The sequence below is a fragment of the Bidens hawaiensis genome, unplaced genomic scaffold, assembly GCF_021521415.1.
Source record: "Bidens hawaiensis isolate Kalapana, Puna unplaced genomic scaffold, B.hawaiensis_p1.1 tig00000512_1, whole genome shotgun sequence".
Taxonomy (NCBI): Eukaryota; Viridiplantae; Streptophyta; class Magnoliopsida; order Asterales; family Asteraceae; genus Bidens; species Bidens hawaiensis.
In genome coordinates, this window is record NW_027491033.1 from 2,711,139 (window position 1) to 2,783,227 (window position 72,089).

Here is a 72,089-nt window from a genome sequence, read left to right on the forward strand (position 1 = left end):
TTCTAAATATCATAGTTAATTAAAACTTTACGCGAAATATAAAACTTTCAAACCAATATATTACATAACCATCAATTCTTGTCTTAACGAGCATTCAAATCGTTTAAGCATAAACATTGTGTTTTAAAATAACATAACATTTCCTTAAGATGCCAGTGTCTTCAATTCCATGCCATGTGTTTCCCCTCAAGCGAGCTGCCTCATGCCATGGAAATAATTTAAAATGTTAACTTAACAAACCAGCCAGGGGCTCTGCCCCTTGGACCCCGCTAGGGGCTGCCGCCCCTAAAACTCCGCTGCCAGGGGCGCTGCCCCCGGACCCCCGTTCGTTGAGGGTTATAATTAGACTAGTAACGCGAGATGAGTAGTGATAATTAATTAATGCATGTACATATTATACAGTTAGCCGTACACAGCTCAAGAAAGGGATTACCATAAACGGTGAACGTAACCGACTTCAGGTGAGTTTCTAGCCCCACTTCCTTGTTATGTTTTCGGGGCTGTGTGCATACTCGATGTGATAGTTAATACACTTACCTTAAGTGGTAAATGTATGCCTTGTATGATTTACGTATAATAATTGCTTGACGGTGCGTGAACGATCTTCAGATATTGCATGTACCGTTAGGTGGTAGTTAGAGATATGATTGGTATGTATGAGTATATATGATGTATGCATAATGTATGTATGATATGTTGATGGTACGTGAACGCTCTTCGGATATTGCACGTATTGTTAAGGAAAGTATGTAAGAACATGTATGGAAGAGTTGCACGAAACAAAGGGACCAGACCTTAATAATATCTGTGATGGTAGGGACCAGACCCTAACAATATCTGTGATGTCGGGGACCAGACCCTAACAATATCTGTGATGTCGGGGACCAGACCCTTTATAATATCTGTGATGTTAGGGACCAGACCCTTATAAAATCTGTGAGATTATAGGGCGGAAGGCTCTTTAAATAAGATGGACAGTTATATATGAAGAGTAAGTATGATTAATGTACACCCCTTCGGGCACGTGTGCAAGTATGAGAACAGATTGTATGTTGTATGATTAACTAGAACTCACTCAGCGTAGCTGACTTTTAGTATGCACGCAGGTGAGTAGAATGAGGCAGCTTGCATGAGGGGAAGCACATGGCATGATCTTGAAGAAGCTGGCATCTCAAGAAATGTTATGTTAATTTAAAGACAATGTTTTATGTTAAAATAATCTGAATGCCCGTTAAGACGCGAAGGGATGGTTATGTAATATAATGGTTTGAATGTTTTAATATTCCGCAAATGTTTTAATTAACTCTGATGTTTAGAACTGCGTTTATGAGTAAATCCAACGTCCAAATGTGAGGCACCGGTAACGGGGCCTTACAGTGCATACTAAAAGTCAGCTACGCTGAGTGATTTCTAGTTAATCATACAACATACAATCAGTTCACATATTTGTACACATGCCCGAAGGTGTGTACATCATTCATACTTTACTTTACATAAATAACTATCCATGCTACGTAAAGAGCCTTCCGCCCTATAAACTCACAGATATTATAAGGGCCTGGTCCTCAACATCACATATATTATTAGGGTCTGGTCCCTACCCTCACAGATATTATAAGGGTCTGGTCCCTTTGTTTCGTGCAACTGTAACGTACCTGTCTTTACATACCTTCCTTAATAATACGTGCAATATCAGAAGATTGTTCACGTACTATTAACATAACATACATAACATACATTCATCATTCATACATCATATATATCAATCATATCTTTAACTACCTCCTGACGGTACATGCAATATCCGAAGATCGTTCACGCACCGTCAAGCAATCATCATACATAAATCATACCAAGCATACACTTACCGCTTAAGGTAAGTGATGTGTGCTGTGCGTTACGGTTAAATATTAATAGATTGAATGATTTGCTTTTGCACAAGATCGTGTTTTAAATTTATAAAAGTGATTTCTACAAAGACTAAACACACACAAAATATGCAAGTGTATCTATCGTATATGCAGAATAGTATTGATAAGAACCAAGTATCAATCCGTGGACACAATTGTTTCTAATGATAAATCGTTGTTTTACTTTAATCGGAGGTTTTAATCGTTTTGGGGTTAACTTTTTCGAACTTTTTATAAAATATAAATACTTATATATATAATATAGGTGACCAAGACGAGAGATTCTAAACGAGTATTTCAATTACGTGAAAGTTATCATCTAAGATCAAGAATCCACTCCATTTAAGCATTGATAGTTAATATTCAAATATGTGGTAAACCTGTCGTAGCAATATATGATAGATATCTCCTTAAGCCTCAAGTGAACATCTTTGGCACTAGGGAGGTAACATGCGCATTTTAAAATCGACCTTTTCCTAATGTCATGCCACCTCTAGAATGTCAATATAAGTTGGCAAGTAGTTTCGTAAAGTAGAAAGATTAGGATTGACTTCGATTTCTCAAATACCAATTCTAACAACTTCGGGTGGTTGTAGTTTAGTCACACAACCTCCCCTTGGTTGATTTATGTAGGTTATAATTACACATTCCGTTAACATATGATTTCTTTAACTAGCATGATATCCTAAGCAAAGCCATTTGCGGATTACCAAGACTTAGAGAAATACATCATAACTTATATCTCATCATTTCTAAGTACAATATAAGGATCCATGTTTCGATAATGTATCAAAGTATTTCTATCTTTCTAGAACATGAATCGATCATGAACGATTGCCAATATAATTAACAATCACCAACTTTGAATTAGTATTTTAAGATGGTGAAACATTTCTCATCAAAAGATAATTGTAAGATAACCATGTACTTTACTAGACTACACCACATGTTTTAAATAATCATCAAGTAAAACAAAGTTTCTTCATAGATTTTAGATGGTAAATGGAGTTTAGCTCATAATGAGCATGGTGATTAACATTAGGATGGATGATAACAATAAACACATGATCAAACTAGAACAATCTAACCAAATGTAGATGAATCTTCCTTCTTAATGATGATGATGATGGTTGATGGTGATGACCTCCAAGCCTTCAAACTCTTCACTAGATCTTCAATGAGAGTGTTAGTGTGTGTTTTTATAAGTGAAAACCGGATAGAACTCTTTTCAATGCACACCTCTCAAATGACACAAGAGCCTCTATTAATAGGTTGTCTGGAGATATAAGCACGGCCCCGTGCTTTATTAAGCACGGCCTCGTGTCTACGTGTCCCAGTTGCATGTTGTCAGATCGTACATGATAACTCACCACAGCCCCGTGCTTCCTGAGGCACGGCCCCGTGCATTTTTATGACATGTGCCAATTTCATTTTTGTCTTTACTTGTAGACGACCACGGCCCCGTGGTTGAGAAGCACGGTCCCATGCTTTTGTTCCCGGTTTTTGTCTTTTCTTGTAGGTTTTTGTCTTTTCTGGTGTTCAGAAGCATGGGGGCGTGTTTCTTGAGGCATGGGGGCGTGTTTCTTGTTTTTCTTGTGTTTTCTTTCGTTTTTCTTCGTCTTTTCGCTTGTTTCTTCATTTGGGGCTTGGTTTCACCTGAAATTACATTTTATTATGTTAAGTAGCCTTTTGTGTTATGTTATTTAATAGAAATTGCCGTTTTTAGAGATTATTTGATGTTAAAAAGATGTATATTTTTATGCACATCAGTAAGTGTATTAACTATCACATCTAGTATGCACATAGCCCCGAAAACATAACAAGGAAGTGGAACTAGAAACTCACCTGAACGCGGTTACGTTCACCGTTAATAGTTATTCCCCTCTTTAGCTGTGCGCGACTAACTGTATAACAATTTCACGTATCAATTATCTATCGCTACCCTTATCGTATTTCCAGTTTAATTATAACCCTCAACGAATGGGGGTCCGGGGGCAGCGCCCCTGGAAGCAGGGTTCTAGGGGCGGCAGCCCCTAGTGGGGTCCAATGGTCAGAGCCCCTGGCTGGGGTTAATTTTATTTTCATTAACTGTCTTAACACATTTTCCATTAGGATTTCATGATAATATTTTATTGTTAACCTCTCAATCCTTTAAGGTATCTTCTATAAATTAATAAAGTTCAAGGGCTATTTTGTAATTATATCATTCTTTTTCTAAGTCCAGAGACTGCTCTTTCATTTATCAAACTTCTAGTTCGTCACTGGGTTCTTAACGAATTGACCATTATAACGAACTGGTCCCTGTAATGAATCAGACCTTATAACGAACTGGTCTTGTAACGAATCTAACCTTATAACGAACTGGTCCTTTGACGAATTGAACCCTCTAGTTCGTTATCTCCTTTTAACAAATGACTATAACGAGTTGGGGGTAAATTCGTTATCGTTTTCCTTCACGAATTGGATACGAAGTAAGGCTAGTTCGTTAAGCTTCCTTTAACGAATCATCAGACGAATTACCTCTAGTTCGTTAACACTCCGTTAACGAATTAGGGTTAGGTCAGAGAATGCCAAAAACATTCTCTGACATGCTAACCTCGCACGCCGTTTTTCGGCGCCGCCTTTCTAGCGTCGTCGTCGCCGGAAAACCGCGATTTCGCCGGAAAAACGAGATCTCACTCGTTTTCCACCGTTTTTCGTCCCGTTCGTCCAGATCTGAGCTAGGGTGACCCCTAAGCTCATCTTAGGTTCAGTTTATACCCGATTCCACCCGAATCTCGTGACTTTAACGGTTTAAAGGTGTCGGCTCGTCGTTTCGCGACTAGATCTAACGGGTTTGGATCTCTACAATATCATACTATCATTACCTCGGGTTGATGCTCGGTTTCTTGGTGATTTCGGCTAGATAGAGAGAGAGAAACTAGAGAGAATGTTGTTTATAAGGATCATGGGCTTAGACCCATGGTCTTTTCTCTCTTTCATTTTAACCCGAGTCCATAACTCATATTTATTTAACCCAACACAAGCCCGACTCATAATAATTGATAATTTATTTTATTAACCGAAACGATAAAACGGGATGTTACACGTACGGGATCCGGTAACAATCAATACGAGTACGAGTCAAACCAAAATAAATATAATTGTAAACTAACAATATATTAAAGTTTACCTCGGTTAATAAATAACCGGTTGAGACACCGAGGGATAACGAACTTCACTAGGTTACAATACGAACAAGACCCGGTGATTGAGACACCGAGTGATAACGAACTTCACCAATATTTTCATTGCGAAACAAGATTCCAACCAGTTTTTAACTTCCTTAAGCATAGGAATGATGTTTCCAATGATTAGTATATCATCCACATACAGGATGTGGAATGATATAGTGCTCCCACTAGTCATTCTGTAAGCACATGGCTCATCTTCATTTTTCATAAAACTAAACTCTTTTGATTTTCTCATCAAAATGTAGATTCCATCTGCAAGATGCTTGTTTGAGTCCATAAATTGACTTATTCAGTTTTCACACCCTATTAGGATATTTGGGATAGGCAAAACCTTCAGGCTGAACCATATAGACATCTTCAGAAAGGTATCCATTAAAATAAGCAGTTTTGACATACGTCTGCCATATCCCGTAGTCATAATACGCGGCTATGGCAAGTAATATCCTTATCGACTTAGTCATGGAATCGGGCTAAAAGGTTTCATCATAGTCAATACCCTGCGTTTGAGTAAAACATTTCGCGACTAGCCATGCTTTACAGGTTTGTACATTTCCATGCATGTCGGTTTTTCTTTTGAAAATTCACTTGCTCCCTACTGCCCGACCTTCGGGGGGTTGCTCAACCAAGTTCCAAACTTGAATGTCGTGCATAGATTGCATCTCGGTTTTTATGGCTTCTTGACATTTCTCATATTCCGAATCTAAGACAACACACTCGCAGTTAGTATGTTCGTCATTTGAATCGGCTACTAACAGGACTTCGGACCATCTAGATGCCATATGTATTTAGAATTTGGTACACTAGTCCTACTACTTATGCGAACGCTCGTGTTTATGTATGATGTATCGGCAACAACATCTTGTTGATTAGACGCTCCAGCTTCCTCAGCGGTTGTTTGTGGTTCTTAAAATTCTTCAAGATCGACAATATTTTTTCCAGTTCCTTGATCGAGAATTTTATTCTCGAGGAAGTGGCCCTTCCTTTTGACAGAAATCAAATTTGTATCAGGGTGGAAGAAATAATATCCTCTTTGTTTATAGTACCCGACGAAAACAAATTTTACGCCGCGGGGATCGAGTTGTCATCAGAATCATTGGTGACATATGCATCACATCCCCATACTCTAAGGAAATACAAATTGGGTTTACGCCCATGCCATATCTTATATGGGGTTTTGCTTACCTTTTTAGTTAAAGTCAGATTAATAATGTGGGCGGCGGTCATAAGGGCAAAGCTCCAAAAGGAGTGAAGCAAGTTAGTTCTACACATCATCGATCAGACCATGTTTAGTATGGTTCGATTTCTCCTCTCGCTCACGCAATTGTGTTGGGGTGTGCCGGGTGGAGTGAGCTGTGAAACAATTTCACGCTCTTTTAGATGATTAATGAACTCTAATGTAACATCCGGCCCTCGCACCACCAATATTGTCCGCTCTGCCCACGAAGATCTCACGGATTTGTTTTTGGTTGCCCAAAACGCGTTGGTGATGTTAAGAGGCAGGACATTACTTATGAACCAAGGATCTCTCTTGTCCACGGCCGATGTAGGATAGCCTAAGAGTGGGACGATGTTGTGTTTGCCAAGGGTGTTACAAACAACCCTCCTTTGGACTCATCGTCCTCGATGAGGCATGTCCCATCATCCCGAATGGCACAAGAGTGTCTCTGATACCACCTGTAACATCCGGCCCCTTGCACCACCAATATTGTCCGCTCTGCCCACGAAGAGCTCACGGATTTGTTTTTGGTTGCCCAAAACGCGTTGGTGATGTTAAGAGGCAGGACATTACTTATGAACCAAGGATCTCTCTTGTCCACGGCCGATGTGGGATAGCCTAAGAGTGGGACGATGTTGTGTTTTCCAAGGGTGTTACATCTGAGCTGAGATATTCTCCATCTCGATCTTATCAAAACATTTTAATAGTTTTTTCAAGTTGGTTTTCACTTCGTTTTGAAACTCTTTGAACTTCTCAAAAGTTTCATGTTTGTGTTTCATAAGATACACATAAGCATATCGACTATAATCGTTAATAAAATAAACGAAGTATCTTTCACGGTTTCTAGACATAGTTCTGAAAGGGCTGCATACATCAGTATGTATAAATCCTAACAGATCACTTGCTCGTTCACTTTTGTGAGTGAAGGATTCCTTGGCGAGTTTGCCAGCTAAACAAAACTCGCAGTCGTCAAAAGAGTCTGATGAAGTGGATTCAAGAATCCCTTCGGATTTGAGTCTTTTAACTCGTGCCTTGCTTATGTGACCAAGTCGGCAATGCTATAGAAACGTATCATTGATGCCAGATCTGATACGTTTTGAAAGATTAAATACATTATTGTTAATTTGAACATCAATCTCATAAGTATCATTTCGAGGTTTAGCCTCAAAATAAAAGGCATCATTCAAGTAGGCAGAAATAGCAATACCATTGTAAACGTACTTAAATCCTTGTTCAAAAAGTAAAGAAACTTAAATAATATTTCTGGTCAAACCAGGTGCAAACAAACAGTTATTCAAAGTAACTACAAGGCTAGACGGACAAGCAAAACGTTATGTGCCAGTTGCAAGAAATGGGACATCTCTTCCCATCACCAAGGATGAGTTCCATGCTGCCTTGTTTCAGCTTCTTCTAGTTTTCAAGTTCCTGCAAGACATTAACGCTGTGGTAACCACATCCGGTATGAAATACCCATGTGTTGCTAGAAGCAGTGAAAAGTTCAATAACATTTATGCAAATACCTTTAGAGGAGCCTTCACCATTGGCCCTCTTCATTGCTAGCTCGACTAGATGCTCGAAGCAGTTACGCATCCAGTGCCCCATCTTGTTGCATTTGTAGCATTGGCGCTCCTCTGGATGCGGTGGTGGTACTTTTGTAACACTCTTGTTAGTGTTGATGGCATGCTTGGCAGCAACAATAACCTTCTTCTTGCCCTTACCATTATATCCCCGGTTCTTGGGTTTAGGCTTTTTGACACCAGCAGATCGAACCATCAGAACTTGATTAGTGTTAGTTGGAATATTCATCTCAGCCGTTTTGAGCATACCATGAAGCTCCGGCACTGTTTTCACCCAGACATTCATACTGAAATTCATTACAAACTAGTCATAAGAGTTGGGGAGAGAGTTCAAGATAAATTCCGCTGCCATTTCATCCAACAGGGGATTATCAATTTTCTTCAATTGTTAGATGTACCCTTCATTTTGACGACATGCGCACTGACAGAGGATCTTTATTCCATTCTACAGCTGATAAGCTGTTTCATGGTGTCATAGCATTCTTGACGGGCTTGTTTCTGGAACATGTCCTTGAGTTGCAAGCATCTCATAGGCACCAAAATCTTCCAAGCCTTTAGTAAGCTCGTAAGACATGGTGGCTAGCATAATGCAAGCGACTTCAATAGAGTCGTCATTATGCTTCTCAAGAACCTTTCTGGCAGTAGCTGTATTGTTTTCAGGCTCTAATGGAACCGGTCCATCGAGAATGTCACACCCCAACCTAAGGCGAAAATGTTGAGGCGTGATCTGATTGTCACAGCTCACAAGGTTACTATCATGCAACATTATAAAGCGACAATATCTAATTAATTTATTTATTATCAAACAACATTCATATACAACAAAAATAAAGAAAATTACAAATACAAAACCAACTATTCTTGTATATGTTTTATCCTAAAGTCATCTCTATGTGAGCTTCAGTTCGATAAGCAATCCAAATCTATAACCTGCAAATGCGTACAAAATATATGTTTGTCAACAACACATGTTGAGTGAGTAGATCACTAGTTTTGACACAAACAAAAATGGTAATAATATATAATGATATAAGTGAATAAAAATAGGCAAAACTGTTATCTGTGAGTATAACCAGTTAAACCATAGCGCATACATAAACAATCAACCATAAAGAAAGGGCTAAACCGTTGCCATGCGAATGGGCATTGGTTACCAAAAATGAGGTGTCGGTGAAACCATTGCCAATGCGATCGGGCTCCGGCCACTACGACGGTCGTATGATCATACTATAATGAGATTATGTTGGACCTCTCCGAATGTGATTCAAGTAAGCAAGTAAGCAAATAGCAAGTAACATGCAATCATTCAATTGATACACAGCACAAAGATCACAGTTTGCGTTTGAGAAATAATAAGATAAATAATATGGTAAATGGTACGCAAGTATCCCCAAAACATTTGAAAACAAGTAAAATAGGGGAGTGATTACTCACCTGATCGGATGAACGAAAAATAAATGAGGATGATGTGAGAAATATGAACCCTTCAGGATTCACTGACAAGTATTCCTAGTTAAATAATAATAAGATTTATTATAGAGATATAACATAATTTAATAACTTAAGATTTTGGTGATTAAGTTATGATTTGTGATTAGAACGTTATTGATTGATCGATCTCTACGATTATTATTATTGTAAAAAAATCATTATTATTAGCTTAAAATAAATAAATATGAGTTAAATAATTATCTAATTATTTATTTTATTCAATTATAAATGTGGACATAATATAAATATAACTTGTATTATATTAATTAATTTAAGGCAAACGTTACAATATATATTTATCATGCAATATATATCTTGGACTATTTAACAAAAATCAACTTCTATAAATATGTTTTAAAATCTAATTGTTACAATTTTAAAGAATGAAACATATATTTATATATATAATATATACATTTTTATATAAAATTAATATAAACCAAAATTATAAAGATGTTCAACGTCAAGAAGGCACCAAAAATGGTATCGGGTTTAAATAAGTTAAAGTTTATTATTAATATATAGTTACGATACCTATATACATAAATATATAGACATAATATATATACATATATATGTGTGTATACGAATACTAAACAAGATTGATTGATAAAAAAACGTGAATTAACAAGGGTCGGTTAATGAAAATACAATCCATTTTATTAACAAATAAATTTAAAAATTAATTAACCTTTAAAAAAACAAAACTACAAAGTCGCGTCCAGGGGGCTCGAACCCACGCCCCTGGCCGGCTCAAACGTTGAACAAGCTCACCAAACCAACCGATCAAAGCATACAACTGGCTAAGGAAAGAAGCCAAGTTATTATATACACAACTGATTGTTTTTCCCCAATTAGTTATAAACCCTAAAATCCTATATCGATCAATCCGATAACGGTTAATCTAATTACTGTTAGGGTTAATGTTCGACGATGAAAAACGACCTGGAAGTATGTAACAATTACCTATAAACGTGATGTAATGATGAAGAACGACGAGACGGAATCCGACGGCCCAGACGTGAACGGAACAGCAGGTTAGGATACAAATTAAAGTAATTAGTATTAGGGCTTTGATTCGCCGCTAGACAGTGATGATGAGGACGAGTTTAATTTGGTTATTATCGAGTCTATATGGTATTACGCTAAATGGGTATTGTCGGCTTGTTAAAAATAGCAATACGTATTCAATTGATCGAGTTTTCCATAATTGATGTGTCGGTGCAACTTGAAATTGATTTACAAACGATCTTAGTGATCAATTCCATATTAAAAGCGAGGATGTAGGCTCAAGATACAAACGGGTTGCGGGTTATGGGTCAAATACAAGTGTGGATATGAGTTTGGGTTTGGGGTTATAATATAATATATGTATTTATATAGATTTTCAAAAATGGTCCCTCGACTTTATAGATGGAAACATAAAGAGGTAAAACTATAGTTTAGGGTGAATTGGGTATTTAATTAAAAGTTATAAATATGTTTTAATAATATTATAACAATTAATCTAACCCGACAAATGCGGCATTTTATTTGATAAAATAACCCGAATGTAAAAGCGGGTCGGGTATCGGATGCAAAACATTAGTTGAAAACCCGAGTTGTTACAGAGAACATAGAGCTTCTTTGCCATTTTGAGAACAATTCTCAAATTGCGGTCCATTCAAGAAAGTTGGTGCCATTCAGTTTTTCTTTCTCAAGAATAGTTTTTAGGGTGAATGAGGAGTTCTTATCAGTTGACATCTGTTAAATAAGCAAAAGTAATTTAATCACTATTTTCGATGTTTTAACTTATTTTTAATGACCCAATTAACATTAATAAAATAAGGACTTGAGAATCTGGCTTCCGGTTAGTAATGGCAGCTGTAGCACACAACATTAGTAAGTGGTTAGGCGTACATACAACGAATGCCAATTATGAATAAAGCACAACTCTCGGTTATGAGGCCTATTAAGACAACAATTGCCTAAGTTGATACGTTTAGCCACATCTATGCCCGCTTTAGCCTTCAGACAGCTGTAGCATGTAACATAAGAGTAAAGTAATAGTCGCCCTATTATAGTCACGTGTGAAAGGGCCGGATGTGTCAACGAAACACTTTCACCTTGAAGGGATAGGCTAGAACTCAAGTGTGATGTTGTAGCTCCAAACACTTAACATTGCGCAGTATGCCGTAAGTGTGGCTTATAGTAGGATGACATAGACTATTGATTTTAAAATTGGGATTAAATTTAGAATTTACCGAATAGAGTGAAAGTCCAGTTTTACTGTATTAATTAGGACAACTTGATGAACTCTTTCATTTATCAGGACACTTAGTTTTAAATAACAAATTAAAACTAAGTTTGTTGCGATATCTCTAACCAATTTTAAGTTAATAGATAAACTATTAAGTTATTAGTTTTGGAAAATCAAATCTAGTTTAATTTTGCAAAAACAATAATTGGTTAATTTATTTTAAAAATATTTGGTATTAGGTTGGTGGCATTATAACCTATTATAACAAAGCAAGCAACCACAATAGCAAACAAGTATATGTAAATCTTAAATGGCCAAGTAAAGTGATTGATCTTGCTAGAGCCTATTAGCAAGATCAATTGGGGTCAAGGGGTCATAACACAAGCAACCACAAGGATGAACTCTTTGTGCATCCCGTCATCTTTTGGCAACTCCCACTGACTTCAAGAACTCCATGAGCTCGTCATCGGTTTTCATTCGAGTCTTCTTCATTACAATATTATAAAATATATATAATGAAAAACCAAACCCTATCTATTACAAATTTGAACCATCAAAGTGGTTAAAAACCATAAAATAAAACTGAAACAACCAAACACACAATGGTCGGGCCAGATTTACATATTCAATAAAAATAAAACCGGGCAATATTTTGGTCAATTAAAATAAACAAAAGCTTTGACCAAACTAAGATTTCCCTATAAAATTATCTAGATCAAAAACTTCAACTAGTTTGAAGTTTATGATGTAGATCCGATGAAAAGACCAGATTCGACTCGTATGTTGTAACCAAGGCTCTGATACCACTGTTGTGTTCCAGTGGTGATCGGTCAACGGTTTAACAATTAAACTCGGTTTTAATAATTGTTTCATAATAATTAATCATATTAATAAATAGACAAAACGCAAAATCATCATTTTTAGGAATCGTACAGGATCCAGTTAGAATCAATACGAGTATAAGTCAAAACAAAATAAATATAATTGTAAACTAACAATATATTTAAGTTTACCTCGGTTAATAAATAACCGGTTTAGACACCGAGGGATAACGAACTTCACTAGGTGATAATCTAACAAGACTCGGTGGTGGCGGCTCTTGGAAACAACCGGCAACAACAGCAGCGGTAGTGCGAAGTGGCACAGCGGCGACGGTGGCCTACGGTTGGTGCGGCGGCGACGGTTCTCCGGTGGAGTAGGTGGCTGGCGGCGGAGGTGGGGTAGAGAGGAAGATATGGATGGATTCTTGGTGGCTAGGATTTTTCTTAATCACCACTTAACATCAACTTATGATTAGGTTATTATATTTTCTATTAAACTAGTTAATACATAACAGGCCACCAAACCCATCTGTAACTTCCAGAGCCCAATCCTTAAATATCATCATCTCGTTAATAATCGTCAGTACCGATTAACTAACTTAAGTGGATTTTGTGTTCATTACAGTTAACCAAGGTATAACTCTCATGGGTCCCAAACTGGTCGGTCACGTTTACTTAACCGAACCGGTCCATAATTCCAACACCCCCCCCCCTTAAATAAACATACATGATCAACAACCAACGTTTTTAAACACATTATCAGGTAAAACCATTCTTTAAACATTTGACATGTCACATTAAAATTAAAATTGTAAAAGCAGATTTTGTAGAATGTGATCAAGAATGATTGAATGTGTTTATATGATACTAGTTTAGAAACCGGGTAACACGCGGATTATCAAAATTATAAAAAGAATATAATTACATAACGTATATGAAAAAATGTATTACATCTATACTATGTATATATAAACTGATTTTATTTATATCACAAAATTATTACTTTTTAAATGAACTTAATAAAAAAATGCACGTGAAAAAACGTGCACGAGAATGCTCCTTTTATTAAAATTTTCATTGTCAATGTCATTTATGTATAATAGAAAGAATTCAGGAAGAAGATTTCTCGTACACTAGTCACACAATAGTAGTTTTGACCATATATTAATCAATTTACAACCCAAAGAAGGAAAGGAGAATTAAATTATAACGAAGGATGTTCTTCAAAAACTGTGTTTTTCTGAGCTAAACCATGAAAAATATTTTGATATGTTTGACAACATAAAAAATAATATGCTAATCAATTCAATTTTGTGAATATTTTGCTTCATTTGAGCATAGTTTTGCATGACATACTTCCCATACAACGTTCGAGTCACCATTTAAGGAAAAGTTAATGCTGACATATATGTTTCAAATTTGATACAGGTTAGAATTATTGATAGGCATCAGGTGTCATGTCGTAAGTGTTCACTATCTATTCTTAAATTTTAATAGTCGATAGAAAACTAGTCAACCTACCAAATCCCCAACCTTTTGAGTTTTTCCAAAAATGTCATTAAAAATAAATTCGAAATCCAAATCATGTTTAAAATTTTAACTTTCATATGTTTGACCTTTTCAAGTCAACACTTTGTAGCCGTAACAAATTTAACGATAAATCTATTTGCATTCTCAAACTTTTAAAAATACTCAGATTTCTCATTTTTGAGTCAAACAAATTTTGAAAGTTTGTACCAAACAATTTGTCAACCAATTTTTAGTGTAAACCAAATTAAAGTTCCACAAAACCCGAAACAATTCTTGATAAACTGACATTTGTCACAATTATTTTACTTTATTATAATAGGTAGATAAACTTTTCTTTAATCCATCACTTCTAATATACATGTAGGCATGCCATCTACAAGATTCTGGATGCCTTGACAAGTGCTAAAAATAGGCCCTTATTGAATGAGGTATATTGTGTAATGGGCTATATATATTTACGGGTTTAATCGTAACTTATTGAAAGGTTGTTATTCACACACACACACACCCATACACCTACCATGAAATCACGTGTCGCTCTCAGGTTGTTCCCCTCATTCTCTAGAGCCACCAGATTGCTTGATATCTAAATGGAGGCTTCTCGTGCATTTGACCCGAATTCACGGGTATGGGTTTTAATATATGAAACTCTTTCATAATCAAACAATAATTTTTTGCAGGTCATGGGTTTCACCAAACCCGGATAACTCCTAAACAGGTTATAATTGAGATGTGTAGTTTTTTAGATTTTTATGTGTGTGTGTGTGTTATAATAAGAAGTTGATTTTTCCTAAGAAGTGTAGAAAGTGGGTTTTCACCATTAGATCTAATAAAACACACAGCACAATAAACACACTTTCTATATCCACTGTCAGATCAACATATCTAACGCACTAGATTACTTCTTACACTTTTTAGACACGCTCCACTTCTTATTTTAACCCCGCCATATATATATATATGAAATGAATATGGGCCACTAGTTTTGTTTTAAGTTTTAAATGCTTAAAGATAAATAAAAAAAAGTATTAATCATTCTCTTTTTTCAATTTATATAACTAATAAATAATAATACTTAAATACTTAATTAATATAACTAATTAAATTATTATAATTGAAATATATAAAAAACTCATTGATTTTTATAACTTATTTTTGTGTCTTGAATTTTTATCCTACACAAGTATAATTTATTCATACATTAAAATTTTTTTTCTATCCAAAACTAATTTCTTCCAACTCAATATATTAATATCCATAAAAACATACTTACATTATAATAAATAATACTAAAAATACTATTTTACATGTGTTACCATTAAAAATCAACAAAAACGTGCAACCTACACAAAAACGTATAATATACACTTGTTCTAAGAATAAGACAATATATAACCTACACACGAAAAACATATAAACTACACACAAAATTTATTATCAATGAAATACACACGCACACAAAAACATATAACCTACACACGAAAATTTTATCTTACACAAATACAATTTATTCATATATTAATTTCTTTTTATTCAAAACCAATTTCTTCAAACTCAACATATCAATATCCATCAACACGTAGTTACATTGTGATGAATAATACAAAAAACTATCTTACACATGTTTGTATTAAATGTCAATGAAAAATATACAACCTACACAAAAACATATAACTTTCTAAGAATAAAAAAACATATAATCTACATATGAAAAACATATAACCTACGCATGTGTAGGATATGTGTATCTTTGTGTAGTTTATATAATTGTTGATGTCGAATTCCATATGTAAGTTGCATAATTTTTGTATGTTGTACGTTTTTATCGCTCAAAACAAGTGTACGTTATATAACTTTGTGTAGGTTGTATATTTATTGTTTACATTTAATGGACACATTTGTATGATATTTTTTATTATTATTTATGACAATGATTTTTATAGTCATACCAATTGAAAAAAAATATATATCATATGTTTTGAAATTTAGTGTTAAAAAAACATGCTAATAAATTGAGTGGAAATTATTTTTTTAAATATAAAGAATAGTATTATATGAATAAACTGTATTTATGTTGAATAAAATGAAGAATGTGTAAATAAAAAATAAAACTAAAGTAGTGTTTTTATCTTTTTAATTATTATAGTTAAATTAGTTAGATATATTAATTAGAGAGAGATTTATTATGGTTATATTAGTTGTATTAATTGGAGAGAGAGAGTGCATTTATTGTTACATTTACATTTTTTTTATTTATTTTTAAATATTTAAAACATAAAATAAAATTAGTGGCTAATAATCATTTATCTCATTTCTTGCAATAATTTGATTTCTTTCTTAAACTTAAATCTATATATATATATATATATATATATATATATGTTTGACTTCTTTTGAGAACCACTTTGAGTTTTAAGAACTTAGCGTAACAATTTTTTTTTTGAATTTGTTTTTAAACATATGTAATACGTAAGTGTAACAAACGTAAAAAATTACAGTAATTTTGTACACACCGAATCGACTTATTACACATGTGTAACTAACGTTTAAACTTGTGTAATCATTAAAAATATTTATTCTTTCTCCTGATTAATTTTTTAATCAGATGTATTCTCACCCACATATTCCATACTCATTTAATTAAATGTGTAGTCCATATTGAGTTCTTAAAGTTCTTACAACTCATCAAGGTTTTCAAAATATCCCTCCCATATATATATATATATATATATATATATATATGTATAGGTTTGATTTATTTTGAGAACCATTTTGAGCTTTAAAAACTCGAAAGAACTCAACGTAACAATTCTTTTTTGAATTTGTTTTTTACACATATGTAATACGTAAGTGTAAGTATCGTAAAAAATTACAGTATTTTTTTACACACCCAATCGACTTATTACACATGTGTAATTTACATTTAAACTTATGTAATCATCAAAAATATTTATTCTCTCTCCTGATTAATTTTTTAAACATATTTATTCTAAGCCACATATTTCATACTCATTTAATTAAATGTGTGGTTCATATTGAGTTTTTAAAGTTCTTACAACTCATTATAGTTCTTAATATATATATATATATACACATATATATAGAGAGAGAAAATGATTCAAATAAAAACAATTATTTTGTGAGAAGTATGAGAATGCTTTAAAATAAAATACACCACTTAAATAGGACACTATACCATTTAAATATGAAACTATACAACTTTTAGAAACTACCGATCTCAACCACTAGATCCTAGATCCAATGATTCACATCTATTTGTTATGCTTCTCACAAAACTATTATTTTTACGTTAACCCTACCATATATATATATATATATATATATATATATAGTTGGTATCATTTAAGAACTCTAAAAAAGTTAAGAACTCTTAGGAACTCTTAACAACCAAACATTTTTAAATTTTTTTTTATATATTAACATTATTTAAGAGTTGTTTTATCATATTTTACTTAAAAAAATTTTATTACATATATTAATCACAAGTTTACATGTGTGTAAAATTTATGTACTAACAAATTTACATATGTGTAAAAAAACATAGATATGTATAAAAACTAATTTTCAAAACTGTAATCGTAAATATAGATATAAAAGAATGATATAACTGCACTCAAATAACACTAACATACAAAAAAAAAATATAAAAAACGTTTGTTTTCAAGGGTTCCTTCAAGTTTTTAAATAATTTATGAATTCTGTAATGATATTCATCATATATATATATATATATATATATATATATGACTACAACACTATTACATCCTTAAAACAAAAACTTATTGTTGACCGTGCGCCACGCCGCCACATATGGTAAGTCGACTCATTTTGTAGCCCCTATGCTACACATAGCCTAAGTGGCTTCCCATTTCTGCCCACCTAAAAGTTGGCCCCACATTGTTTCTTGAATATTTTTTTGTAATAATTAAAATGTAATAATTTGTATCGAGAAGTGTTTGAGAACAAATAAATTGTTGGAGTTATTATTTCTCTTATTACATTTGACATTAAAAAATTTTCTTGCAAAAAAGTCACGTAAGTGGATTGGTTCGAGTGATGATGATGATGATGATAACGGGGAAAGTTAACGTACAAATGAAATTAACGTGCTAAACGTGAGAATTAATAGAGTAATTATGTAACTATATCATAGAGTAATTATGAAATTTCTCTATGGTGTGATTACATAATTACTCTACTTGTATGTATAATTACTCTACTCGATTTCACGTCTAACATGTTAATTTTATTTTTATTTGATCCAAACTCTAATAATAATAATATGGTAGAGTTTTCTGGAGATATACTTTTAAACAAAAATAGATAGTGAAGTGAAACTTTTTTAAAACTAAAATATTGTATACTTGAAGGCCTATATGAAAATTCTAGTTAAATGTAATGCAAACAATTGGTCAAATTATTCTACAAATGAGAACAAACATGAGAAGAATAAAAAAAATTTTAGCCACAAAAAAAACCTTAATTTTTTTTAAGAAAAATAAATGAAAAAATCATAACTCGAAATTTAATGAAAACATAAAAATTTTTCCACTGTCTTTCTCGTTCTCATAAAAAACACAATGGTAAGTGAAAAAAGTCATTGTGTCTTTTTGTTTATCATTGTGTTTTGTGTTTATTTTCGTCATTGATTGTGTATTTTTTCTTAACATTGTGTCTTTTTTCTTTATATTGTGTTATATTACTAAAAATTGTGCTATATTTTATTCGACTTTGTGTTATATTTTGCGATATATTGTGTCTTTTTTTTTTTTGATATAATTGTGTCTTTTGTTTATTCTTGTCAATTTTTTTTATTTTTTTGTACATGAATGATGGCGGAAACATTTTAGTTTTTTAATATTTTTTGTTTTTTATTTATGTTTTGAGTTATGATTTTTTTATTTTTTTTTTAATTTGGTCACAAATCGTTCTTACATTTATTTTTATATGCCTTTGTATTTTAACTTTACAATGTAAACAAGGGTTTCTTTTAATAATATAGTTAAATAATTAAATTTTATTTTTATTTTTATTTTAGGATTTAAAAGAAAAACTTTTATTTATATAAAGACTAAAATTTTAACTCAATTACACAAATAACCCCTGAAGTGGTAAAAAGACTAAATTGCCCTTACATGAGGTGCACATGACTGGATTTAACGAGAAAAACTAACCCTCGTTAATGAAAAGGACGAACCGTGCAATGTTTTTTGAACATAAAGGATGTTAGCTAAAGGGACGAGTAATGAAAAAACGTAAAAACATGAAAGGACGAGTTTTGTCTCTAAAAAACAAACCCCATTAAAATAACTGTAAACACAAGTGATTTAGGCCTGTAACTGGTAAAGACTCATCGAAGGGTTTGAGAAACAGGGTTTTGAGAAAGCAAGAATGGCGTCAAGGGGAAGCGTAATACCAGAACTGGAGAAGATGAGCGTGGAACAGCTGAAATCAATCAAAGAACAAAGCGATATGGAGGTCAATCTTCTCCAAGACAGCCTCAATAACATCCGTACCGCCACTAATCGTCTAGATCTCGCTTCAATAGCTCTCAATGATCTATCTCAAAAACCTAAAGGTCTGTCTTTGATTATTTTTTGGTTGATTTATTGAATTCACAATCATCAATGATTGTTTATGTATGTTGTTTTAGGAAAGAAAATGTTGGTGCCATTAACGGCGTCGCTTTATGTTCCTGGGACACTTGATGATGCTGACAAAGTGCTTGTTGATGTTGGCACTGGTTATTTCATTGAGGTTTGTTGTTAATTAGTGTTTTATTAATTTTGGTTTTTCTACATTTGTCATTTGTTGATTTTGGGTTTGCTATTGGTACACACTACGGGTGTAAACGAGCTGAGCCAAGCCCGAGCTCCACTCGTCAAAAGTTTTTTTTAAGCTCTGGTTTTTGTACATTTGTGCAAACGGGTCAGGCTTGCGAGACCCAATCTGTTTAGTAGTATTCTCAGGACCCGGGACCCGACACTGTTAAATAATCGGGTCTGATTGGTTCAGGTTTCGCGGGTCTTACCATGTTTATGTAAAGAGAAAATGTTCAGACCCGTGAGACCTGGACCCGACCCGGATCTGTTTAATGGTATTCTTAGGACCTGAGAACCGACCCTATTGTAAATAACCGGGTCAGGTCCCATGGGTGTTGCGGGTCTTACCCTGTTTATGCTCACCCCTTTATTTAAATATAAGTTTAATTATTTTTATATTTTTTGAGAAAATCCTTAAACGAGCATAAGTTCAGGTTGAGCTCATGTGCAGTGTCTTAAACAACAAGCCAAAGCTTGGCTCGAGCTTGGTTGTGCAATGTGAAATTAATACATAGAAATCCAAAAAGGTTCAAACTTAAAAATGCACAAGGCTTGTGAAGGGTAGGCAAGCCTAAATGATTTTCCCATTAACGGGCCTAATTTGAGGCTCAGGCTCGGGTCGGAGTGTCGGACTCAATAAGGCTTGGCTCGTTTAGAGCTATTTATCGATCCAAGATCGAGTTGATATTAGGTGACTGGTTTCTCAATAACTTTTCAGCTCTTTGTATATTTGTTAAAATAGAAAACAATGGAGGAAGGGAAGGATTATTGTGAAAGAAAAATCAACTTGTTGAAATCGAATTATGACCAACTTTTAGAGGTATGTTTTTATCTTATGTTATGTTTAATTAATGCTATTGAAAGATTATTGTTGAGCATCTGTTTGACTTTATATTAGTGTGTAAATAAGAAGATTTTTTACTAACGTTTCTGTTAGGGGTGTTATATGAGTCCCACGAACACTGCCTTTTTAACCCGAAAAAAATTATATCTTATATTCTTACGTATTAGTGATCGAAAAGTACAAATTTAGACCAAAAAATGCAACTCATATAAGAGTTGATGCTCATTTGTATTTTATAATTGATGTTTACACATAAAGTTCCAATCTTGATTGTAAATATAAAACGGTTTTTTCTTAAAATAAACGGATTTAATAAAATTTTTAGCGCAAAAGTGATTTTAAATGTTGTACTTGTCGGGTCGAACTGAAAATGCATTGTATGTATAGCTTCTAATTCTAGGATACTTTAATGTTTTATAGCAGTTACAAGTAAAAATGTTAATTTTGTTTCAAAAATCCTAGTTTTAGGTTGAAAATGCTGTTGTTTTGATACATGAATTTGGTGATTGTTTTAACAGGTGACAAGCAAGAAAAAACATATAGCTGATGAGGCAGGATTGGTGCTGCAAGCCAAAATGAAACAACTGGCTAGTGCTTCATAAATATATCTTGTAATGGTTTGTATTTCTGTAACCAGTTTTTTATTGGATTTTGATGACTAGATTTACAACTCTTTATGCGTCAATTACAAGTCACTTCGTGCAATATTTTTCGTAATCAAAACGTATACCAAACTTTCCCATTACCATTTATTACTCCTTTAATGGCTTAAGTTTGTCACTTGTTATGAATAAGGGTGTTTTTGTCTTTTTTTTAATATATCTTTTTTCTTGTGGAAAATTTATGGTAGGCTATTATTTATTTATTTATGATTTATGAATGAAGACCCTAAGGGGGTGTTTGGTAGAGAGAGTTGTGGGTGGAGAATTGAATTTCTCTTGTTTGGGAGAATTGAGAGGAGAATTGGGTAGAGAATTTCAATTCTCTGGGAATTGGGTTTAGTGTAAAATTGGAGAATTGGATTTCTCTCCATTTGGAAGAGAAATGGATTTCTCTACTCCCTTCTTCATCCCTTCCTCCCGCCGGCCATCACAGATTCGCCGCCGCCACTTCCGGCCAACTCAGGAAACCCACTTCTGCGATGAGGATGATGATGATGCCGACCGGCGATGAGCCGCCACTTCTGCGTTCGCGTCCGTTCATAACCCACGTCCCTAAATCGGAACCCTAAATCACGATTAGGGTGTTGCGAGGATGATGATGATGCCGACCGGCGATTAGAGCCACCACTTCCGGCCACTTCCGACCTGCGATGAGCCACCGGTGATTAGGGTCTCTGCTCCCGTTTCTCCGCCATTTCTCCACCCATTTCTCTATTGTACCAAATAAAGGAAATGATTTTCAAATCTCCACCCATTTCCATTTCTCACCAATTCCATTTCTCTCCCATTTCCATTTCCATTTCTTTTCATTTTTTTTCTCTGTACCAAACACCCCCTAAATGGATGTTACTTATTTGAGATTGGTACTTTACTTTTGCCAGTTGCCACAACCTAATAAGAGCAATCTTAATGTTACTAATAATATTGCTATATTATATGTAACTAATATTACATAATAATATTTAATCCATTGCTAAATGTAACAAGATTTCACAATAATATTATTCGACATAAGTATCAACTAATGTCATGACAGCTCATATAAAGCATTCCCCATGAGTCTATATTTTATAAACCAAATCTCATATGATGCTTGTAAATTAAGTTCAACATTAAGATTATAATTCTTTAAATTCCATGATTCCAAAATGTAAAATCCATAATATCATGTCACAGTTTGACTCTACATTCGATTGTTGATTTCACAATTTGTTCGAGTCAGCTGTGGTTGGACATGATTCAAGACGGGCATTGTTTTGGGCGCAAGATGGACCTTGATTTACAGTGGTCATTTCATACCATTTTCATTTGCATAGATGTCTCACATAACTTGTGAAGTATTTGGTTTTCCCATATCTAACTTGATATGATGTATATGGCTTCATATATGAAGAGGAAAGTACATGCCAATAAAACATAAATTTCATCTAAAGATGTCAATTTTTTTACCTGCATCTAATCTATCTTATTAACTAAAATCACATAACACGCATACTGCATGATTCAAATCATCTAATCTGATAAATGTTTGACAGGGTCCGTCCTCTTCCCTAATTTTTTTTTCTTTCTATATATGCAGCATTTTTATTTATTTTTTGACCTTTTAATTTTCTATTGTTATATGAAATCACATTTTGTAGAAAGGATTTAAAGGGGCACCGGATTTTCGGTTGGTTTAGATTATGTTGGTTCTAGACCGGATCGGTAACTAAAAACTAGAATTTCAAGAAGGGACACAAACCATTTATCTTTGATTTGGTTTTGTTATATAATCCAAAAGGTTGGAACCAAAATCCTGGACCATCTAATTAACTCTTAAATAAAATAACACCAAAGAGCTAAGATGCATTTTGTTTTCCAGTAATTAAAACGAATGGATTTTAGCCCAATATGAATTAAGCCCACATGGCATCCCTACCAGGCTACCAATAGAATAACCTCAATTTAATTTCAAATACGATTTGGGCTGCTTTGAAATTCATTCAAAGTTTGAAGAAGAAGAAGAAGAAGAAGAAGAAGAAGAAGAAGGGTAGGTGGGTTTTATTAAATTAAGAATATTTATCTTAAGTTATGTCAAATCATTTTTGTATTTTTGTTGAAAAATAAATGAGTAAGTCTAAATAAAAAATGGTCCCCACAATGTCCCCAACTTCATGTGATGTGATGACCCTCAATCACATTAAATTATGGGTCTACATCCTTCTATGTTCATGTGTCGCTTGATTAATGTTTCTTTGCTATATAGACATTCTTGTAGCAAAATCTCATATCTTATTAACCATTTTTAATGAGACTTGATCATGTAAAAAATTAAATGTCAATGTGAACTAGCCTACTTAGTAGAGAAACCTGACTCTTAAAGGGAAGTCTCGTGTTTAAAATTAGATGAGAAAGTAGACTTACAGATGTAAAGTCCGATAGAAGTAAAATTTATCATTCAAAAAAATATAATGAAGTACATATCAATTAATAATTATTGAAAAACAAAATCCTTATACACAAATATTTATGAGAGTAAGAAATAAACACTTTAAAGTACATAATTGGTATAACCATGTAAGACAATTATAAATATTTTATGTTACATATATTAGGAGTAAGAAATAAAAAGGCAAGCTGTTATATAATTCTATTATACATAATAATTAAAGACAAATTGGATTTTAAATATCAAAACTATGACTCATTGACCAGCAACAATCAATATTAATAATTTGACTAGTGAGACTAATAACTTTTACTTTTTGTTAACAGACGTAAGCCTAATAGAATAATTATCATTAATTTCCGGTTGGTTTACCTTTGGTAACCACTCATTTTTGCTTGTACATTTCAATGATAGTAATACTTAGTAGTGTTACTGATAAGACTGTTAGTGTGTATTATTATCACTAATAACTCATTGTTTTGATTATTAAAACTCACTTTTCATGGTTAATGAAGAAACACTAGATGACCCTGGCAGATTATGGATAATCTTAGGGTTTAAGTAGATGTTTCCCACGAGGGTTGGGTCCGGCAAAGATGGTTATTCTTAACCTGCAAAACAGACACCGTGAGCTCGTCACTGAGAAGGGGGGGTTCCTCTTTGTGACCACCCTCCGGCGTGAGAATCAGACTAGGTTGCTCTGAATATAAGTGTATATTAAGAGAAATAGCTAGAAAAGATAAGATAATGATACCGTTCCAAGGTGTTGGAGTATTTATAGCCGAAGGTAGGTTTCCAAGCAGGTACGGCCAGCTGTATAATATTCCTTTTCCACCAACTACGGGCTATGTACGTGCCACGATGGGAGTTGGTGGGTAGGCAGCGGCTGATAGTGATATGGCCGGCTGTATACTATTCCTTTTCCACCAACTACGGGCTATGTACGTGCCACGATGGAAGTTGGTGGGTAGGCAGCGGCTGATAGTGACGTTTTGTACTAGAGCGTGCTCCTCCTCGTACTATTGTCGGTGAGCTGTCACCCTGTGATTGGTTCATGGGCTGCTTTGGTCAGATCTTGTCTATTTTGTCCATACCTTGGCAGGTATAGTACAAAAGATCTTCCAGAAGCGTACGGACTGGCTCTTTTGGGCGGGAATATTCCCGCCTTGCTCATTCCTTCAGGTGACATTGCTGAAGTATAATAGTTAGTCCTTATGCGTGTAGCCTTACCGTTAGTGCGGGTAGCCTTCTTTCTTGGCTTGTACCCATAGCTGCGGGAACAGGCAGGGTACTATACCAAGGGAGGCTTTCCTGCGGGAACAGCTGGCTTACTGCGTGTAAGGTCTTCTCTCTGAGCATGGTGGGTCCTGCGGGGCCAGTTAGTCTTTGCGCAGACGTACCTCTTCAAGGTGTGTCTTGCGGGTCTAACTGGGATTTGCGGGGACCTACCTCTTCAAGTCCCCCCAGTCCATTGTTCTTCTCATGAATTATTAATAAGTGAGGTGAACTTTTGGACTTTTAAGCAAGGGGTTTTAAAGAGGTTTTTTGTTTTTTAAGGTTTTCCGTGGGGATTCTTTCCGCGGTTTTCCTAATGTCGCAGAAATTCCCGACTTTTCTGCCTGATCTTTGGTTATGATGCGGGTAGGTGTTTAACCTCTTCGCAAGTCGGGAGTGTTGAATTTCACTTGTATAGACTCTTCACGAGGTTTTGGTAGTTTTGGACATAGTGATCAGTTATGTTAAACTACCAATTCCACCTTGAAGTTTCAAACAATCTAGTTCTCAACGTTCCCGTCATGCGGAGGTGTTATTTCCCTTTCCGCAAGCATGGCCCATAAGGTCCTTCTTGGCTTCAATTCCCTGCAAGTGCTTAGTATGTGAAGGGTTTCGCCTTGACACTGTACCCGCATTTGTCTTATGGTTTTTTGCTTCCCAAGGTAAGGGGGTATATTCCCTCTTATTTTTGAATCGTTTTGCAATTCGACGAATTGGTGAAAGGATAAGAACAGTCCAAACTGTTGAAGTGACGTTGGCGTCTCCTGACGGTTTCTTCTGATGGTTTCAGGACGTGCAGGAAGTTATGGCGACGTGACAGTATATGGTCATTCCAGACGCTTTTTCAGGCGCGTGGGCGCGAATTTTATGGCACGCGTCCTTTCGACAGCTACTGCCAGTTTGCGCTTTCCACGTGTCGTCATTTCATTGCACCTGCGCTCCCTCTCTCCTCCGCATTAAATTCATCGCATTCATTGCGATGAGTATATAAAGGGGGGAGAGGGTGCATTTCAATTCACACCTTCACTTCACTCTTCTTCTTCTAAGCGATTTCCGGCGAATACTTTTAACTTCTCTGTCGAGCATTCTCCTGAAATCGTTCTCTTTCCTACCTTAAAACATGTCATCCGTTCATGATCCTGAGGTTACTGCCGAAGAGTCCGACGTATACCCTGAGAACCCGATGTCCACGTCTGACAAGGACGACAAGAGTACTGCTGGCGAGTGCCAGTGTGCTCTTTCTGTCGATTTGTATCACTACATCGTCAAGAAGTTCATGCTCGAGCCCTACGAGCCTGAGTTTCCAGAGCCTCACCAGACGGTGTATGATGCCCCCAAGGGCAAGATAGGGGTTTATGCCTCATTCTTCATGTATGGGAATCTCACATTCCCATTAACGAAGTTTGTATACCGTGTTTTGGAGAAACACGGTGTACACTTGACGGAGGTACACCCAATGGCGATCGCTAAGGTCCGCCATTTTGAATGGGTGTGCCACATTCTGGTCATTGAGCCCCGTGTCGACCGCCTGATGACCTTCTACTCCTGGAGGTGCATCCAGGGCTGGTATACCTTGGTCACTCGGATCAAGGGTTTGAAGATCTGCGCTACCGAGCGCAGTCTTCGGTCTTGGAAACGGGAGTTCTTCTACATCTCTGCCCGCGTCGTCCCCATTGCGATGGCGTTCAAGAACAGGAGAGCACTCCCCAACCTTCACGCCTCCAACTATCAGGAGACGGAATAGTTTACCAAGATCTCCCAGATCCAGACTCCGGTTTACCGCTTTGCGGAGTCTGGATGGTGATGCTCGGGATGAGCCGGGTATGGAAGGATGCCGGTTCTGGAACGCCGCAAGTACCTATCATCCTCGAATACGGTTTGAATTCTACTCCCTAAGGTATGCTCCGTCTTTTGTGCTGATTTAGGGTTTTTCTTCTAACTGTTTTTCTTTTTATTTTCAGAGGGAAACAACTTACAATCGCTTCTGCAACTGCGGGAGACTGGTGGTCCCGCTCGACTGGGTACTCATGATCTCGACGAGAACGAGTTGCCCATTTTGGAGCAGACGGCGGATAGGTTCGTGGAGGTCTACCCGCCGGGCCACGAGATTTGAGCGCCACGCGGCCAGGTAAGGGATTCTTTAATCCTCGCCCTCTGCATGCTCAGACTTCTGCTGGAGTTCCTCTAATTTTGTCATCTTTTGATGAGGAATCCGTAGATGGGCCTGTCTTCGTGAGGAAGAAGAAAGCTGCCGCCGTGAAGGGCAAGGCGAAGGTTACCTCCGCCGTCGACCTAGGAGATCAGTCTGACTCCGAGACTGAAAGCGAGGGGGCGGCGGGGAACCCTGGTGGTGGTGACACAATTGTCTCGGAGGTTGGGACAGCTGTCACCTCCGAGCAGCCAAGCGTTACGACGGTGACTGGCATGAAGAGGCCAGTTCCATCGGGTTCGTCCCCGCCCGTCAGAACCTTCAAGATTAAGAAAACCCTTAAGTGTACTTTTTATTTATCTTTCCCGCATTCCTCTCCGCCATTGTTTTTAATATTTTGTTAATCTTCATGCAGGCGTGGATGCAACCGCATTCCAAAGTGGTGCGGGAAGGAGCGGTTCTGGACCCACGACGGCAGGTTTGGTCAACCTACCCGAGGCGATGACCCATGTTTGCAGTGTTGGTTCAGTTGCTCCTCCCGTTGAGGCAACTGTTCCAATTGTGATGCCATCTCCGCCGGCTGTCAGTGCCATCTTCACCGCATCCTTCACTGAGCCGGCGGTGATTTTTTCTGCGGGCTCTTCCGCAGTGGCGGCCACGGTTGTGAGTTCACCTCCAGTGAGTTCACCTCCGATGGTCTCTACCGCGGCGGCTTCAACCGTGCCTCCTCCGGCACCGGCGACTACCTCGTCCCCGGCCGGTTCATCAGGTATGTTCAGGGTTGGGGCTTCTAGCCAATCTCTGCCTCCTTCCCATCTCCCTGACCTCTTGTATGGATATCCCTTAGGTTCGGGTGATGGGTTTGGCGGCTACCGGCCTGTTGTCGACCCTACAGGTGCGTAGGGTTATTTTGGCCTATTATCTTTTTTTTTTATCATTTTTTTCCTAACTGTTTTTTGTTTTTGCAGTTTCAGATTCCAATGAGGTGTATGTTCCACGGTGGAACATCCGCCGGGGAACAATCCTTCGAACGGCTGTGGACTGCGTCGAATGGGCGCGCCACGCCGCCCCGAGCGGTGCGCTGGGGGAGGCAATGGCTAGCTACAAGGAGGGTAGGCTAACCAATGAGCTTCGAATTCTCCTTGCTCGAATGCAGCCGCGCGTCGAGTTGCTTTGTCGTGAAAATGACAAGTTAAAGACGGCGCGTAGCCTCGAAGTGGCTCAGGCGCGTGCATTGCGGGAGGAGAACAAAAGGCTTGCCATGATTGTTGCGGAGAAGGAGAAGGCCTTCAAGGACCTTGAGGTCGAGGTCCAGGCCAAGCATGAGGCCCATTCCAAGGCTACCCAAGCTGTTAACGAACAGCTTAGGTTGGCTAAGGAAACTGCGCGGAACGCGACCAAGAGGGCCACCAAAGCTGAAGCCATTGCTGAGCCTCTGCGCGCCGAGAATGAAGAGCTTAAAGCCAAACTAGAGAGGCTTCAGCAGGATGATGATGCTTTGGCCTTAGAAGATGCCAAGAAACTACAAGAGCTCTTGGACCAGAAGGGTATGCTTGACCGTACTGAGCGTAAATTGAAGTGCGTTGAAGAGGCTGCTGCTAAGGATGTTTTGCTTGCCAAACTTAACAAAAATGAAGCCGAACGCGCCCGTGATCAAGCTCAAGATGCCCTCCAGGAAGCTCTGATCACCAAGGAATGGCTTATACGAGAAGCGTTTTCGCAGGTATGCGTAATTCCGTAATTTCTTTACGCTTTTCTTCATATTTAAAAAAGTTTTTGATACATATATTTTTATTTTGTAGGTTGTGCATCGGATTTTCACGAACACATCATATGACGATGCTATGAGCGCAGCCCTCAACGCTTCTCATGAGGATGGGGAAAAGGCTGGTTTCCTGCTTGGTCTGGGGTTTGTTGAGAAGGGCATCCCGCCTTCCAACTTCCCTCTTTATGACGTGGACACTGAAGCTGCTTACGACCAAGCAGTGAACCAGTATGCTGCCTTCCCGCATCCGGTGGTGGAGAAGGTGAACGAGATTGCTGCTGCTGATGATGGGCTAACTATTCTCAAGGCTTTCCTTGAACCGCCACAGCCAACTGATGGTGCGGGTTCAAGTGGGTTTGGAGGGAGTGGTCATGAAGTTTGAACCTTGAGATCCCTTCCCATCATTAGGATAGATTTATATATTTGTAGGCGGGTAGATACCCAGCCATTCTTGTAATGTTTGAATTTTTATGGAATATAAATGTTTTAATGCCTTGCCTTGTAAACCTTATATGTTGTGCTTATACATATTTTAGTTTAACTTAGCAATTTTCTAAGTGTTTAGGATAAGTTAACCTGTCAACGTGGTAGATAATAAGTTCAAGTTTTGCTTCCTCCATCATGATTGTGCGGGTAAGACCATCACTTTCACTTAGTAGGATGGCCAAACTTTACCTATATCTGACATGCGTGAAGGTTTTCCTCATCTTTTCCTTATAAATTTTTACCGTTTTTATGTTTATGCGGGTTTTGCCGCCTTCCACACGCAACGACTTACTTCTTTCCACACTTATTTATGCGGTGAATACCGGCATATCAGTCTGGAAAGTTCATATGTATAAAGGTAAGGCTATCAACACAATGTGATAAAGGAGAATCATTTCCATTAGAAGTGGCTCTAGGCCTTTTTTTACAAGTTTGGAATTGATCTACATGTAACATTTGCGTAATTGAGCTCCATTCCATGTTCTTGGGATGGGGGTGCCATCGAGCCTTTCGAGCCGGTATGCGCCCTTTCCCAAAACTTCTTTGATAATATATGGCCCTTCCCAGACCGGGGCCAGCTTTCCTGGGCATTCTTGGTTCGAAGCCTCGTTTTTTCCCGCGAAGCGGGGACTTCTGCAATAAAGTCGGCCAAGACCTGGCCTTTTATGGCTGGTCTTGGCTTGTACTTTATCGCGTATTCTCCCAATTCTATTGCCCATTTGGCTAGGCGTCCTGACAACTCGGGTTTGCCTAGAACGTTTGCAAGTTTGAAGTTGGTGAAAATGGTGATTGGGTGACCTTGGAAATACCATCTTAGCCTGCGTGAAGCCTGTACGAGCGCTAAGACTAATTTTTCCAAAGTGGAGTACCGGGTTTCTACGTCTGTTAAGACGCGACTAACATAGTAGATGGGCATCTGGATGCCTTTTCGTTCTACTAGCAGGACTGCCCAGGTTGCTCTTCTGGTGCTGTGAGCGTTGGGATTTCGATCAAGCGTGACCGGATCTCTTGAAAAGCTGCTTCCGCTTCTGGTTTCCAGCGGAAGTGCATTTTCTTTAAACAATTTCTCAATGTTGACACGAATGGGAACGACCTATCCGCATGATTCGCCAAAAAGCGGTTAAGTGCGACTAGTCGTCCATTCAGTGTCTGAGCTTGTTTGATGGTAGTAGGTGATTCCATTTTGATAATGGCTTCGACCTTTTCAGGGTTCGCTCTAAAGCCATCTTTGGTAACGATGACTCCTAAGAACTTCCCTTCTTCCATTCCAAAAGAACACTTGCTCGGGTTGAGCTTCATGTTTATCTTTCTGAGCGTGTTGAAAGTTTCCTCGATGTCTTTCAACATCGCTTCTGGCTCAAGGCTTTTGATGACTAGGTCATCCATGTAAACTTCCAAGTTCCTCCCAATTTGGGCATGAAACTCTTTGTCCATCAGGCGTTGGTATGTGGACCTGGCATTCTTAAGTCCGAATGGCATCATTTGATAACAAAACGTGCCATCGGGCGTCCGAAATGCGGTTTTGTCCTGATCGTCAACGGCCATGTGGATTTGATGGTATCCCTTATACGCATCAAGGAAGCATTTAAGGCGAAACGGTGCTAACGAATCTACCTTAAGGTCAATTTCGGGTAACGGGTAACAATCTTTGGGGCATGCTTTGTTTAGGTCTTTAAAATCTATGCACATGCGCCATTGTTTGTTAGATTTCGGTACCATGACGGGATTTGCAACCCATGTTTGATATTTACTAACGCGTACGATGCATGCGTCAAGGAGTTCCTTGACTTGGGTTCTACACGCGTTAGCCTGTTCCGCTCCCATTACTCGACGCTTTTGTATGACCGGCGTAAAAGCCGGGTCACACTTGAGCTTATGCTCTACCTTACTTCGAGGTACACCAGTCATGTCAGCTGGTGTCCACGCAAAGATGTCAGCGTTTTTCTGCAGTAAGCGTTTGAGTAAGGTGCGTGTGGGGTCGGTTATTGTTGGGCCAATGGTAACAGCCTGGTCAGGGTATTTGTCATTGAAGGCCCATTCTTCTGGTTCGATAATGGTTGGTTTAGTCATCTTTGGTTTGGGTTTAGATGAGACAGATGCGATGCATACCTGGGGAATACCGGTGATCATCGCTACACCCTCAGCTGTTGGCCACCCCATCATGCCGTGCACTGAAGACACCACGGCATTGAATCTTGCCATCTCGTCTCTCCCGAAGAGAATGTCGTATGTATGGTGTGGCTTCCTCATTACGACGAAGTCCACGTCTTCTGTGCGGGAGTATTTCCCGTCCGTGAGAGTGACGGGGAAAGATAGGATACCTAGGGGGGTGTTTGTGGTACCATCGAACCCTTCCATCGAGGCGTAGACCGTTTCCAGGCGTTCTTTGTCTTCGTCGTCTAGCTTGTCGAAGAACTGCCTGTACATGACCGTTGACGAAGCGCCGTTATCAGCAAGAGTGCGGGAAGTGATGCAGTGCCCCAGCTGGCTTTTGATGACTATAGGGCCTTCTTTGTGGGGCCTTCCTGGCACTCGCGAGAAGCGCACTTCAGCTTCCTTCCACGCACATGGTTCTGTCATCCGCCGTTTTCTTCCTCTGACGTTACCATGAACCATGTGGATGCTGATGTCGACGGGCTTTCGTCCGTTGCCCATGTACCGATTATCATTTCTCCCTCCATTCTTGATTGATGCCACAAGGTGTGTAAGTTTTCCATCTTTGACGAATGTTTCGACAATATCCTTCAAAGATGTACACTCCTCAGTGGTGTGGCCCTTTGTCCCGTGGAAGTCACAGGATTTGCTCTGATCAGCGTTATGGCGTTGTCAGATCATTGAAGCTTTTGGCCATGGGAGTTTCTCGGTGGCAAATATCTCTGTGACGCTTTTGGTGAGTGGCGTTCATCTAAGGTTCCGGTTTGATGAGTGCGTGTTATCCCTTCCGCCTAATAGATGACCCTGGCAGATTATGGATAATCTTAGGGTTTAAGTAGATGTTTCCCACGAGGGTTGGGTCCGGCAAAGATGGTTATTCTTAACCTGCAAAACAGACACCGTGAGCTCGTCACTGAGAAGGGGGGGTTCCTCCTTGTGACCACCCTCCGGCTTGAGAATCAGACTAGGTTGCTCTGAATATCAGTGTATAATAAGAGAAATAGCTAGAGAAGATAAGATAATGATACCGTTCCAAGGTGTTGGAGTATTTATAGCCGAAGGTAGGTTTCCAAGCAGGTACGGCCAGCTGTATAATATTCCTTTTCCACCAACTACGGGCTATGTACGTGCCACGATGGGAGTTGGTGGGTAGGCAGCGGCTGATAGTGACATGGCCGGCTGTATACTATTCATTTTCCACCAACTACGGGCTATGTACGTGCCACGATGGGAGTTGGTGGGTAGGCAGCGGCTGATAGTGACGTTTTGTACTAGAGCGTGCTCCTCCTCGTACTATTGTCGGTGAGCTGTCACCCTATGATTGGTTCATGTGCTGTTTGGTCAGATCTTGTCTATTTTGTCCATACCTTGGCAGGTATAGTACAAAACATCTTCCAGAAGCGTACGGACTGGCTCTTTTGGGCGGGAATATTCCCGCCTTGCTCATTCCTTCAGGTGACATTGCTGAAGTATAAGAGTTAGTGCCTTATGCGTGTAGCCTTGCCGTTAGTGCGGGTAGCCTTCCTTCTTGGCTTGTACCCATAGCTACGGGAACAGGCAGGGTACTATACCAAGGGAGGCTTTCCTGCGGGAACAGCTGGCTTACTGCGTGTAAGGTCTTCTCTCTGAGCATGGTGGGTCCTGCGGGGCCAGTTAGTCTTTGCGCAGACGTACCTCTTCAAGGTGTGTCTTGCGGGTCCAACTGGGCTTTGCGGGACCTATCTCTTCAGTTAAAGTAAACAATACAAGTATTTATGTATTTATGGGTGTCTCCAAATTCTCTACTAAAAATTCGGTTCTGCATTGTATGTACCAAGTTTGTCTTACGTTAATGTAAAAAGTAAAGTACATTAGTGTGTGTAAAGAACCGAGATAGTACTGGTAAGCTTCTCTTCTGATGACGGAGCAAACGTGAAAAAGCCGACATGTAAAGCCGATAATGCATAAAGATGATAAGGAAATCTTTGTATGTCTTCAAGTGGGGCCCACTTGCATCGGAAAGAAATGGACAAATATTATTTTACGCGTGATCATTTATATAATACTATAAAATTCTTCTCTTTTTTGCATTCAACGGAAGAGATAAATTATAAATAATAATATTATCATAAATAATAATAAAATAATCAAAACACAACCAACAAAATAGCCTTGGTTTTTCCTATTTTTTAATCTTTTTACAAAATTTGTTTAATAGCACACATAACCAAATGGTAAACGTAAGTGCAATGCAATATTGGTTGATAAGGAGTGGATGTGTTGGTTTTATTAGAGAGGACAAATTCACAATGACATGCGTTGGTGATACGTATCGATAATTTTATTTTCATTCTTAATCTTACCGGTGTCTCATACTCGTCAGGTACTTGATTATTGCTTAACGGGTGGCATTTGACATATATGTTAGTTTGTTAAAAAAACAAGATTACTTGTTGAGCTTTACAAGTATATTTAGTAATGATGTATATTTTATATAGTTTTATTACTCAAGGAAGTTATAAATATAAAACTAAAGATTCGCTGAATTAGTGGATTACCAAAAGACAAAAGGAAAATGAAAGTAAGCTTGGCTTGGATGAATAAATATGTATATTTTAAGTATAATATAATACCAAACCGTAAAACTTCTAAAATCGGATAAATGAATATGTATATTTTAGGTATAATCCCGTAAAACTTCTAAAACCTATATACTATATAAATTTATTTATTATGTATTAAACGGTAAGTTGTGAAGTTTACTTTTAACTTTTATCACAAACTTTTATTGTTTCTTATTTGTTGCGCCATGGTTTTTGGTTTTATACATTTTGTTCTCTTTTGTGATTTAGTTTTATAAAACCATTCTGAAAACTTTGTTTTTATATTTTTTACTATCAAATTTAGTTTTGCTGGTTTATACCGTGGTCACAAAATTTATAAAAGCTAACTTAAAAATTTGTCTATTATACGTTGACTGTATATCATACTTAATTTTGTCTTTTATATTTTTGGCATCAAAGTCCAAACTAACAAAACTCAACTTCAAAACTTTTGTTTTTATATTCTGACCATCAAATTTTCAAATTTTATCACAAAACATTTTTTACAGTTCGTAACAAACCAAACCGATACTGCTTGAATTCCCATCGTGTCCCGTCGTAATGTGTTGGTTTAAAGTAGCTACCAGAGGAGTACTTCAAGGATCATTTCAAGGTCTCAAAAAGTTTAAATGTCGTTTTGAATAAAAATTGTCTTTTGTAAAACATACGCTAGCTTTGTTTAGTAAACCTTTCATGTAATGGGTTTAAGTTATTATGAATTACCTAGTTTAAATCGAATAACCACATATTATTATGATGTAAAGGATATCCGAAGTAAGTTTATGGTAAAATGTCTTGATCGAACTTACTTTATGTATGAGGAACTTTAAACTGGGATTGTTTCCTTCTGCATTAAAATTTGTAAAACTTAAGTTACCCATTAGAGTGTTTCATTAAAAGTGAAGCAGCTGATCCTGGACCTTGTCATTACCATAATACGAAACTACATTTTTAATGTAGTCATAAGAAAAGGGAGCAACTAGGAACTCCTTGTTTGTGAAGCTCTAGCAGCTATCGGTTCATCAAACTTGGAAGAACTCTTCTATGTCTTTTGTTACCATTAACAATGCTTCAAGAATCAAGATATACGGTATCAAATCAATCTTGCCAGGGCCAGTTACAACCCACATTGGATCAAGAGAATTCATACTAGCTACGTACAAAGGATCCACCCATGACTTTCGCATAGGTGGCCAAAGGTGTGGAATGCATGCTTAAGTGATTACCAATCATAGTACTGAATAATTAAGCTAAAACAGTTATAAGTTATAACATAAGGAGGAATCCCTTATTTGCCAATGATATGTAACAATACCTGGTATATGAATTAGGTCATCCACTGTTTCAACATTCTCACTTAGCATATTTGTTTCCAGTGATAAACTAATAATTATTCTCACACCGATGGAGGGTCACATTGAGATTTTCCTCCATGTGGCAAGACTAACGTCGTTTTTGTTTTGTAGATTCGATCGATGGCATTGGTATAAGTTTCACATAAGTCATAATCATCCATATGGAAGTGAAATGTCCAAAACCCTTAGGTAGTCAGTGCTTACTTCTTCGGCCTTCATCATCCCACTCCAATCTTTCCTTTGCATTAGGTCCAATCTTTCGAGATTGTCTATGCACACCACTAATTATCCGATCGATTAATCCGCTGCTAATTCCAGATGTTTTATGTTCTTTAACAAATCTGAGACCAGCTTCTTGCTAAAGAAATAGCTGCCACCCTTTGTACTTAACAATGGCATCGAACCCATGAATAATTAGTAACATCCAAAAATTGAAGAATCTATTGATTCTTCATAGACCAATAAACCCTCTTCTGATTATTAGTACCTGTGAGCACATCGAAAATCCATCTACTAACTTGTCCTTATGAAGTGAACGTGCTGAACTCAATCATAGACGAGATAGAACTTTATGTAAAACAAATTAAAGAAAAAACATTAACAAACAATTATTTATTTTTGTTATAATAATATATGTGATTAGAATCCGAGCACGTGCAGAGGGACCAAGTCAAGTGTTTGAAGTGAAGACAGACAAGAGAAAGAGATACGTGGAAAAAGGATAAGGGTGGTTTTAACTCAACCAACAGGGTCCACGTGTGATAACATTAACAATCATTTCTCATATCCTTCAACAAACACGCCCCACCTCTTTCTTTTCAATTTTCATGCTGGGCAGCTAATATAATAATATAATATTATATCCCCCACACATATTTTTTTTAAACTAGTGTATACACCTAGAGCATGACGTGCTTTTCATACTTTAAAATTGTCGGGGGAAATCATAATAATAATATATCATTTTAAGTATAATATATATAAAACGGTTACGTCATTTTGGTAAATAACAAGTTCACAACTTTACATATGTGTAATAACCGATTTAAATGTATGTAATCATAAAGTTACCTATAATAAATAATAAAGTTAATATTGAATATATAAAAATAATAGATAAAATGATCGTTAAAGTTATTAAATATATGAAATGTATAAGATGTTGAGCATAATATATTGCTTTAGTGGGAAAAAGGTATATAATAAGATACCTGTGGGAAGATAAAAAGATAATTAATTTTAAAATAAAAAGAGAAGTAGCCTTATTATTGTTTCAGATGACTTTATACAATGCATCAATAAAGTAGCCCCACCAAATAAGACAAATCTTGGCCCATTTTCTCAATTATTTTCCAACTCAAAAGAGACGGTGGGGGGTGGGGTAGGACTTCTTTAACATGTCAAAAATTTCAGCAAAGCATTTCTAAAGATATTTTCTTTGATATAAAATGGTTATATTTATACGTTTTGTTTTCTATTTAAGAAAATAAATATTTAATTTCTAATAAACTTCGTTTTTATACCTGGATCTTTTTTAGCATATGTGAAAATAAGTCATAAAACAATAATGTTACGTTACTCTTACACAAAACATCGTTACATTTAATAATATCGATGCATTTATACATCATTATCGAGTGTGTCAACTTTGGCAGCCATTCATTTTTCAAATAATAAAAACCAGTTTTAACATCTATGAAATAGGCACCTGGAGCTCTCGCCGCTTTTACATCTTTATTACTAGACCACTCGCAACTCACCCCCATAACGCGTATAAACTCGCGGTTTATGTGATTGCATTCTGCGTTAGATGTTGAAAAATCTATATAGGAAGGCGTTGTGAATATGTGGGCAACCTTCATTGCAACTAGTACTGTAAATCCAGTGTCCTAAGAGTTACCTTGGACGATTGTGCTGGATGACAAGTAACTCGTTAATTGGATTGTTAAAATTATATCCAAGCATTTTATTATATACTAAACACAAAGATGTGATGTAATGCCTGCAAGTCTTGTGGGTGTGTTCTTTAAGCTTTTCGAATCAATAACTAATTAGAGTTGTTTGATTCATTCAGATCTGAATGAGTCAGATCTGAATGAACATCTGTCTCATTCAGCAACAACTTCAGCAACAACAATAAGTCTGAATGATTCAGACCTAATTTTAACCATTCAGATGTTTTTTTGCTTGAAACCAAACAGTCTGGAGTCTGAATGAATCACATATATAAACAAACAGCCCCTAAGGCTATGTGTAGTGGAGGGGCTACAATTGGGGCGAATTGTGACACGTGGCGCCCAGTTAACATGGAGTGGAAATTTGTTTTTGGGGGTGTAATGGTGTAGGGGCTACAAGTTGGGCCTACAGTTTCTTTTTTTATTATTTTCTTTTTATAATAAACTAAACAAATAAAAACCAATTTATTTAAATAATTAAATAAAAATGCATTAAAATTAAAAAGAAATACAAAAAAATTAAAAAACACAACTAATAATGCATTAAAATTAAAAAAAATACATAACTCAAAATATTAAAAAACATAACTAAATAAAATACTAATATCCATAATATTCGCGCATTTTTTCCATTCGTTGTCGTTGCAATAATGCGGCCTCCTCATATAACCCAGCTGCTTTGAGGGATTTGTATTCTTCCCGCAATTCCAACATTTGGGCAATCTTTTCGTGTTGTTTGTCGTTTCTCTCATGGCCTCGTTAAGTTCCTCGACACACTTTTTTTGTTTTTTGACGATTTCTCTCATGGTAGCAGCGAATTCCACGAGTGTCGGTTGGTTCGGGTTGTTTGTGGGATTCATTTTGCTAAATTTTTTGAAGAATTTGGGTATGAATTGTGTATGAAATGGAGAAGGTGTATGTTATATATATATATATATATATATATATATATATATATATATATATATATATATTGTTTAAATTTTATTTTTTTTTATTAGACCGTTACAACGGTCAAATTAATATAATAATATTATTATTAAAACCCCATCGGCGATAAAAAGAACCCCGCCCCCGCCCCTTTTCGCCCACGTAACGCCGGGGGGCGGTGTTTTCGCCCCTCTTCGCCCAATCTCACGCCCCATTACACACAGCCTAAGCCAAGACATTGGATATATTCAAGCAAGCCCTGGTTTTGACACACTTCCAACATATCAAATGCTTCATGCTTTACTTTTATAGGGTAAACATAACCATATCAGCTAAATATATCACCTGCTGACAAAGTTTGGTTTGAGAAGGGAAAAACAAATCACCATAATGTCCCCATACAGTACACATATGTCAATATCTATACCTCACAACACACCAAAAAACTTAGTTGTTGAAAGATAATAAGCAACCGCAAAAGTCCACATCTAAGATAAAAGATGGAAAACTCGTATATGCATCAATACATCAATATCAACCACTAGATTCAACAATGAAAGATTAGCCAAAAGATTAAATAAATAAAATCATAAGGGGTTCACTCTTTTTATCTGCCTGACATATACATATACATATATATGCTTGCATATACAAAAAAACATCCCATCCCATTAGTCTTTTTATATAATATATGTCCAAGAAGATATAAGAGTTTTAAACTCTCCATCTTTCAAAGGGAGAAAATTCACCAAAAAGAAACCCCCCCATAAAAAGGTCTAAAGTCTAAGCACAAAGAAGCACCAAACTTCTTTATCCATTAAGCCAAAAAGCCCCTTCAAAAAATCACCATGGCCGCAGCCACCAGTCCGCTTGCCATAACTCCGGTGATCACCGGACAAAACTTCGATCCAAAACTCGTTTTCTTCCCAGACCGAACCGGAACCTTCATGCCACCACAGCTATGCCACCTGTAACTGCTTACTTTTCAGGCTGCCACGTACGCAAATTGTCATTTCCTGCTCAAACTTTTTTATAAATATAATGTCTGCGAAAAGTAACGAATTTCAAAATGTTTTCATCTACTCACCTGCGGGTTGTTTTTGCTCTGCAGGTTTAACCTGAACCGCAGCAGGAGGTGGCGCATTATGAACATACGGAAAGCCAGCAGGCATTGAAGACTGTGCCACAGGCGGCGAAAGTGACAGCATGGCGGTTGAAGAAACTGACTGCTGCTGCTGCTGCTTTCTTGGAAGATAATATCCCGATGCTGGTGTTGACCCGACTGAATGCTGTTGACCCGGAGGCAGTTGGACTTGCATGTTAGGATGCGTAAACATCATCTGCGCATAAGCTCGCTGCTGTTGCTGCTGCTGTTGTAGTTGTTTGTGCAGCTGATGTTGTTGTTGCTGTTGAGTTTTATTAACATTTGAGTTGTGCGGGTTACCAAGAATCGAAGGTGAAGACATTTGCGTGTTTTTTGGCGGTTGTGAAGATAATGAAGAAGTTGTAGGAGAACCAACTAACATTGGAGGTGAAGCACTATTATTACTATTCGGGTTTTGATTCTGTTGCTGCTGCTGCATTTGTGATGATGGTGTCGGTTGCAGTTTCTGGCTCGCACCGAATGAGATCTGGGTGTGTGAAACCTGGGACCGACTTGGCTGTTGTTGTTGGGTGTGATGGAGGCTTTTGAGGGATGATGTGGTGGTTGAAGATGTAGTGGGACCCCTGACTGAGTTCCGCCACTGAGGAGATTGAACCGTGCTGCTGTTGGTGGTGCTGGTTTGAAGCGGGAAAGATGATAGTGAGTTTGGAAATTTGCCAGCCATTGAAGAAGATGAAGTCATTAGATGATCCGGGTATGGACTCCCGGTCCCATTACCTGATGGCGGCTGGTTAGGGTTCAAGGTTTTACTTCTAGCATTCATGTTCTGGTTTTGACTCTGCTGATGATGTTTTTGAAGCTGGAGAACTTGTTGCTGCTGAATCTGAGCATGAAAATGATGAGAAGATTGAGCAGCAGAGGTTGATATTGGAGACCGGGTTGATCGGCTGTTTGACCCGAGGTTCAGAGAATTTGCAGAAATAGCTGCTGAAGAGCCAGGTGTGTCCGTCACAAGGTCGGGTCTTGAAAATGCAATCGACTGCCCGGATTTTGCAGGCAGCTTTCGGTCATCATCAGGATTGGAAGATTCGTGACCTGTTGTTCTTGAAGCTTCGTCGGTTATTCTGAAATCCTTCTTTGCTTCAGAATGATGAGCTGATGCTGACGCAGCAGCTGATGTCATCATATGGTGGTAACCTTGTCTTACTGATTCTGGCAAGCTTTGGAACATGGCATGGTTTTGGGCACCATTCATTGGAGCAAAAGACATAGCAAATGTTTGAGGCGGTTGCAGCGGTGATGACTCAGCACCAACTCGTTTCAACACCTGTTGTGGTTTCTTGTCTCCTGAGCTGGCACTTGCAGATTGAGGAGTCATCAAAGCAAAGTTTTGAGTATGAACCGGCATGGCAAAGTTATGACCATAAACACCGATCGTACTCGTTGCCCCCCGTGAAACCCGACTATCGGCGGTTGAAGGACTGTCCTCACCGCCAGTCACCTCGTTTTCAAGATGCCGTGCTTGTGTTGGCGGGTTCATTTGCTGTGACCGGCTTTTATGGGCGGCAGGACAACCGCTATGCAAACCAACACCGCTGCCGCTGCCATTGGCGGTGCCACCAAGAGCCCCAGCACCACTTCCTTGCTGCCTCTGCTGAGCTTGCAAATGTTTCTGTGAAGACGAAGTGGAACCGCTACTGTTCTGGTGGGTTTGTTGGACCTGAGTTGGCGGTGGAGCCGGTTGGGGCGGTTGAGGAATTTGCGACGGGTGAATCATTTGTGAAGAATAAAACGATCCGTTGAACAATGGCATGGCTTGAGGATGAGGGTGGTTGCCTCGGTAATTTGGTGGGGCCCCAACTGCAGCAGGCATTGGGAACGCGTACGGGTGGTTCTGCACAATTGCTAAGTACTGAGTGTCATTGGAACTCATGTTTGGGTAATTGAAGCTCAATGCAGGGACAGCTGCTGGTGTGGTTGAAGAGTTCACAGTGGCTGTATTGGCAGAAGCTGAAGCACCCGTTGCTGTGCTTGTATTAAGCTTAGAAGTACCAGGTCGTACAGAGGCGGCTGCCACCGCCGCCTGTTGCTGGTTAAACGGAAAGATGAAAGCGGGTCCGTGCTGAAAATTCAACACGAAAACAAATCAGATCAAAATTTCCATACACACTTCAAGAAAGTAAAAACGGATTAACTTACAAGAATATTATTGGGAGTGACTGGAGGCATTGCTTGTTGAAGCAAAACCTGTTGCTTTCTGTGGGTGGGGTCTGGAACGCTTGTGGTTTGAGAAGACTTGGTGTCTTTTACAGTGGTTTGACCAGGAAAGATGCCAACTTGTTGACTTTTGTCTTGCATTGACTGTGGGATGTGTGACTGTAGCTCAATTGAAGGTTTGGAACCAAACATAGGTGCAGCAGATGCAGATGCTGGTGGCCAAAACGGGTTGATCTTCATAATTTGTTGAAGATAATGAATATTCCTTGCAATGTAGCAATGTGTGGCACATCTTTTTGGCCTTGGATGCGTAAATAATGGCTGTAAAGATTGTTAATTAACCATTAGAAAATAACAAAATACACCGAGAGAACAAAAGAACGTGAACGATTTAAGACAAAAATAATACCTGAACCGGAGCTGAAGACATTGTGTTACCATCCATAGATATAACTCCCTGCAAAGGTGCCACATACCTGCTAATCGTTTCATAATCAAGACTCGTTTTTTAACACGTTAATGAGAAAATAAAAAAGTTATGAGCTTACCCCATTGGAGGCCAGTTGGCTACTGGCATAGGTATTGGTAAAGAACTCGGTTGAGCTGTGAATTCAAAATGAAACAGCTTAAAATCCAGATCACTTTTGAGAGTAGATGGATGATAAAAGTGAAAGATTTGGCAGTAAATTACCTGTCTTTTCTGAGTGGGTTTCAGATTTTGTTGATAACTGTTGATGTTTAAGAGCTTGATGCAGTGATCTGTTGCTGTTACCACTATCCTTATTCGGTTTTTCAAAATCTAGACGAAGATCTAATTTTCTTTCTTCATTCATTGCTTGATTTGATGATTCTCCAGTTTCCTGAACACTCCCAGTTTTTGACAGTATTGTCTCCTCTTTGCCACTCACGAGCTTCTGTTCTTCCTTGGTTTTGCTCGGTTCCGGTAAATTCTTTAAAAAAAAGGTTCAAGATTTAAGCTTTTTAACCAGATTAAACAAACAGATGACAAGTTAAGAAGTAAGAAAAGATGATCACCTGCTTGTGATTAGAAAATTCAATATCACCATCAGATGTTCTTTGTTGAGGAGGTGGAGCCTAAAATTGAAACAATTAAGAAGAATCCCATAAGAACATCACACAGAAATCAAAAAAAGATCAGAACTTGTTATGTGTCTCACCATCAGATCTATCTCAAATTTCTCTTCTTTCTTATTTTCAGTCTCCTGAATAGCAGCTACTTTCCTGCAAAAAAAAAAGAAAACAAAACATTCAACAGATGATCAAAAACCAAGATTTTAGTTAAAAGATCTGTCAATTAAATACACCAAACACAACAATTAAGACATAAGATCCATAAATGGCAAAATTTACTCACAGATCAGTCGTTTTCGTCGATGCAGCTGTCGTTATCAACGTTTCATTATTATTATTGATATTATTTCCATCATTCAACCCTACAGTCGGAGAATCCTTCTCAGCCTCTTCTTTAGTCAACACCACACCCACCCCAAATTTCGCCTCCTCTACTGGCTCCGCCGCCAACGGCTGCTGTGGCTGTGGCTGCGGCTCTGATGATGGCAAAGTGGTGAAACCGAATGTACCATTTTCAGCAGCAACAGCAGAAGCAGGGCTACAGTTTTTCAAATAAGGCGAAGAGATATCGGTTTTCGGAGACTGATGATGCTGAAGATCGGTTTCGGCCTTCATAGAAGACGAAACCGGACTGTTTCGTACACTAAACGGATTCTCTGACACTTGCCGTGGTCTCTTCCTCTTTGGTGCTGTTAAAATCATTAAAAATCAAAACTTTAATGATTATAGATGCAAAAAACAAGAAAAACCATAGATGCACAAATTTAACTTCTCAACCTACCAACTGTTGACAAGGACGTTGACTTAGTCTCACTACTGGATTTATTAGACTCAAACTTTGCATTTGCAGTTGCAGTTGAATCATTTAATGGATTATCCTTCTTAGATGGAGCAGCTTGTGATTGAGTCATGAGACCATATAACACCTCTGCTATCTCAATCTCAAGCTCTTCAGGGTTTGAAGATGATGACTTGGATAATGATTTTGGTGGTCTTGGTTTTGAACTTCCATTAGCTTTCTGTAAAGTAAAAGATAATAGCTTTCTGTCAGGAAAAAGATAATATTTGCACATGAAAGCTGTGTATTATGTTCTTGTAAATAAATAAACAAAAAACACAATTACACAAACCATCTTTTTCCGAACTGAAACATTAGATGATGAAGGCGATAAAGGCGGTTCGGGTGCTGGTGATGTTGATGACTGCCGGTGAATTGATTCGGTCCCGGATCCGGTTCCGGTTCCGCCTATCACACCTGATGTCCATTCATGAGACCTCTTTGTAGATGCTGAAATTCAAATCAAAACACAAAAAGATTAAAACTTTAACTTTAAAGTTAAAAAATTAATAGAAATTTATATTATTCCTACCGGACCGAGCTTTCCGGGGAACCGATACACCAATCATCTCATCGGCGGCCTTCCACGCCGGCGGATGAGCTACCGCCGCCGCCGCCGGAGGACCAGAACCTCTAAACACTTTATTATTACTATTACTATTACCACCAGAAGACGGAAAGCTTTTCCGGTGAAGATGATGTTGAGAATACGAATTATTATTACTATTGTTATTAATATTATGACTATGATGATTACTCGCCGACGGCGGCGGAGGTAACATCCTTAAACCACCACCATTTCCGGCGGCATCGTCTTCATCTTCTTCTTCATCATTCACACTCTCCGACGAAGAATCATCTCCGTCATGATGACTCATCATCCGATTCTCTCTCCTCCGTTTAATCCGACTCCGTTCTCGATCCCGTTCACGTTCACGGTCTCGATCTCGATCTCGATCCTTTTTATTAACCAGACCTCTGTCTCGTAATCTACTCGCCTCTTGTACCTCCATCCCACCGTCTTCATCTATATAAAAAAATTAACAATTATTATTATTAATTGATTAATTAATTAATCAATTAATTAAACAGACCTGAGTCTGAATTAAACCGACCTGGTGAGTCACGTAAACTGGAGCTCCGGTGTCTCCGTCTAGACGACGAAAGACCGTTGGGAGGAGCCGCCATGGTGTTAGCGTTAGCTCGTCTTGCTTCTCTATTTCTATCCATTTAACGTCAGATCTACTACTACTCTGTGTCTTTTAATCATCACAAGCTTCCTTCTAACATAATTCAATACAATTAATTAATCACCTGTTACCAATTACCAAACAACTCAAACGATAACCTAATAAAAAATGATATTTCTAGAGAGAGATTGATTATTAAGATGATGATATGAGATGATTTGAGGATGATGAGATGATTCACTCTCTCTCAGATCTCTTCTGCCTCCTTGTTTCTCTCTCTCACTAGTTTTTATTTTTTTTTCTTTTTTCTCTCTCTCACACACACACTATCTCTCTATCTCTATCTCTGTCTCTGTCTCTATATTTATATATCATCTTTTCGGTATTTCACTCTCCACGAAGCCTACTCAAGTCCTGATGGACGGGTCAGATGACTTTTCTTTCCACGTGTACTTGCATCCTCACCGTTAGTTGCCACTACGGTATCTGACGGCAATACTTCACCTAGCATCTGACATGGCATCATATTATCCGTCGGATTCATAACCTACACGTGTCGGTCTTTTGCTTACTCGACAAGCTTTCGTTTTTATTTTTTTATTGAAATAATAATAATAATAATAATAATAATAATAATAATAAATTAAAGGAGTAATGAGTTATGACGTGAAGACATAAATTCACTTGCAAACAAAAGGAGGGAGGATTGATTGAAACTTTGGAAATGAGAGAGAATAAAAAGAAAATTGTTTGTTTATTTTTGGTATAAAAGTTTTTAAAAAGAGAAATCCAAAGCTATGTGTCAAACTTGAATTAAGTGGGGGGTGGTGTAGTATTAAAATTAACCACTTAGATAATTAACCTATAGGAATAGGCTAATCACATCTTAAGACATTCAAAATATCATAACTTAATGAAGGAAAAGAAAGGAAGGAAAAAAAGGAAAGGATCATAACTTTATTTTCCAATCCTTTCTCACATTTTCTTTCATTTCTATCAAATTCTTTCCATTTTAGAAAAAAAACTTACACCCTTTAAAACCTTACATTTCTTCCACTTTTCCTTTCATTTCCTTTATTCCCTTAAATGAAACTTGGGAACACAAGTTTTAAACTTTTCATTCCTTTATTTCCATAAAAAAACTTGAGAATACTCCCACCTCTATCTTTCCATCCATTTCCTTTCCTTTCTACCCTTAAGTTAAACTCAGGAACACAGCGTAAATGTAATCCATCCAGTTCACCCGAGTACATATACTCGCTACACCACTCAATCAAACAGTGGTGATGTACTTAGGATACTAGGGTCCGTGGCTCGCTCGATAAAACCTCGAATAAAACTAGCTAAAAATTGATTTGAAACATGCTGAGCTGAGTTGACTCATTTTTGTAACCGAGTCAAAATCTACTTAGGCTCGACTCGATCATGGCTCGGCTCGTTGGCTCGATCTTAATCTCGTTTAACTTCAAAATTGAGCTAGAGCCTTAGCTGAGTTGTCTCGTTTAATTTCGAGCCCGAGCTTGAAACCACCCTGACTCAACTCGTGAACAACCCTCGGATACTCAGCTAATTGCTCACGCTATTATGGAGGCTCTGAGTAATGCACCCCTCGCCCTAAGGGCACTGGTTTTAACTAAAAGGGTTTGTTAAAGTGTTTTGTTACTGTCACGTAACCAGTGAGTCTTTAACAAACTCATTATTTTCATAAGGTTGTTGTGGTTAATTAAAAAATTAAATAAAAGAAAAAAAAAACAAAGATAGTGTTAGGCTAAATTGGTGGGCCTTAACTCATCTTTAACATTCATGTTTGTTAACGGTTTTGGTGGAGACACCCTTAGCGCTTATTGGCAACCGTGTAGTGATGCTTAATGTCGAGACAAGCTAAGGCTGTGTTTGTTAGTTCAAGGTCACTATGCATAGTCTTAAAGTCTAGATATTATATATTACTTTCTAATTACTTTCTAATTACTTTCTAATTTTTATTTATCTTTGTATCTACATTAAAAACTAATATTTTTTTGAGAATTGTGATGTAAACTCATTACTGAGCGGCGGTCTTCACGTGAATTCTATCTACATCAATTAAACCCTAACTTATTTTTTAATTGTGAAGAAACACTAAGTGAACCCTGTACAGATTATAGATAATCTGGGGGTTAAGTAATGTTTCCCACGGATGAGATCTAGCTGAGAAGGTTGTTCTTCAGGAGACCTGCAAAACAGACACCGTAAGCTCGTCACTGAGAAGGGGGGGGTTCCTCCTTGTAACCACCCTCCGGCGTGAGAATCAGACTAAGTTGCTCTGAATATAAGAGTATATTAAGAGATTGCTAGATAAGATTGAGATATCAGATGATCTTACCATTCCAAGATGTTGGAGTATTTATAGCCGAAGGTAGGTTTCCTAGAAGGTACAGCCGGCTGAACAGTATTCCTGTTCTACCAACAGTGGACTATGCACAGGCCATACTGGTTGGTGGATAGGTTACGGCCAACAGTAACAAAGTCGGCTGCACTATTCCACCAACTGTAGATTATGCACGTCCCACCTACTGTGGATTATACGCAGGCCATGCTGGTTGGTGAATAGGTTACGGCCAACAGTAACACTATTCTACCAACTGTAGGCTGAGCATGCCCCTCAGTAAGAGTTGGTGAGTAGGCAGCGGCTAATAGTGACAAACAGTACTAGAGGGTGCTCCTCCTCGTACTGTTGTCGGTGAGCTGTCACCCTGTGATTGGCTCATGGGCTGTTCTGGTCAGATTGTCTGTCCTATCCATACCTTGGTAGGTATAGTACAAAAGATCTTTCAGAATCATACGGACTGGCTCATTTTGGCGGGATTGTTCCCGCCTTGCTCATTCCTTCATGTGACTACTGAAGTAGCTATTGTCTTGTGCGTGTAGCCCTGCTGTCTGCGGGTAGCCTTCCCTGATGGCTTGTATCCGCAACTGCGGGAACAGGCGGGGTACTTCACCATTGGGAGGCTTTCCCTGCGTGTACAGCTTGCGTACTGCGCGTAAGGTTCTCTGAGCATGGTGGGTCCTGCGGGAGCAGATGGCCTTTGCGCAGACGTCCCTGTTCAAGGTGAGTCTTGCGGGACCAACTGGGCTCTGCTGGGACCTACCTCTTCAAGTCCCCCCAGTTCAATGTTCTTCTCATGAATGTTTAATAAAGTGAGGTGAACTTTTGGACTTTAAGCAAGGGGTTTTGAAAAAGGTTTTTAGTTTTAAGATTCTCCGTGGGGATTCTTCCCGCGGGTTTCCTAATGTCACTTGCAAAAATTCCCGATTTTTTTGCTTGATCTTTAGGTATGATGCGGGTAGGTATGTAACCTCCTCGCAAGTCAGGAGCGTTGAGTCCCACTTGTGTGGATTCTCCCTGAGGTTTTGGTAGTTTTGAACATAGTGATCAATTATGTTAAAACCACCAATTCCATCCTGGAGCCTCAAACAATGTAGTTCTCGACGTTCCCGCTATGCGGGGATGTTATTTCCGTTTCCGCAAGCATTGCCCAGAAGATCCTTCTTGGTTTCAATTCCCTGCGGAGCGCTAGGTATGTGAAGGGTTTTGCCTTAACACTATACCCACGCTGGTCTTACGGTTACTTTACTTTCAAGGTACCCCTGGCGTCAATTCCCTGCGGGTGCTAGGTATGTGAAGGGTTTTGCCTTAACACTGTACCCGCATCCGTCTTACGGTTACTTGGTTGCCAAGGTACCCCTGGCGTCAATTCCCTGCGGGTGCTAGGTATGTGAAGGGTTTTGCCTTAACACTGTACCCGCACCCGTCTTATGGTTACTTTGTTGCCGGGGTATTCTTGGCTTCAATTCCCTGCGGGTGCTAGGTATGTGAAGGGTTTTGCCTTAACACTGTACCCGCATCCGTCTTACGGTTACTTGGTTGCCAAGGTAAAGGGTATTTTCCCGCTTACTTTTGAATCTTTTTTGAATTTTGAATTTCGAAATTCGAAGAGTTGGTGGAAAGATAGGAACAGTCCAAACATCTGAAACGTCGTGCGACCGTTTCTTCTGACTGTGTCAGGACGTGCAGGAAGTTATGGTAAGGTGACAGTACATGGTCATTCCAGACGCTTTTTCAGGCGCGTGGGCGCGATTTTTCGGGCGAGTGGCCGCGAAATTAATGGTACGTGTCCTGTCAACAGCTGTTGCCAGCCTGCTTTTTGCCACGTGTCATAGTTTCATTGCACCTTCGATTTCTCTCTTCTCCGCATTAAATTCATCGCATTAATTGCGATTAGTATATAAAGGGGGAGAGGGCTCTTTGCAATCCACACCTTCATCATTCTCTTCTTCTTCTTAGCGATTTCCGGCAAATACTCCCCTTTTCAGGCAAGCATTTTCCCGAAATCGCTTTCTGCAAAATGTCTTCTCGTGATCTTGAGTCTTCGGCCGATGACAAGAGTACTGCTGGTGAGTGCCAGTGTGCTCTGCCCGGCGATCAGTACCGGTATGTTGTTAGGAAGTTCATGCTCGATCCTTTCGAGCCTGAGTTTCCTGAACCCCATCAGACCGTGTACGATGCCCCCAGAGGCAAGATCGGGGTTTATGCAGCATTCTTTGTCTATGGGAATCTTAGGTTCCCAATGACAAAGTTTGTTTACCGTGTCCTTGAGAGGCACGGTGTGCACCTGACCGAGGTGCATCCGATGGCGATTGCCAAGGTTCGGCACTTCGAGTGGGTGTGCCGGATTCTGGGCATTGAGCCCTATGTGGACCGCCTGATGACCTTCTATACTTGGAGGTGCATCCAGGGGTGGTACACCCTAACAACCCGGATCAAGGGTTTGAAGATTTGCGCGACCGAGCGCAGTCTCCGATCGTGGAAGCGGGAGTTCTTCTACATTTCTGCCCGCGCCATCCCCATTGCCATGAAGTTTAAAAATGGCCAAGCAATTCTGAGCCACCACGCCACCAACTACCAGGAGGCGGAATGGTTTGCGAAGATATCCCGGGTCCAATCTCCGGTTTACCGGTTTGCGGAGTCCGGGATGGTGATGTTGGGGATGAGCCGGGTATGGAAGGAGGCGTCTCAGGTTCCCATCCTTCTCGAATACGGTTTGAACTCTACTCCTTATGGTATGTCTTGTCTTTCTTGCTGATATGAGTTTGTCTTCTAACTGTTTCTTTTCTTTCAGAGGGGAACAATTTGGAGTCGCTCCTGTACCCGCGGGAAGCTGACGGTCCCGTGCGGGTGGGTACTCGTGCTCTTGACGAGAACGAGTTGCCCATCCTGGAGCAAACAGCGGATCGGTTTGTGGAGGTCTATCCGCTGGGCCACGAGATCCTGAGCCACCGGCGGCCAGGTAAGGCGTTATTCTCTCCTCCCCCCCTCAGTGCTGTACCCGCTGCTGGAATTCCTGACATCCTGTCTTCTTCTGAGGAATCCGCATATGGTCCTCCGTTAGTGAAGGAAAAAGAGGGCTGCCGGCGGGAAAGGGAAGGAGAAGGCGGCCTCCACAGCCGATCCAGTGCTCCTATCTGACACTGAGTCAGATAGTGAAGAGGTGGCGGGGAACCCCGGTGGTGAAAAGACCACTGTTCCGGAGGCTACGACTGTTACCTCCGGAGAACCAATGACGATGACGGTGACCGGCATCAAGAGACCAGCTCCATCGGGTTCGTCCCCGCCCGTCCGTACGTTCAAGCTCAAGAAAACCCGTAAGTACAAACATCCTTATCTTTGTAGATTTCACTTTATAAATTTATTGACACTTATCTTCTTGTGTAGGCGTGGATGTTGACGCATTCCAGGGTGGAGCTCAGGGGAGTACCTCTCCGCCAATGACGGTAGGCTCGGTCAGCCTACCTGAGGCGTCGACCCAGGCGCCTGCGCCTGCTTCCGCTGGTCCAGTTGCTCACTCAGAGCCGACTGTTCCAGCCGAGATGACGTCACCGCCGGTGGTGAGTGCGATTTTTACAGCATCCTTCACCGAGCCGGCGGTTACTGTTGTTGCTGACTCCGCGGCGGCGACCGCGGCGGACACCATGCCTCCGCCATCGACTGCGGCGGAAACCATGCCGCCCCCGCCATCGGCCTCGACGGCCGAACCTTCAGGTACGCGCGGGGCTTCTCGCCAATCTTTGTTACCTTCCCATCTGCCTGACCTTTTGGTTGGATTTTCCTTAGGTTCAGGTGATGTGTTCGGTGGTTATCGGCCTGTGATCGACCCTACAGGTGCGTAGGGTTCTTTTGGCCTTTATGTATTTTTTATCATCTTTTCCTAACTGCTTTGTTTCTTTTGCAGTGTCGGATTCCAATGAAGTGTATGTTCCAAGATGGAACATTCGCCGAGGAACAACCCTTCGCACACCTGTGGAGTGCGTGGACTGGGCTCGCCACGCTGCTCCCCATGGTGCGTTGGGGGAAGCCATGGTTAGCTACCAGGAGGGTAGGCTAACCAACGAGCTTCGGGTTCTCCAAGCCCGGATGCAGCCGCGCGTCGAGCTGCTTTGTCGTGAAAACGACAAGTTGAAAGCAGCTCGCGCCAAGGAAGTATCTCAAGCGCGGGCTCTTCGGGAGGAGAACCAAAAGCTGTCCGCAGCTGCTGCGGAGAAGGAGAAGGCCTTCAAGGCCCTCGAGGTTGAGGTTCAAGCGCGACTCGAGGCCCGCTCCAAGGCTGCCCAAGCTGTTAACGAACAGCTCCGGCTGGCTAAGGAGACTGCGAGGAACGCAACCGAGAGGGCCACCAAGGCTGAAGCCGTTGCTGAGCCTTTGCGTGTGGAGAATGAGGAACTCAAGGCCAAATTAGAGGCTCTCCAACGTGCTCATGATGCCTTGGCGATGGAAGATGCCAAGAAGCTCCAGGAGATCTTGGACCAGAGGGGCGTGCTTGACCATACCGAGCGGAAGCTTAAGGGCGTCGAAGAGGCTGCCGCAAAGGAAGTTCTACTTGCCAATCTTAACAAAAGCGAAGCCGAATGTGCCTGCACCCAAGCTCAAGCCGCCCTTCAAGAAGCTCTGGTTGCCAAGGAATGGCTTCTTCGAGAAGCGTTGTCTCAGGTAAGTCTATCTTCATGTCTTCACGCTTTTCTTTGTAAATAGGGTGTTGACACTTGTATATTTTCTTATGTAGGTTGTGCATCGGGTCTTCTCAGAGACATCCTACGACGATGCTATGAGCGCAGCCCTCAATGCTTCTCACGAGGATGGGGAACGGGTCGGCTTCCTGCTTGGTCTAGGGTTTGTTGAGAAAGGCGTCCCGCCATCCAACTTCCCTTTGTACAATGTAGATACTGAAGCCATATATGACCAAGCAGTAAATCAATACGCCGCCTTCCCGCATCCGGTGGTGGAGAAGGTGAATGAAATTGCTGCTGCTGATGATGGGCTGCCTATCCTTAAGGCTTTCCTTGAACAGCCACGCTCTACTGACAGCGCTGGTCCAAGTGGAAGTGGCCCTGAAGCCTGATCCTGAAGATCCCTTCCCGCTGCTAGGATAGATTTAGTTTGTATAGATTTACTCTTGTAGGCGGGTAGTCACCCGGCCATTCTTGTAACGAATATTTATGAAATGTAAATCTTTGTGCGGCTAAGACCGCTTGATTCATTGGATTCCTTGCTTTATAAACTTTATATGACTTGCATACTTTAGTTTAAATTAGCAATTTTCCAAGTGTTTAGGATAAGTTAACCTTTGAACGTGGTAGATAGGTGTGAAGTTTTGCTTCCTCTTCCGTGATTGTGCGGGTAGGACCGTCACTTGCACGTAGTAGGATGGCTAAACTTTACCATCTGACCTGCGTGTAGGTTTTCCTCATCTTTGAGGATAAGTTAACCTTTGAACGTGGTAGATAATCGGTGTGAAGTTTTGCTTCCTCCTTCGTGATTGTGCGGGTATGACCGTCACTTGCACTTAGTAGGATGGCTAAACTTTACCCATATCTGACCTTCGTGTAGGTTTTCCTTATCTTTGAGGATAAGTTAACCTTTGAACGTTGTAGATAATCGGTGTGAGGTTCTGCTTCCTCCTTCGTGATTGTGCGGGTATGACCGTCACTTGCACTTAGTAGGATGGCTAAACTTTACTTACATCATACCTGCGTGTAGGTTTCCCTTAACGTTGTGTTTATGCGGGTTTTGCCGCCTTCCACACGTAACGACTTACTTCTTCCCGTTTATGCGGTGAATACCGATACCAGTGGGAAGTTCGTAAGTATAAAGGTAAACACATTATGAAAGGAGAATCATTTCCATTAGAAGTGGCTCTAGGCCTTTTCTTTACAAGTTTTGGAATTGATCTACATATAACATTTGCGTAATTGAGCTCCATTCCATGTTCTTGGGATGGGAGTGCCATCGAGCCTTTCGAGCCGGTATGCGCCCTTTCCCAGGACTTCTTTGATAATGTATGGCCCTTCCCAGACCTGGGCCAGCTTTCCCGGGCGCTCTTGGTTTGAAGCCTCGTTGTTACGCAGTATGTAGTCTCCTATATTGAAGTTGCAGAGTTTTACCCGCGTGTTGTAGTACTTTTGCATTTGTCGTTTGTAGTTCTCTTCACGCACTGCGGCTAAGTCTCTGCGTTCCTCGGTTAGCATAAGATCCAACCGTCTTTCCGCATCATTGTCTTCTGGCTGACTCAAGACCCTTGGTGAGGGTAGACCAATTTCGACCGGGACCATGGCTTCAGTGCCATAAGTGAGGCTGAACGGGGTTTCTCCCGTACTGGCCTTCTTCAGCGTTCTGTTTGCCCAAAGGACGTGCGGAAGCTCGTCCACCCAGCCGGATCTGTGTTCCGATAGTCTCTTCTTGATGCCTTCGACAATGCTCTTATTTGCTCTTTCCACCTCACCATTACCTTGCGGGTGTGCCACTGAGGTAAAGGTGTGGGTGATTTGAAGTTCTTTTAGCCACTGTTGTAGCTTCTTGTCAGCAAAGTTGGTGCCGTTATCGCTCACCAAATTCTGTGGAAATCCAAAACGACAAATAATAAATTCCCAAATAAATTTTTTGATATGTTTCGCGGTTGTTTGGGCTAAAGGTTTTGCTTCTATCCACTTGGTGAAGTAGTCGATGGCTACCACTAGGAACTGAACATTTCCTGCTGCTGTAGGAAATGGGCCTGTCACATCGATGGCCCACTTCTGAAATGGCCATGAAGAAGTGACTGGAACCAGTTCATTCTTCGGGCGGTGCGTGTTGGGTGCGTAAAGCTGGCAAGACCTGCATTTTCTGATGTATGCCAGTGCGTCCGTATGCATCCCCGGCCAAAAGTATCCCGCGTTGTTTAGCTTTGCTGCAACAGCGCGGGGACCTGCGTGTACTCCACAGATGCCTTCGTGTACTTCCCTTAGGAGGTAGTCAGCATCTTGGTTGTCCACACATCTTAAGAGTGGGCCAAGAAAGTTACGTCTGTAAAGGATGTCATTGACGAGTTGATAATTCAGTGCTTTACAGCGTAGTTTTCTTGCCTGTGTTTTTGACTCTGGTAGTGTTCCTGCTGCAAGGTAATTTATTATTGGTGTCATCCACGTTTCTGTACCGGTTTGGATGACACAAATTTCCTTGTGCGGGACTGATGGTGCTTCGAGGAGTTCAATGCGGATGTCCTTTCCCAAGTGGGTGAAGGCTAGTGATGCAAGCTTGCTTAACGCATCCGCAGATTTGTTTTCGCTGCGCTTGACGTGTATGACTTTACAATCATTAAAATCACGCATAAGGGTTTTTGCCTGGGCGAGGTACAGGGCCATTGTGTCGTTCACAGCCGTGTACGTCCCATTTATTTGGTTGGCCACCAGCATGGAATCCACGTGGGCTTCCAAGTTTTTCACTCCCATCTTACGCGCAATTCTCAATCCGGCCAAGAATGCTTCATATTCGGCTTCGTTATTCGTACTTGGAAAATCCAACCGAATAGCGTAAGTATATTCTTGGCCTGCTGGGTTGGTTAATTTTAACCCTGCGCCTGAACCCTCGTTACTGGCTGCTCCATCAGTGTAGAGTCTCCAGACATCATTGATGTCCTGTGCTGGGGAGGGTTGAGCCTCCTCCTGGCACTCTTTCTCCCGCGAAGCGGGGACTTCTGCAATAAAATCGGCCAGGACCTGGCCTTTTATGGCTGGTCTTGGCTTGTACTTAATTGCATATTCTCCCAATTCAATTGCCCATTTGGCTAGACGTCCCGATAATTCGGGTTTGCCTAGAACGTTTGAGAGTTTGAAGTTGGTGAGAATGGTGATTGGGTGGCCCTGGAAATATCGTCTTAACCTGCGTGAAGCGTGTATAAGTGCTAAGACCAATTTTTCGAGGGTAGAGTACCGGGTTTCTACGTCTGTTAGTACACGGCTAACATAATAGATTGGCATCTGGATGCCTTTTCGTTCTATTAGCAGGACTGCCCCGGTTGCTCTATCTGTTGCGGAAAGGTATAGGATTAACTCCTCTCCCGCTTGTGGTGCTGTAAGTGTTGGGAGTTCGATCAGGCGTGACCGAATCTCCTGAAAAGCTGCTTCCGCTTCTGGTGTCCAGCGGAAGTGCGTTTTCTTTAAGCAGTTTCTCAATGTTGACACGAAAGGAAACGACTTATCCGCATGGTTTTCCAAAAAGCGATTAAGTGCGACTAGTCGTCCATTCAGTGTCTGAGCCTGTTTGATGGTGGTAGGTGATTCCATTTTAACAATGGCTTCGACCTTTTCAGGGTTCGCTCTGAAGCCATCTTTAGTAACAATGACTCTCAAGAACTTCCCTTCTTCCATCCCAAATGAACACTTGCTCGGGTTGAGCTTCATGTTTATCTTTCTGAGCGTGTTGAAAGTTTCTTCAATGTCTTTCAACATCGCTTCTGGCTCGGGGCTTTTGATGACCAAATCATCCATATAGACTTCCAAGTTTCTCCCGATTTGGGCATGAAACTCTTTGTCCATCAGTCGTTGGTACGTGGACCCTGCATTCTTAAGTCCGAATGGCGTCATTTTATAACAAAATGTACCATCGGGCGTCCGAAATGCGGTTTTGTCCTGGTCATCTACGGCCATGTGGATTTGATGGTACCCCTTATACGCATCCAAGAAGCATTTAAGGCGAAATGGTGCCAACGAATCCACCTTAAGATCAATTTCTGGTAACGGATAACAATCTTTGGGGCATGCTTTGTTCAAATCTTTGAAATCTATGCACATGCGCCATTGTTTGTCATTCTTCGGTACCATTACGGGATTTGCAACCCATGTTTGATATATACTAACGCGTACGATGCCTGCGTCAAGGAGTTCCTTGACTTGGGTTCTACACGCGTTAGTTTGTTCAGGCCCCATTACTCTGCGCTTTTGTACGACTGGCGTAACAGCCGGATCGCACTTGAGCTTATGCTCCGCCTTACTTCGGGGTACACCAGTCATGTCAGCTGGTGCCCACGCAAAGATGTCAGCGTTTTTCTGCAGTAAGCGTTTGAGTAGGGTGCGGGTGGGATCAACGATTGTTGGTCCAATGGTAACGGCCTGGTCGGGGTATTTGCCATTGAAGGCCCATTTTTCCGGTTCGGTGATGGTTGGTTTAGCCATTTTCGGTTTGGGTTTAGATGAGACAGATGCGATGCATACCTGGGGAATGCCAGTGATCATCGCTACACCCTCAGCTGTTGGCCATCCCATCATGCCGTGGACTGAAGATACCACGACGTTGAATCTTGCCATCCCGTCTCTTCCGAATAGGATGTCGTACGTGTGGTGTGGCTTTTTCATCACGACAAAATCCACGTCTTCTGTGCGTGAATGATTCCCATCGGTAAGAGTAACGGGGAAAGATAGGATACCCAGGGGGGTTTCTGTACTGCCGTCAAACCCTTCCATTGAAGCGTAGACCGTTTCCAAGCGTTCTTTGTCTTCATCATCCAGCTTATCAAAGAACTGCCTGTACATCACTGTCGACGAAGCGCCGTTGTCAGCAAGAGTGCGGGAAGTGATGTAATGCCCCAGCTGGCTTCTGATGACGATGGGGCCTTCTTTGCTGGGGCCTCCTGGCACTCGCGGGAAGCGTACCTCAGCTTCCTTCCACGCGCATGGTTCTGTCACTCGTATTTTTCTTCCTCTGACCTTGCCATGAACCATGTTGATGCTGATGTCGACGGGCTTTCGTCCGTTACCTCTGTACCGGTTGTCATTCCTTCCTCCCTTCCTGATTGATGCCACGAGATGTGCAAGTCTTCCATCCTTGACAAATGTCTCAACAATATCCATCAAGGATGTGCACTCTTCAGTACCATGACCCTTTGTCCCGTGGAAATCACAGGATTTGCTTTGATCCGCATTAGGTTTCTGCCGGATCAATGGGGCTTTTGGCCATGGCAATTTTTTCGTGGCAAATATCTCCGTGACGCTCTTGGTGAGTGGCGTCCACCGGTGTTTTCGGTTTGAAGGGTGTGTGTTGTCCCTTCCGCCAACAAGAGGGCGAGAGCTGGATGAGGTGTCAAAGTTTACCCTTGACTGCCAAATACCTAGCCGCCTCTTTTTGTTCTGCCGGGCGGTCCTAACGTTGTTCTCTCTTGTCCTCTGCGTGTAGAGGTGTGTACTCTGGGGAAGATCCCTTCCCAGTTGCTTTTCCGTCTCGGCAAAGCGCTTTGCCGCCGTCATGATGGCATGCCATCCTTACCCGTCAATGTGCGGATAAGTTCTGGGTATTCGGCGCCTTGGATGAAAGCGGCGCGCACCAGATCCTCACTTATGTTGCCGAGACTTAGCTTTTTGGAGTTGAAGCGGGTGATGAAGTCTAGTAAAGATTCATCCTCCTCTCTCACGCAGTTGAGGATCGTCCACTGCTCTTCAGTGTACTTCCTCTGTTGGCTGAAGTGCTGGCTGAACTTGTTCTGAAAGTCCGCCCAGTCATATATGTGGTGGATCGGTAAACGATCGAACCATGCCCTGGCCGCTCCGACCAGAGTCATCTGGAACATGTAGCACCACGTGGGTTCCGTCCAGTTGCTGACGGTAGCCCCCGCAATGAACCTGTTCAAATGGTCGTCTGGGTCGGATAGACCATCATAAGTGCCAATGTTGGACATCTGTTTGGCACTTCTCGGGGCGATTGCTTCCGCAATGTCCCTTGCGAATTTTGACTTTCCTGCATTTGTAGCAGTTGGTCTAAAGGTTTTGGAGAAGTCACGCGGGTTTCTCTCCGCATTTGTTGGTTTAAAGGCTTCCCCAAAATTCCTTTTTGGCTGGGAGTCAGTTTCCTTACGCTTCCCTTTCGCCTTATGGCGAGGGTTTGCGTCGGTATCGGACTCCTCCCTCTCGTCGTCTGAGTACTCGCCCTCGCTGTTCATAATGAGGTGTTGGCGAGTACTGCCGAATTCGTTAGCCTGTTGAACTGAACGCAAGCGTTCGTCCAATTCAGCTTGGAACTCTTTCTGACGTGCTTCGGCCCACGCCTTCACTTGATCTAGTGTTTGGCGAGGGACCCTCGTTCGTTTTTCCAGCTGGGTATCGGTGAACCCCAGTGGAATATTTACTGCACTTGCCCCGGCTTGGGTAGTCGGGGTAGTGTTCGTAAGGATTGTATAACCGCCGGTGTTCCCCCCAGTTGCTGGGGTTGTTACCGGGGTTTCTTGGTCGGTTACTGGCCTTTGGACCGGAGTAACGTTAACCATTTCTTCAGAAAATTTGAAAAAACTAAATTAGTTCTAGCTTTTATGCACGGATGGCGCCAATGAAGAAACACTAAGTGAACCCTGGACAGATTATAGATAATCTGGGGGTTAAGTAATGTTTCCCACGGATGAGATCTAGCTGAGAAGGTTGTTCTTCAGGAGACCTGCAAAACAGACACCGTAAGCTCGTCACTGAGAAGGGGGGGTTCCTCCTTGTGACCACCCTCCGGCGTGAGAATCAGACTAGGTTGCTCTGAATATAAGAGTATATTAAGAGATTGCTAGATAAGATTGAGATATCAGATGATCTTACCATTCCAAGATGTTGGAGTATTTATAGCCGAAGGTAGGTTTCCTAGAAGGTACAGCCGGCTGAACAGTATTCCTGTTCTACCAACAGTGGACTATGCACAGGCCATACTGGTTGGTGGATAGGTTACGGCCAACAGTAACAAAGTCGGCTGCACTATTCCACCAACTGTAGATTATGCACGTCCCACCTACTGTGGATTATACGCAGGCCATGCTGGTTGGTGAATAGGTTACGGCCAACAGTAACACTATTCTACCAACTGTAGGCTGCGCATGCCCCTCAGTAAGAGTTGGTGAGTAGGCAGCGGCTAATAGTGACAAGCAGTACTAGAGGGTGCTCCTCCTCGTACTGTTGTCGGTGAGCTGTCACCCTGTGATTGGCTCATGGGCTGTTCTGGTCAGATTGTCTGTCCTATCCATACCTTGGTAGGTATAGTACAAAAGATCTTTCAGAATCATACGGACTGGCTCATTTTGGCGGGATTGTTCCCGCCTTGCTCATTCCTTCATGTGACTACTGAAGTAGCTATTGTCTTGTGCGTGTAGCCCTGCTGTCTGCGGGTAGCCTTCCCTGATGGCTTGTATCCGCAACTGCGGGAACAGGCGGGGTACTTCACCATTGGGAGGCTTTCCCTGCGTGTACAGCTTGCGTACTGCGCGTAAGGTTCTCTGAGCATGGTGGGTCCTGCGGGAGCAGATGGCCTTTGCGCAGACGTCCCTGTTCAAGGTGAGTCAGTTGGTCCCGCAAGACTCACATGAACTCATGAACAAGTGACGAGCTTTTCGGAATTGTCAAATGAAGATATCCATAGCGTATATGTTTGGAATTGTATGTATCCCTTGATTTTTTACAAGTTTTGGTGTTGTAATATTGTCGCTTAACTTAGGTAACATGCGACTAATGTTTGAAAGTGAAGTGTGAACCAAAACGTGTGAGTTTCTCATAGACACTACCATTACAACTTACTATCCCTTTAGAATGTGTCTTTTCCTTTTGTAATACCATATTTGTTTGGAAATCGATTCATAAGCACAAACAGTTAGGATAAGGTTCAAGGGAAGAGATCATATGTGTTTAAATCTTTAATTCCTTAAATTAGGCTGCTTATTAGTTATTTACAATGATTGTTTTTTCTTTAAGTATTTTGCTAAATAGTACATAGGTATGTACTATGAGAAGTTAGTTTGAATAAAGATTAATTGAACAATAATTACAATATTTAAGTTTAAAGGATATTAAAATATCCTAAATTAAAATCAATAAATTATAGGAAATGGGTAAAGAAATCAAGTAGTTAATGGGCTATTAATGCTACTATCTAATTATCTGATATATAATTAATTTTAATTAAAGATATTTTAATATTCTTTACACATAAAATATTGTGTAAATTGATTGTTTCATTATATGAAATCTAGAACATAACAAATCTTACGATACTGATAAAAGAAAATTTCGAAACTTAGGTGTCAAACCTACATTTCTTCTAATTTCTAATCACTTATTACATTCAATCTAGTTATTCATGGGTCATGGGTCAAAATCATTTTGTCAAGTTGGTTATAACATAGTGTGGATTTTATTCATTACTGAATTAAGTTTCATTTTCATACTTGAGGTTTGACAAATTAAACAACTTTAATACTTTTTTTTAAAATTTCTTGACGTTTCCATTAAAACCATGCTATTTTAGTACTTTTTTTTAACCACCCATTTGTTTTTTTTCCATTAAATCTACATTAAATTAATTTATTAGTATTTTGAGAATCACAATTGAAATAAAGGATTTAATTTATTTTTATTATTTGACAAATCTCGTGTAATACACGGGTTCAAAAGCTAGTTCTATAGTATAAAATAAAATAGTTAATTGGTTATAAATTGTATTTTTTATGATGCTATACTTTTCATATCTTTTTTTTTTATTATAAACGATTTTAAACACTTTGTCAGCTACTATCACCAGACGTCTAGGGAGACTTCCTTGCAGGCGTTCAGAAAGACTCTCGTCAATCGACCATACATGACGCTCTATATTTTGAATAAGGGTTTTGTGGTTTCTCATCTCAACCTCATGTTCCTTGAATCAATTGTCGTTGTCACGCTGGTACTTCACAAACTCCTGGTGTCGGTCTGTTAACACAACTGGGAATCATGACATAATCTGTCATATGCTCGGTTTGAGATATTACCATGATCTATGATCGAATCAAGGAAGGTGGTTTAGCTATCGATCCTTCACCTGACATTCAGATGGTTTATGCATCGTGGATTTTTATGTGTTGAATGAATTGTTTGTGATCTTTAGCCACCCATGAGAATTGCATGCTCAACGGAATTGAGATATTACCATCCGGAAATGTGGTGTGAGCAAAGGCTAACTTTGCATATACAAAACTGAACTCGTTAACAAGATGGACTTCTTGTCTCTAAGATTCATGTTTTGCAACAAGGCATTGATAGGTGTGTAAAGACAACTCTTCATGTTAGAGATACTTTTGAATATGATTGTATTAAACGTATTTATATATTTACTTAAAACTATTTAATTGTAATATATATCTCTGTAATCTCTTTGTGTAGCGAAATCAATTGACTAGCAACGGTCAACAACCCATCTCACTGTTGTTTATCCCCAACAACAAACAACCGCAAATCATTACCTCTGTTTGTCCCACACTAGCTAACAGATGAACACCGGCTTCATCACCATCATTAGTTACAGCAATATCTCCTTATGAAACTTAAACAAAATACTAAAAATGCCTATATGAACTTTTATTAATGGATTTTTATGCGTAACGAACTTGGAACCAATTTTATAACTTATAAAACTGATTGTTGTGGATGGATTTAAACCTCAAGTTAAAGCACTATGTCATTGTCACATAGACAGTGGGGTTTTACTAGCACTATCACTTTTACCCAAAACCTAACCTGAGAAAATCTGTACCCGAACCCGAACTAACCCAAACCGACAAACCCTAAGCCGAGAAAAGACAAACCTAAACCTGAACCAAAGTAATTTAGGTTGGCTCTTGGGTCCAAATTCTGGGTTTCGGGTCAACCTGAAAAACTCGAACAAACTTTTAGTTTTAAAACCAAATAATAATATGTCTATATCGAGTGTTGTCATTCCACCTATTATGGATAGACGGATTATTATTTATTAATGTTTTAGATTTATAAATAAAAGCAACCATAATCAAACACCATAAACCATAATCATGACATATTGAAGACGATTGTATTAGTTTTGTTTCTTATGGTTAGACTTTGTAAAATTTTACTTTTTTTAGATTGTTTTACAATGTTATTTTTGTTTTAGTATTGTTTATTTATGTTACGAGTGAAAAAGAACATATATCTTTTGTTTTAGCGTCGTAGTTTTTTTTTAATATCTGTTTGTTTTTTAGGATACTCAAAACCCGATTAACCCAACCCGAAAAACCCGAATCCGAACAACGCGATCCCCAAAAATCATTAGAGATTTGGGTTGGGTTTCGGGTCTAAAACTTGAACTTGGAAACCCAAATAACCCGACCCGAAAAACACGAAACCTGAAAAACTAACCCGAAGAACAACCTTAGGTGTTACTAACACACCCCTTAAACTTCGTGTTGGGGTTTATTTTTTTTTTGTAACGACCATTTTTTTATTATTTTATTTGTAAGCCTATCATCACCCGAAAAATCATGATCGTTTTTTTTATTTTTTCTCATTACCTGAATCATATCATTGCCAGATTCATCCATTTTTTAATTATTTTTTTTGTAATTGCCAACGAAGTAACACGGGGTATTCCGTACGCGACTCTCATTAGCTAAAGGTAGCTCAAGCTGACCATGAGTCCGGACAGACGGAGCACCTAGCAGTAGATTCATCCATTTAATCACAACAAAACAAAAGCACCTTATACATATCATTGTTTTCAACTATATGTACCAACTTTAATTTTCACTCGTTTAATTTAGTTGTTTAACTTGTTTTGAGTTCTTTATTTTCAAATGCATATACTAATTTTTTTCGTTATTTATCATGAAGAACAACCAACTCTCTACTACTACTACTAAAATTGTTAACTTTTAAATAATCAAATGTAAAGAAAAGTTTATTCACATTATCCATCTCCAAATAACAATTATAAGTTGACGATTTGAAACAAAGGGAAAAAAAGGGTTTATGTGTTAACCCGACCCATTTTTCCCGTTGAGGTGGTAATGACTGAGAAGAAAATTTTTTTATTATGTTTATTGTCTCAATCTAACCCAAGCAATCACCGGCCCAGATAATTTGAACATAAAAATTATGAAACCTCATTGGCAAAAATTCATGGGTCCACCACTGGTTACCACGCTACCATTCCTCCTTTACCGCCCATGTGTTAAGGCTTTAATACGGTGCTAAAGCCTCGTTATCATGCCATATCACTTTATAAATTCGTAGAAACTCTGCAACAACTTGTTTGGGCTTATAATAAAATTATTAATGATTAAAGCATTAAAATAGTTTTTGACAAGAAATAAAATCCGTATATTTAATATATCACATAGCCAACCTCTACGTTGTATTATATAACATAACAATTCTTATCTAGATCACTTCATATCGAAAAAAATAATAATTTAGTGTCAAAGGGTATGCTCGTAATTTAAAAGAGATTAAATTAAAATTCAACCTTTGATTAAAATATACTAGTAACAATAAGGAATTAAAAAGTAATTAATGATTAAAGTAATGGGAATTTGTCGCTTTCATTTTACCTAATATTAATCACTATGAAATTAGCATCGGAGGAGGACTCGTAACTGATCTTCTGGTTTAATGATATGAAAGTAACGATTAAGGGTTAGGAATTTTTAGGTTTTAAGTTTAAAATCTAACTAAAAAAGGTTTTTAGATAGTGATTAGTTTTTTCTAATATGTTTTTGAGTTTGAGTCTAACCTTCACTCGAATTTTGGAGTTAGTTTCAAACGTTTTTATAATAATAATAAGCATTGGACGACTCGATGGCTAAACTACGACCATATTGCAATAAACAAAGTCGATAAATAAAAAAAATATTAATATATTTTTAAATGCTCGAAAGGAGCAATCTAAGGGAATACTAGGGGATACACATGAATAATTTAGTTAAAAGCATATCTGGCAAGCAACTTATAATAAGTCATTATTAAATTATGTGTTTCTTAATAGAGTTTAAAGTTAATATTAATTAATCTTCAATGGTGGGGTCATTAGCATATCATTCTATGTAAGTAGTAATAATCTGAATTCATTTTTTATAATAAACGGTGTTTGATACAAACAACAATAATATGATATACATATAGAAACAAATAGTCATAAAAATATAATAAATAAGTTATTTTTTTTATTTTATTAAATTTTGTCTTCCTAGCGTTTGTCTAAAGATTATGTAATAAGTAAATTTCGTTTTTCACAAACATCTCAAAAAACACACATATTAAATCCATCCATACTCTATACTAGGATAATGGCTCATGTTATACATGTATTGAAAATATTTCAAACATTATATGTAGATATCATAAGTTGTTCTGTGCAAAACCATAAGACGTAGGAAAAATGTGTATAAATGGTAGAATGAAAAAATGTTATACAAATTAATGAATTGTTAAAATAATAGCCATACTAAAAAAAGGAACACAAAACCAGTTATAAATATTTAATTGTGTTCAAAATCGGTTTTTAAATCATTTGAAAGGAAATGGTTGGTTATAATCATAGAAAACCTTAATTAGTGAGATTATGATTTTATAAAACATTAATTAGTGAGATTATGTGGCAATTCTATAGATGGAAATCATATGACTTGAAAGCCTATGTGGACATACTAGTTAAATGTCATTTAAATATCTTGTATTGCTTTAATAGTATAGTAAGATTATAGATTAAACTTTTATTCTTACAATAGAGAAGGTATAAATAACATGAGACCAAAGCTCTTTGGCAAATAAGATCATCGATGGGGTGAATTCCTACTTTTACTTCTTTTAGTAAATGATATTAACAAAGCCGGTTAATGATTGAATCAATATCAAGAGTACAAAATAAAGAAACAAACACACGTAATTTACAGAAAGCTCGCTATATAATAGTTAGAAAAATAACTCAAAACCCAATTACAATAACTCTTTTGATCAAACTCTACTTGGTAATGATCTATTTATAGGGTACCCAAACTTGACAAACAAGAAAACTAATTAACCATAATTATCTCTTAACGGACTAAACCACCCCTCCTTAAATAATTAGGCCAACCCCTCACCAAACTCACTTAGAAATCAAGACAGGGCTTTCATTCACTCCCCTAATTTCTAAGTCATGATTAGGAAGGTCTTCAACTCCGAGCAGTTTGCACGGCTCCTTAAATTTGATTCGTGTGAGTGCTTTCTTGTGTATGTCGGCCTTTTGAATTTTTCCTTTAACATGTTCAACTTCAATCTCGTCATCTTCAACACAATTCCGAATAAAATGAAACCGAATTTAATGTGTTTCGTTTGACCGTGAACATGATGTACAGGAGGGGTATGAAAATTGTTGAGCTCGGACGACCAAGAGGGAAATGAAAGTTGTACAACCGCATGAGTTTTGTAATTCTTAAGTTTGACATATAAAATAATATTATGCAACATACAAATATTTTAGCAAATATTTTCAAGAAATTGTTTTGAACTAGTTTTATCACATGTTTATTTTAAATTGTTGCTATGGATTTTACTACGAATTTTTATCATTCATTCTATTTTAAAACTTATTTTTTGAATGTAATACAACTTCTAAATTGTTTTTACCCTTTTTTTTAATTTGATTATTCGTATTTCAAGTGACTTAACATAATTATATGGTGTGTGTACGTTTTTTTTATTTAATCCAATTGTCCTTCTAGAGTAAAACGCTAATTGAGTTGGGGGACAAAAAAAAAGCATCTAAACACATGAAATATAAAAATTATATAAAATATAGTCGTATACAATGAATCTACCTTAAGGTGTTTGATGATGCGATAAAAACAGTCTTGCGCTTAAAATAACAATTACTCAAATTTTACATGTTCGGTTTTCCTTAGAATACTAATTAAAAATAATTAATTTACACCAAATCTTTATATATAAAATTAAAACTACCCCACTTGACAATATATATATATATATATATATATATATAACAATTTAAAAAACTACCCCACTTGACAATATATTAATTCAAGCTAACACAGATGTTACTTTCAATATTTTAGTTTCTAAATAAAAAAATCGTACAAAATAATATATTATAAAGAATTAAAGATCATTATCAATTTACTTCTTTTTTCTGTTTAATGTATTACCTGGTAGATTAACATTCATTATATATATATATAGCAAAAAGTATCACTCTCACAGAATTACTATTTATGAAATCCTTTGTTCTCCACCGCACACTTGGACGATCACTAATCACTTTTTGTTTTATAGTAGCTCAATAGCTCATCTGTCTCTCTCTGTTTGCCAACGTTCACCACCGGATGTTTCTCTCTCTGTATACCATATACCAGTCTTTCGGTGGCCGCCTTTACCATTTCCGGGTTCCATTGGGAGCCCTAGGCGGTGGTTTGTCGGCCGGAGAAGAACGTCGTCTGCCATTGTCGGCTTCAGATTTGGAGCCCCTAGCTGCGACCCGTTAGTGGTGGTTCACTGGCGCCATGGACGTGTATGTCACTATCTTCTGGTGGCCGCCTTTACCGTTGCTGGGTTCGGCGGCTGTTTGCCGGGGCTGCCGTTTGTTGTTGCCGACTTCAAATTCATAACCCCTGGCGGCGATGGAGTTGGGTTGTGAAACGTTAGCGGGTGTTGTCTGTCGTTGTCGGGTTCCGGGTCGGAACTCTTGGTGGCGGCGGAGTAGGTGTGGTGGCTCAGTAATGGTCGTCGTGGGTGGTTTCGTATTGGTGGTGTGAACCCTAAATCACGTTGTTGTTCAACGGAGTACAAGCGGGGTGTGGCCGACTTCGTTGTATTCTATTGTTACAGAAAGCGTTTGAGCCGTTTGCTTTGTTTGATAACTCTTTTGCTTTTTGATGAAAGCCAAGTATCGAAGAACATGCCATGTTATATTTGGAGGTTCATGATCGTGTCTTCCAATGTGACCCTCGAAAACGGGCATAACTTGGCCCACGAAGCTTCGTTTCAGGCCCATTACCAATCAAATCGAAGCTTGAGACGAGGAGCACATTGTGGCAAACGCCTACGGCGGTTTGGCCCCTGTCCGAAGCCCAGAAACGACTCCTAAGTAAAGTTATGGGCCATTTTATGTTTTTTTGTCAGTTTTTATGTTTTTGTTTTTGGGTTTGTGTTTGGCCCATGGCCCATTTCATATTTGAAACTCTATTTATATTATGTTGATGTAATCTGACGAGATAGACTTGAATTTTATAATAATTATTTTTTCTCTTCATTTTCCCTGACCTTTGGTGGGTTTTTTAGAGTTTGGAAGTTCATCACGGTATTCGATTGAATCAACGTGATTCGATCTTCTATTTGGTTTTACCGCTGCATCACTTTTGAAGAAGGTGATGAAAACTTGGAATTTGAAAGTTAAATGAATACTAAAATTTGAGACAGGAGACAAAACTTCTTTTTGATCTTTGTGCAACTGACGATGATGATAAATGATGATCAACTTGCACTTAATACATAAGCTTTGCCTCTGCCAGGTTTTGATTGCGAACCTTTGGCGATGGTCGAGTCGCGGTGGCAGCTGCCTTTGATTGTATGTCGTTGCCGGGTTCCGACTTTGAACTCCTGGTGGAAGTAGAGTGATGGTGGCAATTGTGGCCTATCGTGGACGGCTGGCAATATATCGTGGCCTATCATGGACCAATCCACGATTGTTCGTCATTGTTTAGCCAACAACTTTACACCCGACTTTTGTCAGTTTGGTTGATGAGGACAATGATGATAGTGTATGTGAGCCTGCAATAGAAAGTCGTAGTTGCTGTTTTAAATATATTGTTGTGGTTGCTTGAATTTGTTTATAGAAATGAGTTAATCGGTTTCATTCATAAGGTTGTGATGATGGTAGTTCTAAGCGTATGATGTTGTTTAATTCCGATTTTGAACCCGATGTCTTTTCATGCGGTTGTGAATTCTGGTAATTTGGGATTTGCTTTCATTACCCATTTATTTTTCATATATTAATACTTTATTTTTTTATGTTCTGGATTTTTTAGGGGTTGAATTATTTTGCTTTGTAAGTTATTAAAAATTCAATTTTTATTATGGACCTTAGTATATAAGTTTCCTTGGAATTTCATCTCTGATGTATTGGGATACAATGTAATTTAGGTGCTCATATTTTATGGTTTTAGCAAAAGAGTAAGACTTGCTTTCTTCCTACATGTCATAAATAATTTGAACGCAACATAGTCACAATGCAGATACAATATGATGGATAACTAAATATTAGTTTGTAAATCGTTTTCAAATTGTAAGATAGTTGGTAGTGCCAAGTTTTGTATCTACACCCGTGCATACCAATAATGCGCGCACGCGACAACGCGCGGGTGATAAAGCTTGTTTATTTAAAGACGTAACTTCCAAGGTCATGAGTATTTTAAACTATAAAACGAAAGTGAATTTTTTATTAAATTAAAATTTGTAGTTGAAAGGTCATATAAAATTAAAATATATTCTATTTCTAAAACAATATTTTATTATAAGTGCTTAATTAAAGGCCATGTGTATCAACATTCTCATAGGCTCTATACATATATAACTCAGGGGAGGGGGTGGTTTCATTTTCCTCACACACCATATCCAATGGTGGTGTGCCACATCACCAACCCAAAATCTATCACATTTGATGGAATTTGGTATGGGTGGTGGTGTGGTGTGATGGTTTAATTATATCAAAAATTCACAACCGTATAACAATCGGCCGCTTCAAAACCTAATTATCAGCAAAAAAAATCACCTAAAACTTTCAATCAAAACACAATGCGATAGTAATAATAATAACCTGACATAATTCCGGTAGTATAGAGACGGCAGTTCGGCACGGCGGCGTATCGGTATCTCAATATTCCAACCGTCCGGCAAGACCTTAACGATATCGGCAGCAGCCACCAGCTTCCTCCGGTTACTACCACGGCACCAGTTACCTTCTAAAGCATCCATAACAACAAGTCGCTGAAGAAACGAAGCTTTGTTGACGGAAATGGCGCGGAATCCGGTGAGTTTCGGAGGATTAATAAGTCGTTGCCCATATTTCATTCCAACACCACTTTCTTGGACTTCCCCCAACGGTCACAAACCTTGATCTTCACAGCGTGATGGCCATCACGCTGGATCCCCAATCACGCGTGATGGGGGCACCGGCGACGGTGTTTGTGATGCCATCACGCGTGATGGTTTCCCACCACGCTCCACCCCGTCCGCCCTTAAGGGCAAATGTTATAAAAATCAACTTAACTTCTAATTTTTTTCTTATACAAATCTCTTAGCACTTTTTCTCATATGAAAAATCACATGTTTTGTGTATAGTCTCACAAAGGTCCATTAACAAATTTTTTTAATATTCAAGTTCACTTACATGTTAAATTTAAACAAAATAATGACATTTTATTTTTCAAATAACTTGGAATCGGTAGAGTGTCCATCGGTTATTTTTAGTTTATCTGGGTTATTTGGTTACTTTTATTCAGTATAAACTTAATGAAGTGTATAAAGTTTATCAAACGTGAGATCCATTCTCGCAGGAAGGCTGTTAAAAAGGAACATCAACTTTTGAAGAACAAAATGATATTAGGAAGAAGGCGTCTAACTAGTGAAAATGTTAGAGACCAACACTCCTAGAGAAGATAGATCTACAATCCAACAAGTCTCCTTAGACAGTTTAACTAATGAAAATGTTGAAGGCCACGTTAGGGAGACGTTTAAATAGGGCTGCAAATAAATCAAACAAACACGAATAACGTATTGTTCAATCTGTTCATGCTCGTTGTTAAGGAAATAATGTGTTTACGTAAGGTTCATGAACACTTATCGAATGAGATTTGATATTCGTGTTCGTTCATTAAGAAAATAAACGTGTTCACGAACGGTTTACAAACACAAAAGAACACAAATAAAATCAGCAGAGCTTAGAGATTGAGGTCGATGTATTATTCAATGTGAATAATGGGAATGAAAGGGAACGATGAAAAAATAATGTGAGCATATGTTGATGTTTTATGTTAAGGGGTAATAAATTAAAGAATATAAAATGCTTATATAAAATAAATAAATATACAAAAACTTCAATGACGAACATATACAAAGGAACATGTAGAACATTTATGAACAAATTACTGAACATTCACGAATACAGTTAAAGGGACAGAGTCTTTGTTAATGTTCATTCGTTTAACTAATTGAGTGAAATTTCTTGTTCATGTACGTTCATTTATTAAACGAACGAACATAAACGAACTTTCGGTCAAACAGTTCACAAATTATTCGCCGAATGTTTGGTTCTATAGCCCTACGTTACGTTTAAAGGATTATGAAAGTGAATAAATTTCACCGAACCAATTTCTAAGTTATGAAAGTGGAATATATCCTAAAGCTGTCATTTTGAACTCTTGCTTCGTTAAGTTTTCGCATAATTCTCAGTTTCTCACATATTTGAGAACTGGGCATAACTATTTATTTTTGGCACTTCTAAAATAGAGCATAGGAATAGGGAGCATAAGATGTTAGCAATATATTTAAAGAATATTGTCTATATAAATTAGAGGCGGCAATATGAATGAGTTAGACTGGATTTGGATGATGAGTTATAATGGGTTTGGGTCAAGATGAATTTTCAAAATAGACGGTTATGATGAGTATGAGTCAGGATGGATAAAGTTAATCTATCTTAATCCAAGTAAATGTTAAAATACAAAAGGTTTCAAAAACCCCTCAAAAAAATTAATAAAAATAATAATAAATCAAAATATACATCAAAAACGCAAAATGTAAAATAACTAACCCCTGTCGTCCTCGTTCATTAAAAAAACCCCGGTTTTGTCTTGGCTCAAGCTCGATTTTTTCATGATTTTTTGGGTTCGGTTTTGTTTTTTTTTCCATTTCGGCCGGTTTTTGTATCTGTTCGGTTTCAATGATTTTGATTTTTTGGTTTCATAAGTTTTGTTTGAAATAAAATTGGATAGAACTTGTTTTAGTTCATTTTAACCCATTAACAAACTCATTCTAACCTGCAACAAAAAATCACTAGTCCATATTGACCCAAAACAACCCATTTGAGTTTGTTTTGGCACCCACAGTATAATCATTGTAAATCTCTTTATGAATAATATTATAGAATAACGACTCCTTCCATGATATCACAACCCTAATTCCTGTAGCTGTCATATTGTTTTCTTTTTTATACTTGTATTTTCTCCATCAGTGATGGGAGACAATGTATTACCGAAAATGTGATATTCGTTAATTTCTAACCCGAAAACTCGACATGTTTTAAAATTTCGATATTTTTTGGATCTTAATTTATGTAGATATTTATTATGTTGTGATGATATTTATGTATTCACAAGTCGTACCTTACGAGTTTCGTGCATCTATTGCACCTCGTGTATATGCTGAATGCCACTCCACGTTGGTCTCCTCAAAATACTAGCATAATGAAGAGGTAGGTCCCAGCAGAGCCCAGTTGGACCCGCAAGACTCAAATTGAAGAGGAACGTCTGCGCAGAAACCAACTGGATCCGCAGGACCAACCATGCTCAGAGACGTGACGTCCTTACGCGCAGTACGCAAGCTGTTCCCGCAGGAAATGCCTCCCAATGGTGAAGGACTCCGCCTGTCCCCGCAGCCTCGGATACAAGCCATCAGGGAAGGCCACCCGCGCAGCAAGGCTACACGCACAAGACACTTAGCTCTCAATCACTCAGTGTCACCTGAAGGAATGAGCAAAGCCGGGAACAATCCCGCACAAGGGCGGGAGGGGGAATACTCCCGCCCAAATAAGCCAGTCCGTACGATACAGGAAGATCTTCTGTACTGTACCTGACGAGGTATGGGAAAAAGATCTGACTAAAGATACGACAGCTTATTGACCACAGTATGGCGAGCAGCATGCTCCTGTACTGTGTCACTATTAGCCGCTGCCTACTCACCAACTACTGCCATACCACGTGCGTAGCCGGCAGTTGGTGGAAAAGGAATAGTACACAGCAGGCCTGGTCATTATCAGCCGCTGCCTACCCACCAACTACAAGCAGGGCACGTGCGTAGGCCACTG

General features: G+C 39.0%; 2 protein-coding genes across 3 annotated transcripts; one reads left to right on the forward strand and one right to left on the reverse strand.

The window, feature by feature from the left end:
- Positions 1-19,406: 19,406 nt before the first annotated feature.
- Positions 19,407-21,351, forward strand: LOC143631307 (prefoldin subunit 5-like). Its single transcript, XM_077100110.1, has 4 exons — positions 19,407-19,616; positions 19,692-19,795; positions 20,603-20,680; positions 21,223-21,351. Exons 1-4 carry the CDS (start codon positions 19,430-19,432, stop codon positions 21,304-21,306), a joined length of 453 nt encoding a protein of 150 aa, XP_076956225.1. The 5' UTR covers positions 19,407-19,429; the 3' UTR covers positions 21,307-21,351.
- A 17,437-nt stretch (positions 21,352-38,788) lies between these two features.
- Positions 38,789-44,966, reverse strand: LOC143634058 (protein TIME FOR COFFEE-like). 2 transcript variants are annotated; one of them, XM_077102245.1, is made up of 13 exons: positions 44,813-44,966; positions 44,230-44,724; positions 43,990-44,147; positions 43,641-43,878; positions 43,143-43,548; positions 42,946-43,009; positions 42,803-42,862; positions 42,459-42,717; positions 42,316-42,370; positions 42,177-42,243; positions 41,750-42,088; positions 39,533-41,672; positions 38,789-39,435 (listed from the first exon to the last, which is right to left on the reverse strand). In XM_077102245.1, exons 1-13 carry the CDS (start codon positions 44,925-44,927, stop codon positions 39,431-39,433), a joined length of 4,401 nt encoding a protein of 1,466 aa, XP_076958360.1. In that variant the 5' UTR covers positions 44,928-44,966; the 3' UTR covers positions 38,789-39,430. The 2 variants fall into 2 exon arrangements, with proteins under 2 accessions (XP_076958360.1, XP_076958355.1); XM_077102240.1 differs by having other exon boundaries at positions 38,790-39,461.
- Between the last annotated feature and the right edge of the window lie 27,123 nt (positions 44,967-72,089).

Coding starts and splice junctions, on each gene's coding strand:
- LOC143631307 (XM_077100110.1), top strand. CDS start 19,430: ATGGCGTCAAGGGGAAGCGTAATACCAGAACTGGAGAAGATGAGCGTG. Junction 19,796..20,602: donor GCACTGGTTATTTCATTGAG/GTTTGTTGTTAA, acceptor TTGTTAAAATAG/AAAACAATGGAGGAAGGGAA. Junction 20,681..21,222: donor ATTATGACCAACTTTTAGAG/GTATGTTTTTAT, acceptor TTGTTTTAACAG/GTGACAAGCAAGAAAAAACA.
- LOC143634058 (XM_077102240.1), bottom strand. CDS start 44,927: ATGGATAGAAATAGAGAAGCAAGACGAGCTAACGCTAACACCATGGCG. Junction 43,549..43,640: donor AACGTCCTTGTCAACAGTTG/GTAGGTTGAGAA, acceptor TGATTTTAACAG/CACCAAAGAGGAAGAGACCA. Junction 42,863..42,945: donor AATTTGAGATAGATCTGATG/GTGAGACACATA, acceptor TTTCAATTTTAG/GCTCCACCTCCTCAACAAAG.